The sequence below is a fragment of the Aquarana catesbeiana genome, linkage group LG13 (assembly GCF_042186555.1).
Source record: "Aquarana catesbeiana isolate 2022-GZ linkage group LG13, ASM4218655v1, whole genome shotgun sequence".
Lineage (NCBI taxonomy): Eukaryota > Metazoa > Chordata > Amphibia > Anura > Ranidae > Aquarana > Aquarana catesbeiana.
Window position 1 is genome coordinate 34,507,039 of NC_133336.1, and position 70,961 is coordinate 34,577,999.

The 70,961-nt window shown below is 48.8% G+C and overlaps 2 protein-coding genes across 5 annotated transcripts; one reads left to right on the plus strand and one right to left on the minus strand.

Annotated features, from left to right (window-relative positions):
* Positions 1–305: 305 nt before the first annotated feature.
* LOC141117363 (uncharacterized) lies at positions 306–12,137 on the minus strand. Its single transcript, XM_073610195.1, has 4 exons — positions 12,123–12,137; positions 11,891–12,014; positions 6,838–7,004; positions 306–2,521 (listed from the first exon to the last, which is right to left on the minus strand). Exons 3-4 carry the CDS (start codon positions 6,861–6,863, stop codon positions 1,024–1,026), a joined length of 1,524 nt encoding a protein of 507 aa, XP_073466296.1. The 5' UTR covers positions 6,864–7,004; positions 11,891–12,014; positions 12,123–12,137; the 3' UTR covers positions 306–1,023.
* A 1,118-nt stretch (positions 12,138–13,255) lies between these two features.
* Positions 13,256–28,667, plus strand: LOC141117671 (ubiquitin-like FUBI-ribosomal protein eS30 fusion protein). 4 transcript variants are annotated; one of them, XM_073610638.1, is made up of 5 exons: positions 13,256–13,301; positions 16,403–16,479; positions 22,705–22,849; positions 25,172–25,227; positions 28,417–28,667. In XM_073610638.1, exons 1-5 carry the CDS (start codon positions 13,268–13,270, stop codon positions 28,540–28,542), a joined length of 438 nt encoding a protein of 145 aa, XP_073466739.1. In that variant the 5' UTR covers positions 13,256–13,267; the 3' UTR covers positions 28,543–28,667. The 4 variants fall into 4 exon arrangements, with proteins under 4 accessions (XP_073466739.1, XP_073466738.1, XP_073466741.1 ...); XM_073610637.1 differs by lacking the exon at positions 13,256–13,301 and adding an exon at positions 13,383–13,470 and having other exon boundaries at positions 16,398–16,479; XM_073610640.1 differs by lacking the exon at positions 13,256–13,301 and adding an exon at positions 13,395–13,470.
* Positions 28,668–70,961: the final 42,294 nt, after the last annotated feature.

The following is a 70,961-nucleotide window of genomic DNA, read 5'->3' on the forward strand; positions in this document are numbered from 1 at the left end:
ACTAGCATACAGACGAGCGGACTTTTCGACCGGACTCGAGTTTGAGGGATAGATTTAACACGTTTCAAATCTAAGTCCGTCCAACTTTTGGAAAACAAAGTCCGCTGGAGCCCACACACGATCGAATTGTTCGAGGAAATCCCGTCCGCCGGGCAAAGTCTGCCGTAAAGTCTGTCGTGTGTACGCGGCATTAGTCGAGAGAAGGGCTAGAGTGCCCTTAAGATACTCTTTATGCATCATTAAAAAAAAATAAAAATAATTACATATGTGTATATATTACATGGAGCCTTAATTTTAAAGGGAAACCATATAGAAATTTAGTGAAGGGTATTCTGCATAGAGAGCCCATCACTTTATTTATGTACACTTAACTTTGCCATAAAGGTGCGTTTTTAAAGCACTAGCTGCATAGTACAAAACAAGCACACATAAGAAAAGAAACACAAATTAAAACTTTGTTAAACAATTTAGCCTGATGGAGGCTCGTTATGCCTCACTTATTTTACACAACTCATTATAAAAACTTAGACATTTAAAGAAAACCTGTTGTTAAGCGAAACACTTTACCCAAGAATACTTTCAGCTGCCATTCTTAGATTCTCAGGGGTGGTCACCTCAATCACAGTGGTGCTTAAAGCTGCAATTGCATAGCTGTGTACGCACGGTGTAAATACCAGCGGCAGGAAGCGAATGATTCCTGCTGTCGGGATAGACAGCTGTGTGCATACAGCAATGTAATGCTGTTGGTGGCTATTCGTGCCGCTGGGATTTGCACCTTGGCTAAATGCCGCCCAACTTTTACTGGCAGGAACTCAGTAGGCTGCTAGAATTCCGAGAATGGCAGTGTCTATCTAAGGCTTGTAAGCCAAGTATTTATTCCCCTTAACGTAGGCCGATTCTTCCAATGGTAGCGCCTGCAACATAAGCAAACAAAAACATTTTCAAGAAAGAAGCTTATTACTGTAGCAAAATGTAAAGCCCAGTAGAAGACTCTTTTTTTTTTTTCCTTCAGAGAAGTCCACTCTAGCTCAGTGACCCATTGATGTTGGTCAGCATAGCACACACTGCCCAGAGCTGATTAGTTATGCCTGCTAAGGCAAATGGCAAAACGTTATTAAAAAGATGATACTGACGAACTCTGTCAATATCTTGATTGATGCAAATTCTTAAACGAGCAAGGGAATTTATATCAGTGCTTCGTCCTGTGGGTTCTTCTATGCGCTTTTCAGAATGTGGAGTAGAGGTGACCACCTGTTCTTGAATGTCATGCTTTTCTTTTATATTATTTCTGGGTGTGTTTGAGGCCTCCTTTGTCTCCATTTTAGCATCCTCCTGGTCGTCCACAATCTCAATTACATGGTCAGACGTTGTCACCACTTCTTCTACGACTTTTTCTTCAGTTATAACCTCTACCATCTCTTCCTCACCCCCCGACTGGTCTAATTCCACAACTGCATCCTCTACACCTGTGGAGGTTGTCACTACTAAGGTTTCTTGACCTTGCTCATTAGATGATGCCAAGATGTACATGGTATTTTGATCTTCTGAAGGTTGACTTAACATGACTGTAGCTTCGCGGCACTCACGAGGCAGGGCGGCTGTTATAATTGGGGGCACGACTGCAAATGCTCCAACAGATTCCACCAGGTCCTGTATACCAAAATCTTTATCTGTGATAACCCTGTCACCAGGTTCCAACAAATCCAAGATCCCAGATGACTTTGTGATGTCCCTTGTTGATGCACAGCCAGAATACAGGGGACTTATAAATATCACAGCTCCATGGGGTGCTATGCCAAGCAAACCCTTGTAAGATGCATGACTGTAGCATATCTGAGAACTTGTGCTGTCCGTATTACTTGTCTGCACTTTAATTTCGGCACAATGCAAGGTCACCCGGGCACGAGGGTAGGAAGCTTTGAAGCACTCCGGCACATCTTGGCAATCAGTTTCACGGCTACGCCAAAGTGGTATCTCTCCAAGGACAAGGTATAAATAGTGAGCCCATGTGATGACAATCCTAGTAACCCTGTTTTGTGATATGTTAAAGCGAACAGCTAAGTCTTTATCGTGGAATCCTTGCCGAACTTTACATAAAAACAAGAAGAACTGGTCAATCTGTGGCATGGTCTCATATTCCGCTACCGAATGCTTGTTGAAACCTGCATTTCCTTCCCGTTGGCATTGCTTCCATTTCTCCGAGCTGCCTTCTGTTTCAGTCAATGTTGAAAACACAACTTTGAAGGTGGAATAATCTTTGAAGCCCGTGTAAAAGTTAATAAGGCTTGAGTCTGTGGAAAACCGCTCTAGGAAGAACGTGTTTTTCTCCAAAGCGGCATTGCGTTGCTGCAACCTTGCTATCTCTTCTCGAGCCGCGTGCAGCATTTCTGTGTCTGTCATCGGGGGAAGGTCATAACAGTGGTCCAGAATGGACGTGGTTATATCCGCTGGCTGGGATGGCTTGCTATTCTGCACTGCGGGTTGTAAAGGCAAAATAGGCTGAAGGGTGTTTTTTGCAGACCTAGTGACATAGAAAAAAAAAAAAGTTAGTGTTGAATGTAATTTTTTTTTCACACAAAGCTGTAGTTTGGATTAACCACCTGCTGACCGCTTGCAGTAAAATGTATGCAGCTGGCTTACTTCTGGGTTTGGGGCGAATATGCCTGCTACTCATGCTGTAATTGGACACAGAACGAGTTTAGCAGCTGATTTCAACCAATGATATCGGCAGTGTCCACTCACAAAGAGAGTTCTGTGTTTAAAAAACACAGAACTTTGTGTACTGTGAACAACGATCTGGCTGTTTCTTCTCCCTGAAAAGCAAGGAGAGAAAAAAAAACAGCCAGATAGTAAAGTAAAAGCAGCCCACATTACATTGTTAGGCACAGTTAACCCCTTAACTGCCCCTAGATGTCAACTCCTTCCCAGCCAGTGTGTGTGCAATATTATCACTGATCATTGTATAGTAATACCTTGGATTACGAGCATAATTTGTTCCAGAAGCATGCTTGTAATCCCAAGCACTCGCATATCAAAGCATGTTTCCCCATAAGAAAGAATGGAAGCTCAGGTGATTTGTTCCACAACCACTGCTGGTGTATGCAGTACCAATTGACCAGAGGAGCGGGGGCGCTAGTGTATGCAGTACTGTATGTGGCCAGAGGTGCGGGGGCGCTGGTGACGCTCAGAGACACTCGGGAACTGTTGACACTTTCAGGTGCTCCGATGCACGTTACACCCACCCCACCCAGCTGGGAGTGTCTTAGTTCTCCAGGAAGCGCTGGGAGCCACTAGCGGCCCCGGACCTCTGGCCACATACAGTAATATATTCACCAGCGGCTTGAGTCCTGCTCATCTTTTGCGAAACACAGCGCTCCCAAATCAAGTCAGGACTTTAAGAGAAATATAGCTAGTCTTATAAAACGCTCATAAACCGCAGTGATACTTCAGTATCACTAATACAGTGATACCGAGGTATTACTGTATAAGTGTCACTAGCGACGCCAGTGTCAGTTAGTGACCCTCCCAGATACAGTCTCTTTTAGCGCCAGATTGCCCACCACCCTATCACAGTACAGCCCTGGCCAAAAGTTTTGAGAATGACACAAATATTAAATTTTCACAAAGTCTGCTGCCACAGTGTTTTTCTCAATGTACGTTATACAATTATGGGATACTGAAGTATAATTACAAGCATCCCATAATTGTCAAAAGCTTTTATTGACAATGACATGATGTTTATGCAAAGAGTCAATATTTGCAGTGGTGACCCTTCTTTTTCAAGGCCTCTGCAATTCCCCCCAGCATGCTGTCAATCAACTTCTGGGCCACATCCTGACTGAGGGCAGCATATTCTTCCATAATCAATGCTTGGAGTTTGTCAGAATTTGTGGGGTTTTTTTTGCTCACCCGCTTCTTGAGGATTGACCCCAGTTTTCTCAATGGGATTAAGGTCTGGGGAGTTTCTTGGCCATGGACCCAAAATGTCAATGTTTTGTTCCCCAAGCCACTTGGTTATCACTTTTGCCTTATGCCAAGGTGCACCAACATGCTGGAAAAGACATTGTTCCTCGCCAAACTGTTCATCGGAGGATGTTTTTGTACCATTCTTTATTCATGGCTGTGTTCTTAGGCAAAATTGTGAGTAAGCCCACTCCCTTGGCTGAGAAGCATCCCCACACATGAATGGTCTCAGGATGCTTTTCTGTTGGCACAGGACTGATGGTAGCGCTCACCTTTTCTCTGCACAAGGTTTTCTCAGAATGTCCCAAACAATCGGAAAGGGATTCAGAGAAAATAACTTTCCCCCAGTCCAATCCCTGTACCTTTTGCAGAATAGCAGTCTGTCCCTGATGTTTTTCCTGGAGAGAAGTAGCTCCTTTCCTTCTTGACACCAGGCTATCCTTCACTTCTCTGCACTGTGCGTGCAGACGTACTCACACCTGCCTGCTGCAATTTCTAAGCAAGCTCTGCACTGGTGGTGCCCGGATCCCGCAGCTGAATCTACTGTAGGAGGTGGTCCTGGAGCTTGCTGGACTTTCTAGGTTGCCATGAAGCCTTCTTCACAACAATTGAACCTTTCCTTGAAGTTCTTGATGATCCGATAAACGGTTGATTTAGGTGCAATCTCAGTAACAGCAATATCTTTGACTGTGAATTCATTTGTGTGCAAAGAAATGATGACTGCACGTGTTTCCTTGCAGGTAACCATGATTAACAGAGGAAGAACAATGATTTCAAGCACCACCCTCCTTTTAAAGCTTCCAATCTGTTACTCTAACTCAGTCAGCATTACAGAGTGATTTCCAGCCTTGTCCTCGTCAACACTGGCACCTGTGTTAACGAGAGAATCACTGACATGATGTCAGCTGGTCCTTTTGTGGCAGAGCTGAAATGCAGTGGAAATGTTTTTGTATGGGATTAAGTTCATTTTCATGGCAAAGAGGGACTTTACAATTAAATTGCAAATCATCTGATCACTCTTCATAACATTCTGGAGTATATGCAAATTGCAATCATAAAAACTGAGGCAGCAGACTGTGAAAATTTATATTTGTGTCAGTCCCAAAACTTTTGGCCACGTCTGTACCACTATAAGTCAATGATCACCACCATTACAGTATAGCGTCACAGCTGTATAAATTCAAGTATACAGTACATCAGAGATACTGAATAAAAAATTAATGGGGGTCTGGTCAGTAAAATTTTCTTCCAGTGGAAGTCTGATTGTCATGCTTGTGCTACCCTGTTTCCCCGAAAATAAGACCTAGCGTGATTGTCGGTGATGGCTGCAATATAAGCCCTACCCCCCAAATAAGCCCTACCCTGTTTCCCCGAAATAAGCCCTACCCTGAAAATAAGACCTACAAGGACTTTAACTAGGGCTTATTTGGGAGGTAGGGCTTATATTGCAGCCATCACCGACAATCACGCTAGGTCTTATTTTCAGGGAAACAGGGTATGACTCAGATCCTTCATATCATAGCCTCCCGTGCATGCGACAGTCTCCAGCACCCTTCATTTAGGGCCAAAGCATCCTGGTCCTTATGGTAAAATGCAGGGTTCTATTATGTGGGCACCCGTTAGTGAGAGTTCCAGGAATCGGTGTAGCAGTGCGCATTTAAGTGAGTCCCATTGTGTCCTTTTTTTCCTCTTTCATTCACACGGAGCCTTTAGGTGAGCTCCAGACCGTTGCAGAAAAATGCACAAAGTATGTATGTCACACCACACTGCTCAACACCCAGGGGGCACTGTTGCAGTGTGATCAGGTCTGGACAGGACTGTTACTGGGTGTGGACCACAGTCCGCCATTTAGTGATGCCTGCAGCATATATACACCATAGTTTGTAGACACTATAAAACTTTTGCACAAACCAATTAATATACACTTATTGGTATTTTTTTTTTTTACCAAAGACATGTAGCAAAATACATTTTGACCTAAATTTATGAAGAAATCTAAATTTGATTTTTTTTTTATTGTAGGTTTTATAAACAAAACGTAGAAAATACAGTCCCCCCCCCCACAAAAAAAAAAAAAAAAAAAATCAGTCTCTGTTTATAGAATAAAAAAATAAACCCAGTGGTGATCAAATACAAACATACTATTTGTGTGAAAAAAAAAAATTATATAAATTGTGTTTGTGTACAGTGTTGCATGACTGAGCAATTGTCAGTTAAAGTAGCAAAGTGCTGAACAGCAACAAATGAAGGGCTGCAACTAATGATTATTTTCATAAATCGATTAGCTGGCCGATTATTGTTTCAATTAATCAGATAAAATCATTAAAAAAAAAAAAAAAAAAAAACGAACGTAATATGCAATTTTTTCATTTATTTAAGGTAATAATGAAAATTATGGGGCACTATTCCTCCCGGGAACACCAATGATGGGGCAGCACTATTCCTCCCGGGAACACCAGTGGGGCACTCCCCCCCCCCCCTCCCCCTCCAAGAAACACTGATGGGACACTATTCCCCCCCTCCCAGGAACACCAATGGAGCACTATTCCACCCACCCCCTGGAACACCAATGATGGTCGCTGCCTTGTATACAGGAGGATTCTAACGGACCGGGAGGGAGGAAGGTGCGGGCCAACTAATCGATAATGAAAATCATTGACAGTGCTTTTCATTATCGATAATATCGATTAATCGTTTCAGCCCTAAACAAATGCCCTGGTCATGAAGGGGGTAAAACCTTCTGGGGGTCGAATGCTTAAGTAAAATAAAAACCCTTGCCACCCTCCCCGGTTCCCATTAACACCATTATAATCCTGGCAATTAAAAGAAAAAAAAAAAAAAAAATATCAAGCTGGTACATTCAAGGCAGTTTACCCAAAGTTCTTCTTTAAAACCGACATCTGTTCCTCTGTTTGCCCATTTGTTGTCCACTGAAATATACACGGCACACTGTAGGGCTTGAGATTCCTTTTACCCGTCAATGTCTTCACAAAGTCCGTTGGAAGAAAATGTTTAGAACACACCCTGGTGCAACTGGATATCTGGAACAAGAGAAGAGATGTGCATTACAGTCCACCTGTATTCAATTTTCATGAAGCGAGAATGGACCTTTCAATACCTTCACGAGCCTGCGTGAATAAATAGCTGACAAGTCTCAAAAAGCTGCAAAAATTTCATTTTTCAATGATTTTCGTTACTATAAAAGCAGACTTTACAATTACTTTAAGGGTCCTTTCACACTGGGGCGGGGGCGTTGTCAGCGGTAAAGCGCCGCTATTGTAAGCTGCGCTTTACCGTCGGTATGCGGCCACTAGCGGGGCGGTTTTACCCCCCTGCTAGCGGCCGAGAAAGGGTTAAAACCACCGCAAAGCGCCTCTGCAGAGGCGCTTTGCCGGCGGTATAGCCGCGCCGTCCCACTGATTTCAATGGGCAGGAGCGGTAAAGGAGCGGTATGTACTCCGCTCCTTCACCGCTCCGAAGATACTGCTAGCAGGACTTTTTTTTACCGTCCTGCCAGCGCATCGCTCTAGTGTGAAAGCCCTCGGGGCTTTCACACTGGAATGAAAGCAGCGGCACTTTCGGGTCGGTTTGCAGGCGCTATTATTAGCGCAATAGCGCCTGCAAACCGCCCCAGTGTGAAAGGACCCTAAAGGATTGGAGTCTCGATTTTTTTTCTATAAAAATAACAAACATGTTCTACTTACCTGCCCTGTGCAGTTGGTTTTACACAGAGCAGCCCAGATCCTCCTCTTCTCGGGTTAATCTTCGCTGCTCCTGGCCCCTCCCTCCTGTTGAGTGCCCCCACAGCAAGCAGCTTGCTATGGGGGCACCTGAGCCAAGTCACAGCTCCCTGTGTCCATTCAGACAGCGAGCTACTGTTCAGCCCTGCCCCCTCTCTCTTTCTCTCCTGATTGGCCGAGTTTGATTGACAGCAGCGGGCCACTGATGTGTCTCAGCCAATCAGGAGAGAGAGTCCCGGACGGGTGGAGGCACTCATGGACATAGCTGACTACAGAGTGGGGGCTCAGGTAAGTATTAGGGGGGGCCCGATGCACACAGAAGGCTTTTTATCTTCATGCATAGAATGCACCTTCTGACTTTACAACCCCTTTGCCTCACCCAGGCTGAAAGGAGAAAAGGACAGCTGTGGGCAGTAGTCAATCAAGGCCTAATTGGTAAGAGATCTGCTGTGCGATCGATTCGTATTTTACAGAACTCACATATCATTTTCAGAGGCTTCACAATTTGCCAGTCACTTCTCCTATCAGCATTGATTTAGAACTCTGAGCTGGCACCATAATCCAGGAAGTAGATGGCGCCGCCCCTCTAAAAAAAAAGCAGATGAAGCCTTTGTCAGGGGGAGCACTAGACTTTCTGATGGAGGGAATACCTGGCAGTACTACACTTACAGCCATAACATTATGACCACTGACAGGTTAACGGAATAACATTGGATTATCTCGTTACAACAGCATCTGAAAGTGGGTGGGATATATTAGGCAGTAAGTGAACGTGTTGTCCCTGAAGTCGATGTGTTGAAAGTAGAAAAAATGGTCACCCCAGGTTGTTTATGGGGGTGTGTAGCCTCAGACTGGTCAGGGTGCCCATACTAACCCGTGTTCTACAGCCAGAAGCTCCTACAAAGGGCACGTGAGCATCAGAACTGGACCAGAGAGCCATGGAAGAAGGTGGCCTGGTCTTAAGAATAACGTTTTTCTTATGAATCATGTGGATGGCCAGGTCTGTACGTCACGGACCTGGGGAAGAGATGTCACCAGAATGCAGTATGGGAAGAAGGCGGAGACAGTGTGATGCTTTGGGCAATGTTCTGCTGGAAACCTTGGCTCCTGACACTCATGTGGATGTTACTTTGACACGGATCACCTACCTAAACATTGTTGGTGACCAAGTACACCCCTTCATGGAAACGGGATTCCCTGATGGCAGTGGCCTCTTTCAGAAGGATAATGCACCCTGCCACATTGCAAGAATGGTTCAAGATTGGTTTGAGGAACCCAACAATGTGTTTGAGGTGTTCACTTGGCCTCCATATTCTCCAGATCTCAATCCAATCGAGCATCTGTGGGATGTGCTGGAAAAACAAGTCCATGGAGGCCCCACCTCACAACTTAAAGGATCTGCTACTGACGGCCTGATGCCAGATACCACAGCGTACCTTCAGAGGTATAGTGGAGTCCATGCCTTGACTGGTCAGGGGCTGTTTTAGCAGCAAAAAGAGGACCTACTACAGAATAGGTGGGTGGTCATAAATCTATGGCTAATAGGTGTATATATTATTTACACACAAAACTATATCAGATGCTACAGTAGATTCACTTTAAAGCTGAACTCCAGGAATTCAGCTACTTTGTAAAGTGTGCAGGAATACTTTGAGTGAAGTCCAAAGAGGTCCATACCACCTCCTGAACTTATCTTATTTACATCTGACCGTACATCTGATCCCCTCTACTTCCCATTCACCGAGGCCTTTACATTTTGTGAATTGATACACACAATACAAAGTGCTCTGTGAGTGGACAGGAGGAGGGGAGGGGCGGGTACAGCAGCTGAATGAGGCGAGATCAGAAGGTCCAGTGTTGAAGCTCTGAAACTTTAGCGTCAGCCATCTTTCCGGAGCTCCATAAAACTAGGACATTTATTTCCCCCAATGCACCACCCATCACGTTACCGCATGTCCCCTCCCCGCAAGGGCGGATTAGTGAGGAAAACGTCATTTTGTGACATTTCAATAAGGTTAAACACGCTGGACACTAACCTGTGCGCACGCTGGTGAGAACGATCCCCAAGGCTCGGTTCACGTCTTGGCGTTCTGAATCGCGGGTGGAATCGATTCTGCCCGCGATTTAAAATAGCGGCAAATTGCAAGACGCCCGCGTTGTCCCCTGTCACTTCCAATGGCACCCCAATTGCAGTGCAAGCTTCTTTTTGGCGACAGGCGTCCTGCGATTCTGTTTGCGTGAATTTACGATTGTCGCCCGACGAATCGCGGCGAATTGGGGTGCCATTGGAAGTGACAGGGAACGCACAGGCATCCCGCGATTTGCCGCTATTTCAAATCGTAGGCAGAATATCGGCGATTCCGCCCGCCAAGATGTGAACGGAGACTAAAAATGTTCAACTGATCCCTATATCAATCAGTTGTCTGATTGCTCAATCGATCAGACTCGATCCACACAGTTCCACCGTGGCTAATCGACATGCTAGTGTCAAAATTAATCGAGTGCTCGTCAAAGTGATGGAACCGAGAGTGTGCGGTTCACTATTGTTAGTCAATCGATCATTCACTTGATTGTTCCAAGCCACTAAACTGATCATATTGATAGATGTATGGCCGCCTTGTACCTCTCCCATGATGTCTCCCATGATATTAGTGGTATGGAACGATCGATTGAATGACCATATTGACGTGTATTGTTCCCTTTAGACCCCACGTCATTTTAATCACATGGAATGTTTGATGACTGTTTGATACGTGTATGGCCACCTTTACACCTCCCATTTTTTCAGTCACATGGATGATCATTGTGATACATGTATGGTCACCTCTACACCCTCCCATCATTTTAGTAACATGGAACGATCTAATGATCATATTGAGAAGTGTATGGTCGCCTCTACTCCCCCCATCATTTTAGAGACATGGAACGATCCAATGATCATATTGATACGTGTATGGTCTCCTCTACACCCCCCATCATTTTGGTGGCATGGAACGATCATATTGATACGTGTATGGTCGCCTCTACTCCCCCCATCATTTTGGTGGCATGGAACGATCATATTGATACGTGTATGGTCGCCTCTACTCCCCCCATCATTTTAGTAACATGGAACGATCTAATGATCATATTGATACGTGTATGGTCACCTATACTCCCCCCATCATTTTAGACACATGGAACGATCTAATGATCATATTGATACATGTATGGTCACCTCTACACCCCCCATAATAATTTTAGTGACATGGAACGATCTAATGATCATATTGGTACGTGTAAGGTCTCCTCTACTCCCCCCCATAATTTTAGAGAAATGGAACGATCTAATGATCATATTGGTACGTGAATGGTCTCCTCTACTCCCCCCATCATTTTAGAGAAATGGAACGATCTAATGATCATATTGGTACGTGTATGGTCTCCTATACTCCCCCCATCATTTTAGACACATGGAGCGATCCAATGATTATATTGATACATGTATGGTCTCCTCTACTCCCCCCATCATTTTAGAGACATGGAACGATCCAATGATCATATTGATACGTGTATGGTCTCCTCTACACCCCCCATCATTTTGGTGGCATGGAACGATCATATTGATACGTGTATGGTCGCCTCTACTCCCCCCATCATTTTAGTAACATGGAACGATCTAATGATCATATTGATACGTGTATGGTCACCTATACTCCCCCCATCATTTTAGACACATGGAACGATCTAATGATCATATTGATACATGTATGGTCACCTCTACACCCCCCATAATAATTTTAGTGACAAGGAACGATCTAATGATCATATTGGTACGTGTAAGGTCTCCTCTACTCCCCCCCATAATTTTAGAGAAATGGAACGATCTAATGATCATATTGGTACGTGAATGGTCTCCTCTACTCCCCCCATCATTTTAGAGAAATGGAACGATCTAATGATCATATTGGTACGTGTATGGTCTCCTATACTCCCCCCATCATTTTAGACACATGGAGCGATCCAATGATTATATTGATACATGTATGGTCTCCTCTACTCCCCCCATCATTTTAGACACATGGAACGATCTAATGATCATATTGATACATGTATGGTCTCCTCTATTCCCCCCATCATTTTAGTGACATGGAACGATGACATCGGTGACCACCTGTACCCCTCCCCCGGTAGAACATAGGGATTACCTTGAAGTTGGGCCCCGGCTCTCGGCGGATGCGGGTCAGCCAGGCACGGTGTCTCTGCGGCTCCACATGGAGGGCTGGGATTCTATGGAAGGAGATCTTCTTGTCTGCATTGTACCTGGCATCACTGTTACAGAAAGGGACACAGCAGTGATAGGCAGCCATGGGGGGGGCCACCAGTCTAACACATACCTGAGAGGGGGACCCCCAGGTGGGCTCTGTGCCTCACACTCACCTGAACTGGAGGACACCCAAACCAACAGTGTGAGCGGACAACCCCCAACACTCAGCACTCTCCCCCCCCCAAAAAACCTTTCAAACTTGCTTGTCTCTGCGCAGCATTAGGCTTTCCACCTCACTGCGCATGCGTTAACCAAGCAGCGCAGGCTTCCGCTTCCGGCTTTGCGTGTCATGTGGGTGGGCGGGGTCGGAAGTTCCAGAGCGTTCCACTGGAGGAGAGCTGACAGGGCGCATGCGTACACCTGTCGTGTGGGCGGGACAGAATGATACAGGGCGTTCCTCCGGAGAAGAGCCATTAGTGCGCATGCGTGTAGGTGTCGTGTGGGTGGGCGAGTGCGTTCCACCAGGGAAGAGTGGACATTGCGCATGTGTAATACCCGATACACATTAAATAATACGTATAGGAGTAAAAGGATAATGCGCTCTGTATTCCTGGTTTAGATTTACATGATAAATGACAAATCCAACTCTCCACAATCTACCTGTGACATGTGGTGGGGCCGGGAATAGAACCCGCGGCTGTGTGTATCGTATCCCATATGTCCCCCGCGAGACTGGCGAAAAAAATAACGTCATCTACACATAGAAGGCGGACACCGGGGAGCACACCGGGGCTCTACAATGTACATCTGCACCCCGTCATTACAAGTACAGCGCTCATAAAACTCATTAAACCCGTCATGTGACCAGGGGCGGGGCCTCCCATAGATGATGGACATGGGGGGCGGGTCCTCCGATAGATCAAGGACAGGAGGGGCGTGTTCTCCTATTGAGAAAAAACTGGGGGGGCGTATCCTATTGATATTGGACAGGAGGGGCGTGTAGATGATGGACAGGAGGGGCCTCCTAGAAAGGAGGGGCGGGGTCTCTTATAGACGTTGGACAGGAGAGGCGGGGAATCCATGGATGATGGGCAGGAGGAGCGTGTTCTCCTATAGAGGAGGGGCGGGGTCTCCTAATAGATATTGGACAGGAGGGGCGGGGTCTCCTAATAGATGATGGACAGGAGGGGCGGGGACTCCTATAGATGAAGGACAGGAGGGGCGGGGACTCCTATAGATGAAGGACAGGAGGGTCCTCCTAGAACGGAGGGGCGGGGTCTCTTATAGATGTTGGACAGGAGGGGCGGGGAATCCATGGATGATGGGCAGGAGGAGCGTGTTCTCCTATAGAGGTGGGGCGGGGTCTCCTAATAGATATTGGACGGGAGGGGCGGGGTCTCCTAATAGATGATGGACAGGAGGGGCGGGGACTCCTATAGATGAAGGACAGGAGGGGCGGGGTTTCCTATAAATGATGGACAGGAGAGGCGTGGTCTATAGAAGAGGAAGCGAGAGGAACAGGTGAGTAGACAGACAGGTAGGTGAGGGGGGTGTGCTGGAGAATATATCATTATAGTGCATAGCTCCCAACTGTCCCTGATTTGGAGCAATGTCCCTCCCACCCCCTCATTTTGGTCTGATCTATATAATTGTATATAAAATTCACTTTTTATCTTTCAAAAAGTGTTTCCCAGTGCTAAACATTTCATCTAAATTGCTGCATTTGTAAATTTTTAAAGCCGATATAAAGGAATAGTAGTGGTTAAAAAAAATCTCTTGTGGATTTAATTTAACTTTTTTTTTTTTGGTTAATTCTCCTTTAGGGGGGCGTGTCCTATGCCTACATACATTTGCTACTAGGTGTCCCTCATTCCCATCTCAAAATGTTGGGAGGTATGATAATGATATCTGTATTGCTCACTGAGCAGCAGGGTGAGAAGTGTAATCAGGTGTATATCTCTGGCAGTGTGGGGGGGTTGGGCATGCTGGGACATGTCTGGGAGGAGTGCAGTGTAATACAGTCAGTTCTAGGGAGGGGGAGGGGTAGTGGACTCACTATTACTTATCCATCAGCACTTCTCCAGTCTTTACAGGTTAATATTTATGATGAAGTTTTCTCTGCTGAATGTTAGAGCAGAATTCCACTTTTGTAGCCACACTGGGACTTCATGTTAGTGACCTGTCCCCATCAGCATACCTCCCGACTTTTTTGAGATGGGAACAAGTGACACCTATAAGCAAAAGTATGTAGGCATAGGACACCCCCCCGCCACGCCCCCTTAAAGGAGAAATCTCAGACATGTGCACACTGAAATATTTCGTTTCGGAATTTCGTTTTCGTCCGAAAAATAAATTTATTTAGTTACTCCTGAACTTAGTTTTTATTTATTTCGTTTTTCGTTAAAAAAATTGCATTTTTTCCGAAAATCCAAATTAAGGTCGAATCTGTCATTGAAGGCTTATGGTGTCTGTCGAATGTTCAAAGAAGATTCGACAGAGCAGCTAAACTGTACGACACCTGCTCCGTCGAATCTTCTTAGAACTTTCAACAGACACCATAAGCCAAACTAAGTGTGTACTAAGTTCTAGCTATTTTACTGCTCCTCCTCTTTGGTTACAATCAGCCAATAACATTCATCATCATCATTATTTTTATTTATTTTTTCTCCCCTACGTCGAATCTTTTCTCTCTATGTAGAATAATCTTGGACTAATAGAGCGAAGGTTAGGCACATTCGACCACAGGTTTGATGGACACAGATTGTTATTGTCATCATCATGTCGAATCTCCTATCTATATCGAACTGTTGTAGCAACGAAAACGAAAAGAAAGCATTTGTTTATGTCGGATCTTTCGTTTTTCGGATTCTGCACGTTCGTTATCGTTTGTTAAAACGATAACGAAAATACCTGAAATTTGGATGAAAATGCATTCGGACGAAAACGAATGCACATGTCTAGAGGATTCTACAAAACAAAAAGATTAGTTAAAGGGGTTGTAAAGGTTCATGTTTTTTTTTAACCTAAATACATCCTATGCATTAAGGTGAAAAAACATCTGTCAGTGACCGCCCCCCCCCCCCGTTTTACTTACCTGAGCCCTGGAACTTGACCCGGCGGGGACACGCTCTTTCTCTCTGCCCAGGGTTCTCGGCTCTTGATTGGATAGATTGATAGCAGTGCAGCCATTGGCTCCCGCTGCTGTCAATCAAATCCAATGACTCGGGGGGCGGCGCAGAGTCCTGCATTCAGCCTCTTTGGACGCCGAATGCTGGACTCGGGAGCGCTCCCACAAGGTAACCCCCCGGGAGAGCGCTTCTCCCAGGGGGTTATCTGATGTGGGGAGGAGCCGCCAAGGGACCCCAGAAGAGCAGGTTCCGGGCCACTCTGTGCAAAACGAGCTGCACAGTGGAGGTAAGTATGATATAATTTTTTATATATATATATATAGATATATATATATATATATATATAGATATATATATATATATATATATAGATATATATATATATATATATATATATATATATATATATATATATATATATATATATATATATATATATCTCAATGAACCTTTAGTGTCACTTTAAACCCACAAAGAATTTTTTTTTTTTTTTTTTAACCACTACTATTTCTTTATACTGGGTTTTGAAATTTACAAATGCAGAAATTTAGAAATTGGATTAAAGGTTTAGCGCTGGAAAACACTTTTTGAAAGATGAAAAGTACATCTTATATACAACTATACAGATCAGACCAAAATGAGGGACAAATGAGGAGGAAAGAGGGACAGAGGGACATTGTTCCAAATCAGGGATAGTTGGGAGCTATGCATCAGTGTTCATTTTGGCAGCAAATGTTGTTTTAGTCTTAATCTTAGGACTAAAATGGTGTTTTAGTTGTATTTTAGTCGACCTAAAATGTTTTAGTAGACAAAATGAACACTGGTCCCAGTGCCAGGTCAGCCAGTGGTGTCGCTAAATAAAAAACAAAAAAAAAAAACAAAAACGTCCAAGTCAGTGGGTGCTTTATTCTGTGCAGTTCATCCCTTGTCCATTCGCCGACCACCTCCTGCGCCGTGTCTGCTAACCCCTGACCACCTCCTGCAGCACTTTGTTCTTCTGGAAATACTAGTTCCCTGGCTGTCAGGCTGATCTAATGGCTTCAAGTCCTTTCTGGTTCCCTGAATTACATATGCAGATTTAAAGTGTTTGAACTTCAGTCTTGAGTTTTCCAATCTGTATGTTGTATCAGGTCACTTTAGAAGCCGGAGTCAGCCAGGCATGTAGTATTTCTTATTTAGGAGGTGAGTAGCAATGGCGGCTTCCATATATCTCTCCGCACATTATTCCTTTAGTGAATCCGTGTCCTTTTTGTGATTAAAGATTCATTACTATAGCTAGGAACTTTGATGAAGATCCTAATAGATTTTCTTTGTTTTCAGAGCAGCCATGCAGCTTTTTATCAGTGGCCAGTCGCTTCACACCTTGGATGTCTCTAAGCAGGACACGGTGCTGGATGTTAAGGTATGCATCAGTTTTTTATTTCAAGCCCGTCTCCAGCTAAACTTGTATTTTTTTTTTTTATAATATACAGCGGGGAAAGAAAAGGGGGTAGTACTTAGTATTACCAACAGGGCGGACTTTTTAGGCTAAGAAACAATGGAAAAAGAGACATATTATAAACATTTAAATTTATTAAAGTTAACAATACAAAAACAATCAAATAGAATAAAAGTGTGAAAAATATGCATCTATGCTTAAGTGCAGTGAGCCCTTGTATGTCTACGCATTTCACCGGTAGGCTTCTTCAGGACACAGCCAAGGTTCAAAGACGAAGCAGATAGGAGAATATGTTTCTCTCTCTTGGTTTAGGATATGAAGTCATATATAGTCACGATAAGATGAGCAGTATGTTCAGGAGCTACAAATTAATACAATACCGCTGAATACATAAGCCGGGGCAGATGAAAAATTAATTAATATTCCTGGTATACAAGAGGCAAAAAAGAGGGCCAGAAGGCATCCAATCATACAGGTCCTTAGTTAGGTTACAACAGTGCTAATGGCTAAATAAAGCCCAAAAGCATATCACAGTATAGCCAGGATTTCATCAAAAAGATATGCTCCAGGGAGACAGCAAACCACTGCATACAGTGGGGAAAATAGTCATTTGATCCCCTGCAGATTGTGTAAGTTTGCCAACTTAAAAGAAATGATCAGTCTAAAATTTTTTTATATCATAGGTGTATTTTCTATGATAGAGACAGAATATCAACCAAAAATCCAGAAAAAAAACACATGATACAAATGTTATAAATTAAGTTGTAGTTCAGTGAGTAAAATAAGTATTTGATCCCCAATCATGACTTAGTACTTGGTGGAGAATCCCTTGTTGGGAAGCACAGAGGTCAGATGTTTCTTGTAGTTGATCAGGTTTGCACACATCTCAGGAGGAATCTTGGTCCACTCTTTAGAGATCTTCTCTAAATCCTGAAGGTTTCTTGGCAACTTGAAGTTTCAGCTCCCTCCATAAATTTTCTATAGGATTAAGGTCTGGAGACTGGTTAGGCCACTCCATGAAAGGGAGATCCTAGTATTGAAGTACCTAATATACAGGGTGACTCTGTAGGTACTTAAGGGTCACTTGTGCCAACGTCCCCGATAATGTGTTAGAAGCATTAAGGGACTAAAAATGGGACATTTAAGGCACAACTGTATTAAACTACAAAAGATATGTAAAAAAGTTGAATTTTTATTAATAACATACAAAGAACATGGGGAATGGACATGGACATTAAAAACATCAGATATAGGCATACAACACATGTAATAGCACCATTAAGGATCCTATCCTGCAGTTTCCTATGTAATTCTGTATACTTTTAACAATACATTCAATATCTAGGTAAAAGAAAAGGGTGGACTTCCCCTAGAGAGTTTGAGATTGAGGGAGCACTGCAGGTCTGGTATTCCAGAGTGGTGTATTCTCCAATTGCTCTACATGTTTCACGTTAACAAAGAACGCTTCTTCAGGAGCTAGAGGTTCTATTAAAAAATACATACAGACAAAGGAAAACATATATCAAAATCACAAAAATTGTTCTCAATAGGTAGACTGTAGGAAAAGTGCGAATAACCACTTTATTAGAGGAGATAGAAAGATCCAGCCCCTAGTGGCGAGGCATGGCAAGGGCCCTATAAAAGATTGAGGTCTCAGATGGAAGGACAGCACAGACCAGCGGTCCAAGACAGCCCATACATAAAGAAGTCTTTGAAGACATTGGACATTATAATTAAAAATTGGACAGATGAATCAATAAACAAGAGGTAACGGTAGTGCATGGTCAGGGGATTCAATACTTAGACGCAGGACTAAAGAAAAAAGAGGAAAAGATATTGACATACAGACAGGGGGGAAAAAAGAAAAAAGGGGGGGGGGGGGGGGGAGAAAGAGGGAGAAGGGGGGAAAAAAGAAGAAAAGAGAGGGAAAGAAAGAGGGGAGAGGGGATTAGAAAAAGGGAAAAAAGGAAAAGAAAAAAAAAGGGAAGGGAAAGGGGATGAAAAGAAGGGGACTGGCTTAGCAAAGTTTAAACATGGAAAGACTTACCAATTAAATATAAAGAGGAAAAAATGTATTCATAAAGGTGGACTTATTCAATGGATCGCTGAGATCGATCAAAAGTAAAGATGTCTCTGAAAAAAGGTCGGACTGGCAGCAGACAGAGACCAAGGCAACCCAGATAGGTATCACATAAGGTAGTTGTATGTAAGGGGAGAGCTTGTATGCGCTGCAATTCTGGCATATAAAAGAAACATAGATACAGATAGCAGTCAAGGATCAATGCTAAAGGCAGTGTATGTTTATGTACGATAGTCTTGTCAGAAAAGACAGCCATCAGATAGACTTACCCCACAATAGGTAACAAGGGAATCTGGGAGTGCACAGCTCTGTTGGATAGCCGCCTGTTGTATGTCCCACCTAATTGCAGAGAGACCGCCTCATATATAAGTGGTATCCCGACCGGGAACAGCCGGTCTAATCAGAGCGGCGTCTCCCGGCCCCAAAGCAGGCAGCTGCCCGTGCGCCGAGCGATAACGTCACCCGGACCGCACGGCGCAGGCGCGGCAAAGGGAACTCAGCGCATGCGCCGAAGACGGGGACCGGGGGGACGAGGCAAAGGCCACACACAGACTGCAGAGGCGAGGAAAATAGGAACCCGGATGGGCTCCCATGCACCCGTCAATCGCCGCACATCCGGTCAGAGAATCGAACCGAATGTGCGGCGCTGTGCCATGGAAACCACCAGGTGTGATGGCCAGCCTAATCCATGCGAGACCAAGCACTAAGGGCACCGTACCATATATCGCCACAGGGGGGCGGAGAAATCCAAAAAGATATATAAACAAAACTTTAAATTTCTATATACAGTGAACTAAACAGAATTATAAATAAAACAAAGTTAAATATTGTATGACAGAAGCAAAGTTCTGCCAGAGTAACCATACAAAATATTGTTGGGGACCATCTAACATATGGACACATTGAATTAAGGAAGGAGGTGTCAAAGTCCTAATACTCTATTGTTTTTTGTTAATGCTACCTGGTATGTTGTTGGGCATATGTATATGTTTTATGGCTTACGAGCGGCAGAAAAACAGAGCATGATCAAACACAGGGGGTGGTAAGGGTGAATGGGAGGGGTTTTTTTTGGGGCCGCCCTGGGGGAAGCTCAAAGAAAGGGTTTGTACGAGAGGGATTCATTTAAACCAGGCGCTTTGATGGCATTTAGACGTTCTATCCAAAGGGATTCTTTTTGTAAAATGAGCCTATCCCATTCACCCCCTCTGGGGTTCTTGGGGACGACGGCCAGAACAGTGAAGGAAATGCTGGATGTATCAAACCGGTGGTGAAGATCGAGGTGTCTGCTCACTGGTGTGAGCATCTTCCCATTTCCGGAATAATAGACATGGTCGTTAATTCTTTGTCTAAGTTGTCTGGCCGTTTTCCCCACGTAAAAGACCCCACAAGTACAGGTCATCAGGTAGACCACCCCCTGTGTTTGACATGATGCTGAAAATTTAGGATAATGGGTTTCGCCGTTTGGGAGCAGGATTGGATATTTAGAGGATATCCACGGACAAAAAGAACAATAACCGCAGGGCTTAGTGCCCCTTGGTTCTCGAGGAAGAATTGGATTGAAAGTTTTGTATTGGCTAGATACAAGACAGTCCTTAAGGGACACCGTGCGTCTATAGACTATCCCTGGGTAGGGATTAACATATTTCTTTAGGATAGGATCCTCTGCTAGAAAATGCCAATGCTTCCTAAGAATGCTATGGATGTCTTGTTGATGGGCAGAAAATCGGGTAATCAGTTTAACGGTGGGATCCTGAGGTCAGACTTTTTTAGTATAGAGTAATTCATTCCGTGATCTGTTTTTGGCTTTATTGAAGGCCTTTCGTAACAATGACCGGCTATACCCTCTGGCTAACAGGCGAGATCTAAGCAGGTTCGGCTGGTGTTGGAAGTCTGTCATATGGGTGCAGTTTCGCCGGAGGCGGATGTATTGCGCATATGGTATGCTTTTTATGAGGGACGGTGGGTGTGCACTTGTGGCATGTAGCAGTGTATTTCCTGCTGTTGTTTTCCGGTATAAATTGGTGGACAGGGTGTTGTTGACGTCTCTGTATATCTCGAGATCAAGAAAGCTGATACTTTGTACATCACACTGGTGGGTAAATTTCAAATTAAAGTGTTTTACACTTAGTATTTGCATGAATTGTTGTAGAGAGTGTTTAGTACCCGTCCAGATCATAAAAATGTCATCTATGTAACGTTTCCAGATCAGAATATGGTCTAAATATTCTGAGAGTTGATCTCGAGAAAACAAATGGCGTTCCCACCCCCCCAGGTACAGATTGGCGTAGCCAGGGGCACAACAGGTGCCCCTGGCTACGCCCTGCACCTGGAGGTAGTGGGAACCCATAAATTCAAAGGTATTGTGAGTCAGGATAAAATGAAGTAGCTTAAGGATAAATTCGTTGTAATTCCACCGGTGGTGATCCTCCTCATATAAAAAGGTGCGGACCGTCCCGACTTGGATGGATCCTTAATGGTGCTATTACATGTGTTGTATGCCTATATCTGATGTTTTTAATGTCCATGTCCATTCCCCATGTTCTTTGTATGTTATTAATAAAATTCAACTTTTTTACATATCTTTTGTAGTTTAATACAGTTGTGCCTTAAAAGTCCCATTTTTAGTCCCTTGATGCTAGGCCACTCCATGACTTTAATGTGCTTTTTTTCTTGAGCCACTCCTTTGTTGCCTTAGCGATATGTTTTGGGTCATTGTCATGCTGGAAGATCCATCTGACACCTTTTCAGTGTTCTGGCTGAGGGAAGAAGGCAATCAACCTCTTTGGTGGACCATGGCGAGGCCTGTTCTGAGTGGAACCTGTCCCGTTAAACCTCTGTATGGTCTTGGCCACCGTGCTGCAGCTCAGTTTCAGGGTCTTAGCAATCTTCTTATAGCCTAGGCCATCTTTATGTAGAGCAACAATTCTTTTTTTCAGATCTTCAGAAATTTAACACACCTGCTCCCCATTCACACCTGAGACCTTGTAACAATAATGAGTCACATGACATCGGGAAGGGCGAATGGCTAATTGGGTAAAATTTGGACATTTTTCACTTAGGAGTGTACTCACTTTTGTTGCCAGCAGTTTAGACATTAATGGCTGTGTGTTGAGTTATTTTGAGGGGACAACAAATTTACACTGTTATACAAGCTGTACACTCACTACTTTACATTGTAGCAAAGTGTCATTTCTTCAGTGTTGTCACATGAAGAAAAGAATAAAATTGACAAATGTGAGGGGTGTACTCACTTTTGTGGGGTGCTGTATATGCCAATGGGATGCGTTTTTTTTTTTTTTTTTTTTTTTTTTTAACTGCATTCAATTTGCATAACATGTGAACCAGACCAGCTTTCAATGGAGCCAGTTCACACGTCCAGGGCGGCCGCGGTCCATTAGTTAAAAGGGTCCTATGCGATTTTTGGGTCTGGTTTAGCTGCGAATTCAAACAAAAAATATTTGCACATGAACCGGTGAACAAAACCGGGACTGTAAAACTCGGGACTGCAAACCGCAGCCGGACGTGTTAGAACCAAACCTAAATGCTTACCTCTTGCCCAAAGGGCCTTTTCTCCGGGTTGGACTGCTTTTTTTGTTTTGTTTTTTGTTCTCTGAAGGTTGGTTTGTGAGACTCCTGCAATAGAACACTACAGTAATATTTCACAATGACTAATCTCTAATAAAACATTGTTTGCCTTATTCGGGGTCCATTCACACTTGGGCAACTTTTCATGCAACTTTGGACACAAGTCGCATTGACAAGTTTCTCCTCATGTTTCATTTCGAATAACAACCGTTCATATACAGTGTGTGTGCAATTTAAAGCTGCAGCAACTTTAAAGTAGTTAATGCACTACATTGGTCCGACTTTCATGCAACTTGAGGGCCATAGACTTCAATGTTACCCCTCAAAAGTTGCATGAAAGTCATACCTGAATGTTCTACAATGCAACATTTGTCCATTATCACTGGTCAAAGCCAAAGTCGTATGCAAGTTTCACCCATCCAAAGTTGCACTCCAAAGTTGGCACAACTTTGGAGTTGTAAGAGCCTGAATGGAGCCCAACAGTTTCAGTAACTATCTTATTTCTGTATTTCTGTCATCTTCAGACTCGTGTAGCTCAACTTGAAGGCCTTGAGGATTGCGATCTGGTGTTGTCCTATGGAGGAGCAGCACTGGGGGATGATGTGCTTTTGTCTCAGAGTGGTGTTGGTGACCAGTGTACATTGGACCTGTCAGGCAGACTTCTAGGAGGTGAGTACCTCAGCTGGGTTGGGTTCATTTACAAGGACTTTGGCAGTAAAAAAAAAAAAAAAAAATCATCCCTCATATGACCTTGGCCCAGGCAAATATTCCAATAACATGAATACTTGCACCAAGTAGATAAGTAGTCTGCCAGTACTGGACTGGATGTGAATGCAAAAGACCTCTAGTTACTGACCTTCAACAAATGATGCCTTCAGTAACTGCAGGGCCAGACAGTGACTTAAGCAGCCCATAGATGATTTTCTTTCCTTCCCGCCACAGGTGGAAGGAAAGAAAAATCACGTGCTAACACTATCCTTGATGGGGGGGCTTCCCGCAGCGCTATTGTATTCTGCTGGTGGGTGTGCGGGGAGCCTTCTCGGCCTGCACAACACAATGATTACTGCCGGGGGCTCTAGCCACTAGTAGTAATCGCATGTAAAAAAAATATCTTCCAGGCTGGTTGTACCCAAATACAAATAAATCAACTTGGGTACAATCAGCCTGCCCAGAGATGGATCAAATCTCAGCTGGTCCCTGCAGAATCGGCAGAATTTCGAACCATGTATGGCCGGCTTTAGAATGTACTCAAAGAGGAACTGCGGTCCGCTCACATAATTTGTAATAAAAACATCATTGCCATTCTGAAGCCTCCCTCCAGCCACTTTGCGTATTTTTATATATACTGTGGTTCTCTACTTGCCAAATATGCTGCAGAAATCTCCCTCCACTGAGTCTGGCTGCAGCCATTTTAACTGTGGGCAGCTGAAGCTGCTGCCTGTTCACTTCCTGGATTTACACAGAGGCACACCTCCAGCTCTGCAGCTCTCATTGGCCTGCTTATAACTCATCCCCCCTCCCTTGCTGGCGAACTGTCACAAAAAGAGTTGTGCATGATGTCATAAGCCTAGGCTTTTTTTTTTTTTTTTTACCAGACAAGAAACATGAAGTGGGCTGTAAAAGGTATTTACTAGCAGAAAAAAAAAAATGTTTTACTATCCAAAGTTAAAACGACAAGAGCAAAAGATTTAATAGATGGAAAGATGAAAAAATGACTGAAGTTTCACTTTATGCCCAGGACAGCCAGCCATTATCAGTAGGAATACAGAAATGGACGCCTCCTGTATTATCAGCACATGCTTCCTACTGCCACCTCAAAGTCACAGCTTGATGCGACTTTCAAGGAATGTCTGGGTAATCTTCCTGTAATGTCGAATACAAATGACATCAATATAGATGAGGATCCGACTTGGAGGCAACTTCCATTAATGTCTCTGGGCACAAGTCAGATAGAAGTCGCCTTGAAGTAGTACAGGAACCTTTTCGGAGCGACTTCAATAGTGCTAATTAAGACAGCTCTCATTGACTAAAATAGGATTTCACACGTCATGCAAGTTGGGGGTCTCACAAGTCAGATCCCAAGTTGTGGCAGCATGAACCGGAGCCTGGGGGCTCTTGCACACTATTTTTGGGTTTGGATACAATTTAACCACCTCCGGCCATATAGTAAAATGACTGGCGCAAGGAGGTTCTCTCCTTCTGGGATGACATTGTCCCACTCTCGCTGCGATTGAATCCTTCCCCAATCGCGGTAAAGAGCCAATGACGAGGCTCTTTACCCATGTGATCAGCTGTGCCCAATCACTGTGCCGGTTATCGGCTTTCCTCTCCTCACACTGACCGTGTGAGGAGAGCCGCTCAGCGGCATTTCCTTACAGGGGAGACCCTCGCAGATAATTGGGGTACTGCTCATCAGTGCAGCCCCAACAATCGGTGCCAGTCAGTACCCATCAGTGATGCCTATTAGTGTCAGTGCCCATTAGTGATGCCAGTAAGCACCAATCAGTACCGCCTATTAGTGCACATCAGTGATGGAGGAAAAATGACTTATTTACAAAATTTTCTAACAAACTAAAACTTATTTTTATTTTTTCAAACTTTTCGGTCTTTCTTTCGTTTTTTAGTAAATCAAAAACCCAGTGGTGATTAAATACCACTTAAAAGACAGTTCTATCTGTCTAAAAAAAAAAAAAATGTATAAAGTAAAAATGTAATAAAAATATCATATGGGTACAGTGTAGCATGACCATGCAATTGTCATTCAAAATGTGACAGCAGAAAATTGGCCTGGGCAGGAAGGGGTAAAAGTGCCCGGTATTGAAGTGGCTAAAGATGGTTTTATCTTTAGAGAAGAATTTGTTTTCAGTTAGATAAACCTTCCTGGTAGAATTGGAGCTTCCCTAAACCCAATATGACAACGTAATTACTTCTGGATAAATGATCTGTACATAGACTTCCCTCCATTGTTCATATATTTGCCTTTTCTCCCAGGTAAAGTCCATGGGTCGCTGGCTCGTGCTGGGAAAGTGAGAGGACAGACTCCTAAGGTAAGTCTTCCAGTTGTAGATCTCGTTCGCTGCTATTTAGTAATGGCCTTTCCAGGAGCTTTCTTATCGTAATTATAAACATGCAAGACTTTTTATAAAAAGTCTGTTGGGGCCCATATTTGTGTTTTTACTACTAATTATGGCTTTGGGAAGAGAACGAGAGCTTTAGCCCCGGTTCACACTGAATGCAGTGCGATTTCTTGTGCGGCTTGCCGATATCTGTGCGACTTCATACATAGATGTCTATGCAAGTCGAACATGAAATTGCTAAAACTGGTGCAGGAACTTTTTCAAAATTGGTGCAAGTCAAAGTTGCACCAATTTGAACAGTTCCATGGGCACAAATGGGGTGCGACTTGTCATGCGATTTTAAACTGACAAGTCGCACCTTTGTGAATCGGGCTAAAAGTGATTTAAGTGTTAGAATATTTTACATTTTTAAAATTTTTTTTTTAACACATGTGTTATACTTGCTGTGTACAGTGGTGTTGCACAGAGCAGTCCCAATCCTCCTTCTCGGGTTCTTTGCCAGTGTTCTATCAAAGTGCATGCCGTCAGATAATGCCTCCGACAATCTGCGCATGCGCAGTACGCAACGTTGCTCGATCTGATATGTTGATCAGTTGGCGTGATGTTAACACTGCGCATGCGCAGATCGTCAGGCATTATCCGAGGATCTGCAAAGGGAGAATCCGCCTGCCGTCATGTGATCGGTCGATTCTGGTGCAGAAGCAGAGAGGCAGGAAAGAATCTGACTTAAATTCTCCCTTTGCAGATCGTCGGACAATGCCTATGACTATCCGCATGTGCAGTTTTGACGTCATGCCAGCTGATCAACTTATCAGCTGGAGTGCCGTTGCGTTCTGCGCTTGTGCAGATTGTTGGCGGCAGCATCCGGGGATGCATTATTCAATAGAACACCGGCACTCCTGGCTACTCCTGCCTTTTATTGAGACAGTACAGCTCAGCTGTGCCCCCCCCCCGCTCTTCATAGGCTGTCCTGTGAGGAGGGAGAGAGGGCATCACTGGATCGATCTCGGGCTCAGGTAAGTATCTGGGGGTCTGTTTACAGAAGTTTTTGAATGTATTAAAGGGGAGCTCCAGGCTCCTTCAGAAGTAATTAAAAGTCAGCAGCTACCAATACTGTAGCTTTATGAGGACACTTACCCGGAATCCAGCGGTGTCTTCACCTGAGCTGATTTTTCAATTGGCCCTCGGGTGCTGCCGCCACCCATCTCGGGTAAGGGAAACTGTCAGTGAAGCTGCTACTGCGCATTCGCAATGCATGCTGCGCTTTGTGAATGGACCAGCAACTGTGGAAGGAGGGGGGGTGCTGAACTTCTGGCTGAACCCCCCCCTCCAAGGTGCGAAATGTGGCAGTGGAGGGGGGAGGAGACAAACAAGTGGAGCTTCCCGTTTTGGGTGAAGCTCCACTTTAAGGTACAAAACAAAACCTGCCTTTAGAACCACTTTAAGATGGCATGACTAAGCTCCAGGGGGCGGAGTGAAATGTGTTGGGAGCATGACCTGGTTGGAGTCCAGGCTGAGGTTGCCACTCCATTCACCTCTCTAGGACACTTTAGATGCGCGACTTCCAGGGGCTACCCCTTTTTCTCTTTGAGATGGCAGCTGGTGCCCTATCGACTGCCTGGCATGCCGATAAAACACTCTATCCCCTGACTATGCACAGTGGTAGTGCAACATGAGAAATGTGAAGCCCAGCAGCTGAATGATCAAATTCAGCTGCTTAGAAGCACAGTTCCCGTGGTGCACACAGAAGAGGGGTGGGAGGAGAAGGGGCAGATCTCTGCAAGGGAGGGGGAACTGTCAGTGCAGGCTCTGGGCTGTATGAGAGAGACACACAGCTTAGAGCCCTGCTGCTAGCCACCCTGCTACCCCCCCCCCCCTCCCCGACAGTGGTGGAAGACCAGGGCCTGGTCCTAGGTGATCAAATTCAGCTGCTTAGCAGCACAGTTCCCGCAGTGCACACAGGAGAGGAGGGGGGGAGGGAACTGTCAGTGCAGGCTCTGGGCGGTAAGACACGCTCCTCCCCCTGACAGTGGTGGAACACCAGGGCGCAGTCGCAGGTGCAACCTTTGCAACCCTGGTATTTCTGCCACTGGTTCGGGGGGCTCATTGCAGTTCCTGTGATCATAAAGGAAATGTGCACAGGAGACAGGACTGCTGGAGGCCATTATGTGTTTGGCTTTCTGTTCCAAAAAATCGTGCTGCAGAACACTTACCAAGTAGTCAGGACAAAAGTCCAAGGGTGTGCGTCTACAGGCTTTATGATTCTGAAATTGACAGATGCATTTGACAAGGGCCGCTGTTAAGGGAGTACAGGCAGTCCTCCTGTACTGGGCCTGGGGACCCCATCAGAGGCTGCCTGTGGCCCGGACCCCTTCCCCGAGTTCAGCTTATCCTCAGCGCTCCATGCAGAGAATCCTGAAGGCGGGGGCATGCAGCAGCTCCTCTGGCAGTTGGAGGTGATGGTGGGCGGACCCAGGGGTGTGGCTATCTCCAACTTCTCTCACACCTGCCGCTTTATACTGGCAAATATAGCTGCTGAAGATGGAGGAGCAGATATAACTGCTCTGCCGCTACATACTACCTTATCCTGCCACTAAATACTGCTCATTGTCTGTCAGGTAAGCTGTATTGGGCCCTATGGTTTCTAAAGATAGCCCTGCAACTGACCTCCTTTCAACTTGCTTCAGGCAGGTTTTGCATTTGCTTAGCCCTGGTTCACACCGATGCAATTTGACAGTTCAAAATCGCATGACAATTCACACCCTAATTGCCGGCAATGGAACCGTTTAAATCGTTGCGACTCAAGGTTCCCGCACTACATTTTTGGGATTTGATTGTGACTTGCATAGACTTCTGTTAAATGAAATTGTAGTGATCTGCAGCTTTAAAAATGCACTGAAGTAGCACAATTTTAAAGCTGCACTAGTGGGAACCAGGACTTAGACTTGTATGGAAGGCAAATCCTGCTTAAAGCAAGTCGGGCAACAAGGGGGTTAAATCTGAGCTTTTGCAACATTGTAGCATTTCCAGTTAATTTTTACTGTTTGGATTGGAGTACTCAATATTCAAAAGTTAGTAAAACAGAACTACAAAATCTATTTTATGAGAACCAAGAGATGACTTTTTTTTTTTTTTTTCCTTGCACTGGTGATCTGTTAGGTGGCAAAACAAGAAAAGAAGAAAAAGAAAACTGGCCGAGCCAAGAGACGCATGCAGTACAACCGCAGGTTTGTCAATGTGGTGCCCACCTTTGGCAAGAAGAAAGGCCCCAACTCCAATTCCTAAACAAGATTTGCTTTCCGCTCTCTGGCACAGCATTGTCAGGAAAACTGATTTCTAATTGACTTGAATATCATTTTTGTAATCCTGTCAAATGATTTAATAAAGCTGTCTATTTTCAAAGCAGAAAAGTACGTCCTTAATTACTGATGCATGAAAAAGTACATAGATACGTATTATGAGAACATATGGGAGAGTCAGTATACAGTAGGAGGAGGTGTCTATGATCACGCCATTGGCTTTTTGTTGCAAATCCTGGAATCTATAATAGTTTTTAATCCCTTCACGCCGACGGTATGCAAATATGCCGCCTTCAATGGACTGGGCTTTTCCTGTGAGGGCCGCATATTTGTGCACCTCCTGTTGTGGTGGGGGCGTGCTCCCAGCAGAGACCAGGGGTCTCGCTGAGAGCCCTGGGTCCCCTTCTTACACCCGGAATGACAAGTTTGGGGGTCACATGATCACTATGGTATCCTCTGATTGGCTATCACAGTGATCAGTCACTGTGAAGCCCGCCTCCGTGTTTTGTGTCTCTGTGAATGGGCAAAAGATGCATTGTATCACACTCTGCCCTTGCAGAGATAGGAAAGTGTGTTTTTTATCTTTCCATCTATTAAATCTTCTGCCCTTGACAAAAAAACTATACAAGAACCCCCTAACGGGGCTTTAAAGCAGCCAGAAAAATGCAGTATTCATGGTTGAAAAAAAATTTTCAATTTTATTGGTACAAAAAATATATAAGTAGCATAATATAAAAATCACTAAGGATAGATACTGACTAGTCGAGTCATGACATGATCTGAGTATGGCATACCATTATAATAGACAAAGCATACAATTAAACCAAGGACTGGGCACAATGCATTCAATGGCGACCAAAGTTATCTTTAAAGTAGATTCTTAAAAGCAGTAGCAACAGATATTGCCTGTGATACCATACATGTGTGTGGGGTAACAGAAGTTGTATACGTTAATCGTGACGCGTTTCGACCCTTCCCGGGTCCTCTTCATCTTCTGCCCTTGTTTTAACTTTGGATAGTGTAACTTTTTTTTTTTTTTTTTCTGCCAGTAAATACCTTTTATACAGTAGACTTGTGCACAACGGAAAAATTTGTTTAGTTTTGGTTCGTTGTCATTCGTAAAATACATCATTTTGTTCTGTTATGTTACATTAATACGTTTTTGGATAATTCGTTATTATTCGTAGAGTGTCGCCATTCGTTATAATGAATCTCAAATCATGTCAAATTAATTTGTTATATGTGCTAGAATTTTGTTTGTATTCGTTGAAATTCGTGATAATGATTCGTAGTTTGGAAAGTTGTTTGTTTGTTGAATCTTTTAACACACACAATGACAATATCTCTTCTCCTCTGCTCAAATACAATACCACACCCTTCTCGCTCAGTTCTCAGGAATGCACTTTGCCAGTAATCCAACCTCCAGCACAAAATTAATCAGCTGATTGGACTGTAAGATTTACTTTGAATTGACCTTTTGTTTTATTAGATCTTTAACAAATTACCGAATCATGTCGAATTCATTCGTTATATCCGCTATAATTTCTTTCGTATTTGTTGAAATTCGTTATTTATTTATTCGGACATTAGGATGCATCCGAATGTCAAAGATGCAAAATTAGGCCGAATTTTGATTCGTTACGAATTGCACAAGCCTATTATACAGCCCACTTCCTGTTTCTTGTCACTAGGCTTATGACATCGTATGTGTCTCTAGTGCTGGTCGTGGACATGGTGCACCCTCTACAGGTGGCCGTGGGGCACGCTTGACTTTTTTTTTTTTTTTTCTGCTGCTGGCTGTGTTATTGAGCCACAACATGCAGAAGAGTTGGAGTGGATAATGAAGCTATCCTCATCCCAGGCTCATAGTACTTTGTCTTTCAATGCAGCTGCCAAAGCGGCCTAGTCCACCGGCTCCTTGTCCAGTTACTCCTTCTGTAGCCACACCATTATGCACAGAGGAGTCACCAGAATTATTCGACCATAGTGTCGGTTACATGCTGCTGGAGGATGCGCAGCAATTTGAAGGCTCTGATGTTGGTTCCCAGGCTGAGGAAGGGAGTAACGTGAGCCTAGAGAGGGGGTGCCACAGAAGGACAAGAAACTGGCCGTCATGTTCCCGCAGCTGCAGCATACTGCCAAGTTTGCTCCATTGACAAGGGGGGAAGGGATGATTAGGTCACTGACTGTACTTGGGTGCCTGAGAGGAGGAAGCTTAAGTCTGAGGCAGGATGTCCTCTAGAGGGCAGCTTAAGGGCAGCCACTCTATTGCATCACACCACAGAGCTCCGCAGGTGCAGGGTGCTGCTGATTTGCAAAAGTTCCTTGGTGTGGGCTTTTTTCGACACGTTTGCAGCTGATCGCACCATTGCTGTTTGCAATCTATATCTGAAGCAGATCAAGTGTGGCCAGAATAGCAGCTGCTTGGGCACCACATGCTTGACCAGACATGACAACCTGCCATGCAGTCGGTTGGCAACAGCAACTGAAAGACCCACATCATAGAAAAAGGCAGACTTCTCCTTGCTCCTCATCTGGGATCTTAAACCTCACTATATCTCCAATACCTCACATTCAGCTGGATGATGCTATACACAATTCTAATGATGTGCTGGTTTCCATTCTCCGCAGAATGGGGGTGTTTCTAATGATGTTCTTCTTTCCATTCTCCGCAGAATGGGGGTGTTTCTAATGATGTGCTTCTTTCCATTCTCCGCAGAATGGGGGTGTTTCTAATGATGTGCTTCTTTCCATTCTCTGCAGAATGGGGGTGTTTCTAATGATGTTCTTCTTTCCATTCTCCGCAGAATGGGGGTGTTTCTAATGATGTTCTTCTTTCCATTCTCCGCAGAATGGGGGTGTTTCTAATGATGTGCTGGTTTCCATTCTCCGCAGAATGGGGTGTTTCTAATGATGTGCTTCTTTCCATTCTCCGCAGAATGGGGGTGTTTCTAATGATGTGCTGGTTTCCATTCTCTGCAGAATGGGGGTGTTTCTAATGATGTGCTTCTTTCCATTCTCCGCAGAATGGGGTGTTTCTAATGATGTGCTTCTTTCCATTCTCCGCAGAATGGGGTGTTTCTAATGATGTGCTTCTTTCCATTCTCCGCAGAATGGGGGTGTTTCTAATGATGTGCTTCTTTCCATTCTCCGCAGAATGGGGGTGTTTCTAATGATGTACTTCTTTCCATTCTCCGCAGAATGGGGGTGTTTCTAATGATGTGCTTCTTTCCATTCTCCGCAGAATGGGGGTGTTTCTAATGATGTGCTGGTTTCCATTCTCCGCAGAATGGGGGTGTTTCTAATGATGTGCTTCTTTCCATTCTCCGCAGAATGGGGGTGTTTCTAATGATGTGCTTCTTTCCATTCTCCGCAGAATGGGGGTGTTTCTAATGATGTGCTGGTTTCTGTTATCTTGTTTCCGGCTCGGATTTCATTCCTTCAGATCTGGGTGTGGAGTCTGTAAACAGGCTGAACCTCTACATCCAATACATAGAGAGCTCCACACTGACCAATCAGGAGCGTGGAAGAGGAAATGACGTCACTGATGAACGGCAAACGTATAGGCTGGTGTTGGGGATGATACAGGGATAGTACAATGAAATATCCAATGAAACAGTGCCGATGCAGGGTCATTGTTTCCATCCAATGACACACTGCCGATGCAGGGTCATTTTCCCCATCCAATGACACACTGCCGATGCAGGGTCATTGTTTCCATCCTATGACACACTGCCGATGCAGGGTCATTATTTCCATCCAATGACACACTGCCGATGCAGGGTCATTATTTCCATCCAATGACACACTGCCGATGCAGGGTCATTTTCCCCATCCAATGACACACTGCCGATGCAGAGTCATTATTTCCATCCAATTACACACTGCCAATGCAGGGTCATTATTTCCATCCAATCACACACTGCCGATGCAGGGTCATTTTCCCCATCCAATGACACACTGCCGATGCAGGGTCATTATTTCCATCCAATCACACACTGCCGATGCAGGGTCATTGTTTCCATCCAATCACACACTGCCGATGCAGGGTCATTTTCCCCATCCAATGACACACTGCCGATGCAGGGTCATTGTTTCCATCCAATGACACACTGCCGATGCAGGGTCATTTTCCCCATCCAATGACACACTGCCGATGCAGGGTCATTGTTTCCATCCAATGACACACTGCCGATGCAGGGTCATTGTTTCCATCCAATGACACACTGCCGATGCAGGGTCATTGTTTCCATCCAATCACACACTGCCGATGCAGGGTCATTTTCCCCATCCAATGACACACTGCCGATGCAGGGTCATTGTTTCCATCCAATGACACACTGCCGATGCAGGGTCATTGTTTCCATCCTATGACACACTGCCGATGCAGGGTCATTTTCCCCATCCAATGACACACTGCCGATGCAGGGTCATTTTCTGCATCCAATGACACACTGCCGATGCAGGGTCATTTTCTCCATCCAATGAAACACTGCCGATGCAGGGTCATTGTTTCCGTCCTATGACACACTGCCGATGCAGGGTCATTTTCCCCATCCAATGACACACTGCCGATGCAGGGTCATTGTTTCCATCCTATGACACACTGCCGATGCAGGGTCATTTCCTCCATCCAATGACACACTGCCGATGCAGAGTCATTATTTCCATCCAATGACACACTGCCGATGCAGAGTCATTATTTCCATCCAATCACACACTGCCGATGCAGGGTCATTATTTCCATCCAATGACACACTGCCGATGCAGGGTCATTTTCTGCATCCAATGACACACTGCCGATGCAGGGTCATTGTTTCCATCCTATGACACACTGCCGATGCAGGGTCATTTTCCCCATCCAATGACACACTGCCGATGCAGGGTCATTTTCCCCATCCAATGACACACTGCCGATGCAGGGTCATTTTCCCCATCCAATGACACACTGCCGATGCAGGGTCATTTTCTCCATCCAATGACACACTGCCGATGCAGGGTCATTTTCCCCATCCAATGACACACTGCCGATGCAGGGTCATTGTTTCCATCCAATGACACACTGCCGATGCAGGGTCATTTTCTGCATCCAATGACACACTGCCGATGCAGGGTCATTTTCTCCATCCAATGACACACTGCCGATGCAGGGTCATTTTCTCCATCCAATGACACACTGCCGATGCAGGGTCATTGTTTCCATCCAATGACACACTGCCGATGCAGGGTCATTTTCTCCATCCAATGACACACTGCCGATGCAGGGTCATTTTCTGCATCCAATGACACACTGCCGATGCAGGGTCATTTTCCCCATCCAATGACACACTGCCGATGCAGGGTCATTTTCTCCATCCAATGACACACTGCCGATGCAGGGTCATTTTCCCCATCCAATGACACACTGCCGATGCAGGGTCATTGTTTCCATCCAATGACACACTGCCGATGCAGGGTCATTGTTTCCATCCAATGACACACTGCCGATGCAGGGTCATTGTTTCCATCCAATGACACACTGCCGATGCAGGGTCATTTTCTCCATCCAATGACACACTGCCGATGCAGGGTTATTTTCTCCATCCAATGACACACTGCCGATGCAGGGTCATTGTTTCCAAAGTATTGAGGCACTGAGGATGCCCTCCTCACTCTTCACAAAAAAAGGTATTAAGAAACTGAGGATGCCCTCCTACCCCTCCACCCCAAGGTATTAAGGAACTGAGGATGCCCTCCTACCACTCCACGCTAAGGTATCGAGGCACTGAGGATGCCCTCCTACCCCTCCACCACAAAGAACTGAGGCACAGAGGATGCCCTCCTACCACTCCACCCCAAAGAACTGAGGCACAGAGGATGCCCTCCTACCCCTCCACCCCAAAGTATTGAGGCACTGAGGATGTCCTCCTAACTCTCCACCTCAAGGTATTAAGGAACTGAGGATGTGCTTCTACCTCTCCACGCTAAGGTATCGAGGTACTGAGGATGCCCTCCTACCCCTCCACCCCAAAGTATTGAAGAACTGAGGATGCCCTCCTACCCCTCCACCCCAAAGTATTGAGGCACTGAGGATGCCCTCCTAACTCTCCACTTCAATTTATTAGGGAACTGAGGATGCCCTCCTACCTCTCCACGCTATGGTATCGAGGCACTGAGGATGCCTTCCTACCCCTCCACCCCAAAGTATTGAGGCACTGAGGATGCCCTCCTAACTCTCCACAAAAAAAGGTATTAAGAAACTGAGGATGCCCTCCTACCTCTCCATGCTAAGGTATCGAGGTAATGAGGATGCCCTCCTACCCCTCCACCCCAAGGTATTGTGGAACTGAGGATGCCCTCCTACCTCTCCACGCTAAGGTATCGAGGCACTGAGGATGCCCTCCTACCCTTCCACCCCAAGGTATTGTGGAACTGAGGATGCCCTCCTACCTCTCCACGCTAAGGTATCGAGGCACTGAGGATGCCCTCCTACCCCTCCACCCCAAGGTATTGTGGAACTGAGGATGCCCTCCTACCTCTCCACGCTAAGGTATCGAGGCACTGAGGATGCCCTCCTACCCCTCCACCCCAAGGTATTGTGGAACTGAGGATGCCCTCCTACCTCTCCACGCTAAGGTATCGAGGCACTGAGGATGCCCTCCTACCCCTCCACCCCAAGGTATTGTGGAACTGAGGATGCCCTCCTACCTCTCCACGCTATGGTATCGAGGCACTGAGGATGCCTTCCTACCCCTCCACCCCAAAGTATTGAGGAACTGAGGATGCTCTCCTAACTCTCCACCCCAAGGAATTGAGGAACTGAAGATGTCCTCCTACCTCTCCACCCCAAGGTATCGAGGTACTGAGGATGCCCTCCTACCCCTCCACCCCAAAGTATTGAGGCACTGAGGATGCCCTCCTACCCCTCCACAACAAAGTATTGAGGCACTGAGGATGCCCTCCTAACTCTCCACAAAAAAAGCTATTAAGAAACTGAGGATGCCCTCCTACCTCTCCACCCCAAGGTATTGTGGAACTGAGGATGCCCTCCTACCTCTCCACGCTAAGGTATTGTGGAACTGAGGATGCCCTCCTACCCCTCCACCCCAAGGTATTGTGGAACTGAGGATGCCCTCCTACCTCTCCACGCTAAGGTATCGATGCACTGAGGATGCCCTCCTACCCCTCCACCCCAAAGTACTGTGGAACTGAGGATGCCCTCCTACCTCTCCATACTAAGGTACCGAGGCACTGAGGATGCCCTCATACCCCTCCACCCCAAAGAATTGAGGCACAGAGGATGCCCTCCTAACTCTCCACTCCAAAGTATTAGGTAACTGAGGATTCCCTCCTACCTCTCCACGCTAAGGTATCGAGGCACTGAGGATGCCTTCTTACCTCTCCACCCCAAAGTATTGAGGAACTGAGTATTCTCTCCTAACTCTCCACCCCAAGGTATTGAGGAACTGAGGATGTCCTCCTACCTCTCCACCTCAACGTATCGAGGTACTGAGGATGCCTTCCTACCCCTACACCCCAAAGTATTGAGGCACTGAGGATGCCCTCCTACCCCTCCACCCCAAAGTATTGAGGCACTGAGGATGCCCTCCTAACTCTCCACTCCAAGGTATTAAGGAACTGAGGATGCCCTCCTACCTCTCCACGCTTATGTATCGAGGCACTGAGCATGCCCTCCTACCCCTCCACCCCAAAGTATTGAGGCACTGAGGATGCCCTCCTACCCCTCCACCCCAAAGTATTGAGGCACTGAGGATGCCCTCCTAACTCTCCACAAAAAAGGTATTAAGAAACCGAGGATGCCCTCCTACCTCTACACGCTAAGGTATCGAGGCACTGAGGATGCTCTCCTACCCCCCCACCCCAAAGAATTGAGGCATAGAGGATGCCCTCCTAACTCTCCACTCCAAAGTATTAGGGAACTGAGGATTCCCTCCTACCTCTCCACGCTAAGGTATCGAGGCACTGAGGATGCCTTCCTACCCCTCCACCCCAAAGTATTGAGGAACTGAGTATTCTCTCCTAACTCTCCACCCCAAGGTATTGAGGAACTGAGGATGTCCTCCTACCTCTCCACCCCAAGGTATTGAGGCACTGAGGATGCCCTCCTATCCCTCCACCCCAAAGTATTGAGGAACTGATGATGTCTTCCTAACTCTCAATTAACTCTTCACCTCAAGGTATTAAGGAACTGAGAATGCCCTCCTACCCCTCCACCCCAAATTATTAAGGAACTGAGGATGCCCTCCTACCTCTCCACGCTATGGTATCGAGGCAGTGAGGATGCCCTCCTATCGCTCCACCCCAAACTATTGAGGTACTGAGAATGCCCTCCTAACCCTCCACCCCAAGGTATTATGGAACGGAGGATGCCCTCCTACCTATCCACACTAAGGTATCCAGGCACTGAGGATGCCCTCCTACCCCTCCACCCCAAAGTACTGAGGCACTGAGGATTCCCTCCTAACTCTCCACTCCAAGGTATTTAGGAACTGAGGATGCCCTCCTACCTCTCCACGCTTATGTATCGAGGCACTGAGCATGCCCTCCTACCCCTCCACCCCAAAGTATTGAGGCACTGAGGATGCCCTCCTATAGCTTCACACCAAAGTATTGAGGCACTGAGGATGCCCTCCTAACTCTCCACCCCAAGGTATTAAGGAACTGAGGATTCCCTCCTACCACTCCACGCTAAGGTATCGAGGCACTAAGGATGCCCCCCTACCCCTCCACCACAAAGTATTGTGGCACTGAGGATGCCGTCCTAACTCTCCACTCCAAGGTATTAGGGACTGAGGATGCCCTTCTACCTCTACACGCTAAGGTATCGAGGCACTGAGGATGCCCTCCTACCCCTCCACCCCAAAGAATTGAGGCACAGAGGATGCCCTCCTAACTCTCCACTCCAGGGTATTAGGGAACTGAGCATGTCCTCCTACCTCTCCAACTCAAAGTATTGAGGAACTGAGGATGCTCTCCTAACTCTCCACCCCAAGGTATTGAGGAACTGAGGATGTCCTCCTACCTCTCCACCCCAAGGTATCGAGTTACAGAGGATGCCCTCCTACCCCTCCACCCCAAAGTATTGAGGCACTGAGGATGCCCTCCTACCCCTCCACCCCAAAGTATTGAGGCACTGAGGATGCCCTCCTAACTCTCCACAAAAAAGGTATTAAGAAACTGAGGATGCCCTCCTACTTCTCCACGCAAAGGTATTGAGGCACTGAGGATGCCCTCCTATCCCTCCACCCCAAAGTATTGAGGCACTGAGGGTGCCCTCCTAACTCTCCACTTTAAGGTATTAAGGAACTGAGGATGCCCTCTCCATGCTAAGGTATTGAGGCACTGAGGATGCCCCCCTATCCCTCCATCCCAAAGTATTGAGGAACTGAGGATGTCTTCCTAACTTTCCACCCCAAGGTATTAAGGAACTGAGGATGTCCTCCTACCTCTCCACCACAAGGTATCGAGGTACTGAGGATGCCCTCCTATCCCTCCACCCTAAAATATTGAGGTACTGAGGATGCCCTCCTACCCCTCCACCACAAAGTATTGAGGCACTGAGGATGCCCTCATAACTCTTCACCTCAAGGTATTAAGGAACTGAGGATGCCCTCCTACCTCTCCACGCTTATGTATCGAGGCACTGAGCATGCCCTCCTACCCCTCCACCCCAAAGCATTGAGGCACTGAGGATGCCCTCCTATAGCTTCACACCAAAGTATTGAGGCACTGAGGATGCCCTCTTAACTCTCCACCCCAAGGTATTAAGGAACTGAGGATGCCCTCCTACCACTCCACGCTAAGGTATCGAGGCACTAAGGATGCCCTCCTACCCCTCCACCACAAAGTATTGTGGCACTGAGGATGCCCTCCTAACTCTCCACCCCAAGGTATTAAGGAACTGAGGATGCCCTCCTACCACTCCACGCTAAGGTATCGAGGCACTGAGGATGCCCTCCTACCCCTCCACCCCAAAGTATTGAGGTACTGAGCATGCCCTCCTAACTCTCCACTCCAAGGTATTAAGGAACTGAGGATGCCCTCCTACCTCTCCACGCTTATGTATCGAGGCACTGAGCATGCCCTCCTACCCCTCCACCCCAAAGTATTGAGGCACTGAGGATGCCCTCCTATAGCTTCACCCCAAAGTATTGAGGCTTTGAGGATGCCCTCCTAACTCTCCACCCCAAGGTATTAAGGAACTGAGGATGCACTCCTACCACTCCACGCTAAGGTATCGAGGCACTAAGGATGCCCTCCTACTCCTCCACCCCAAAGTATTGAGGAACTGAGTATTCTCTCCTAACTCTCCACCCCAAGGTATTGAGGAACTGAGGATGTCCTCCTACCTCTCCACCCCAAGGTATCGAGGTACTGAGGATGCCTTCCTACCCCTCCACCCCAAAGTATTGAGGCACTGAGGATGCCCTCCTACCCCTCCACCCCAAAGTATTGAGGCACTGAGGATGCCCTCCTAACTCTCCACAAAAAAGGTATTAAGAAACTGAGGATGCCCTCCTACCTCTACACACTAAGGTATCGAGGCACTGAGGATGCCCTCCTACCCCTCCACCCCAAAGTATTGAGGTACTGAGGATGCCCTCCTAACTCTCCACTCCAAGGTATTAGGGACTGAGGATGCCCTCCTACCTCTACACGCTAAGGTATCGAGGCACTGAGGATGCCCTCCTACCCCTCCACCCCAAAGAATTGAGGCACAGAGGATGCCCTCCTAACTCTCCACTCCAAGGTATTAGGGAACTGAGGATGTCCTCCTACCTCTCCACGCTAAGGTATCGAGGCACTGAGGATGCCTTCCTACCCCTCAACCCCAAAGTATTGAGGAACTGAGGATGCTCTCCTAACTCTCCACCCCAAGATATTGAGGAACCGAGGATGCTCTCCTAACTCTCCACCCCCAGGTATTGAGTAACTGAGGATGTCCTCCTACCTCTCCGCCCCAAGGTATCGAGGTACAGAGGATGCCCTCCTACCCCTCCACCCCAAAGTATTGAGGCACTGAGGATGCCCTCCTAACTCTCCACAAAAAAGGTATTAAGAAACTGAGGATGCCCTAGTACCTCTCCACGCTAAGGTATTACGGCACTGAGGATGCCCTCCTATCGCTCCACCCCAAAGTATTGAGGCACTGAGCGTGCCCTCCTAACTCTCCACTTTAAGGTATTAAGGAACTGAGGATGCCCTCTCCATGCTAAGGTATCGAGGCACTGAGGATGCCCCCCTATCCCTCCACCCCAAAGTATTGAGGAACGGAGGATGTCTTCCTAACTTTCCATCCCAAGGTATTAAGGAACTGAGGGCGTGGAGAGGTAGGAGGGCATCCTCAGTTCCTTAATAACTTGGGGTGGAGAGATAGGAGGGCATCCTCTGTGCCTCAATTCTTTGGGGTGGAGGGGTAGGAGGGCATCCTCAGTGCCTCAATACTTTGGGGTGGAGGGGTAGGAGGGCATCCTCAGTACCTCAATATTCTAGGGTGGAGGGATAGGAGGGCATCCTCAGTACCTCGATACCTTGTGGTGGAGAGGTAGGAGGACATCCTCAGTTCCTTAATACCTTGGGGTGGAAAGTTAGGAAGACATCCTCAGTTCCTCAATACTTTGGGGTGGAGGGATAGGGGGGCATCATCAGTGCCTCAATACCTTAGCATGGAGAGGGCATCCTCAGTTCCTTAATACCTTGGAGTGGAGAGTTAGGAGGGCACCCTCAGTGCCTCAATACTTTGGGGTGGAGGGATAGGAGGGCATCCTCAGTGCCTCAATACCTTAGCGTGGAGAAGTAGGAGGGCATCCTCAGTTTCTTAATGCCTTTTTTGTGGAGAGTTAGGAGGGCATACTCAGTGCCTCAATACTTTGGGGTGGAGGGGTAGGAGGGCATCCTCAGTGCCTCAATACTTTGGGGTGGAGGGGTAGGAGGGCATCCTCTGTACCTCGATACCTTGGGGTGGAGAGTTAGGAGAGCATCCTCAGTTCCTCAATACTTTGGGGTGGAGAGGTAGGAGGACATGCTCAGTTCCCTAATACCTTGGAGTGGAGAGTTAGGAGGGCATCCTCTGTGCCTCAATTCTTTGGGGTGGAGGAATAGGAGGGCATCCTCAGTGCCTAGATACCTTGGGGTGGAGAGGTAGGAGGACATCCTCAGTTCCTCAATACCTTGGGGTGGAGAGTTAGGAGAGAATACTCAGTTCCTCAATACCTTGTGGTGGAGGGGTAGAAGGGCATCCTCAGTGCCTCGATACCTTAGCGTGTAGAGGTAGGAGGGAATCCTCAGTTCCCTAATACTTTGGAGTGGAGAGTTAGGAGGGCATCCTCTGTGCCTCAATGCTTTGGGGTGGAGGGGTAGGAGGGCATCCTCAGTGCCTCGATACCTTAGCGTGTAGAGGTAGGAGGGCATCCTAAGTTCCTTAATACCTTGGAGTGGAGAGTTAGGAGGGCATCCTCAGTGCCACAATACTTTGTGGTGGAGGTGTAGGAGGGCATCCTTAGTGCCTCGATACCTTAGCGTGGAGTGGTAGGAGGGCATCCTCAGTTCCTTAATACCTTGGGGTGGAGAGTTAGGAGGGCATCCTCAGTGCCTCAATACTTTGGGGTGAAGCCATAGGAGGGCATCCTCAGTGCCTCAATACTTTGGGGTGGAGGGGTAGGAGGGCATGCTCAGTGCCTCGATACATAAGCGTGGAGAGTTAGGAGGGCATCCTCAGTTCCTTAATACCTTGGAGTGGAGAGTTAGGAGGGCATCCTCAGTACCTCAAAACTTTGGGGTGGAGGGGTAGGAGGGCATCCTCAGTACCTCGATACCTTGGGGTGGAGAGGTAGGAGGACATCTTCAGTTCCTCAATACCTTGGGGTGGACAGTTAGGAGAGCATCCTCAGTTCCTCAATACTTTGGGGTGGAGGGGTAGAAAGGCATCCTCAGTGCCTCGATACCATAGCGTGGAGAGGTAGGAGGGCATCCTCAGTTCCCTAATACATTGAAGTGGAGAGTTAGGAGGGCATCCTCTGTGCCTCAATTCTTTGGGGTGGAGAGGTAGGAGGGCATCCTCAGTGCCTCGATACCTTAGCGTGGAGAGGTAGGAGGGCATCCTCAGTTCCACAATACCTTGGGGTGGAGGGGTAGGAGGGCATCCTCAGTGCCTCGATACCTTAGTGTGGAGAGGTAGGAGGGCATCCTCAGTTCCACAATACCTTGGGGTGGAGGGGTAGGAGAGCATCCTCAGTGCCTCGATACCTTAGCGTGGAGAGGTAGGAGGGCATCCTCAGTTCCACAATACCTTGGGGTGGAGGGGTAGGAGGGCATCCTCATTACATCGATACCTTAGCGTGGAGAGGTAGGAGGGCATCCTCAGTTTCTTAATACCTTTTTTTGTGGAGAGTTAGGAGGGCATCCTCAGTGCCTCAATACTTTGGGGTGGAGGGGTAGGAGGGCATCCTCAGTGCCTCAATACTTTGGGGTGGAGGGTAGGAGGGCATCCTCAGTACTTCGATACCTTGGGGTGGAGAGGTAGGAGGACATCTTCAGTTCCTCAATACCTTGGGGTGGAGAGTTAGGAAGGCATCCTCAGTGCCTCGATACCATAGCGTGGAGAGGTAGGAGGGCATCCTCAGTTCCCTAATACATTGAAGTGGAGAGTTAGGAGGGCATCCTCTGTGCCTCAATTCTTTGGGGTGAAGGGGTAGGAGGGCATCCTCAGTACCTCGATACCTTGGGGTGGAGAGGTAGGAGGACATCTTCAGTTCCTTAATACCTTGAGGTGGAGAGTTAGGAGGGCATACTCAGTGCCTCAATACTTTGGGGTGGAGGGGTAGGAGGGCATCCTCCGTACCTCGATAGCTTAGCGTGGAGAGGTAGGAGGACATCCTCAGTTCCTTAATACCTTGGGGTGGAGAGTTAGGAGGGCATCCTCTGTGCCTCAATTCTTTGGCGTGGAGGGGTAGGAGGGCATCCTCAGTGCCTCAATACTTTGGGGTGGAAGGATAGGAGGGCATCCTCAGTACCTCGATACCTTGTGGTGGAGAGGTAGGAGGACATCCTCAGTTCCTTAATACCTTGGGGTGGACAGTTAGGAACATCCTCAGTTCCTCAATACTTTGGGGTAGAGGGGTAGGACGGCATCCTCAGTGCCTCGATACCTTAACGTGGAGAGGTAGGAGGGCATCCTCAGTTTCTTAATACCTTTTTTGTGGAGAGTTAGGAGGGCATCCTCAGTGCCTCGATACCTTAACGTGGAGAGGTAGGAGGGCATCCTCAGTTTCTTAATACCTTTTTTGTGGAGAGTTAGGAGGGCATCCTCAGTGCCTCAATACTTTGGGGTGGAGGGGTAGGAAGGCATTCTCAGTACCTCGATACCTTAGCGTGTAGAGGTAGGAGGGAATCCTCAGTTCCCTAATACTTTGGGGTGGAGGGGTAGGAGGGCATCCTCAGTGCCTCGATACTTTAGCGTGGAGTGGTAGGAGGGCATCCTCAGTTCCTTAATACCTTGGGGTGGAGAGTTAGGAGGGCATCCTCAGTGACTCAATACTTTGGGGTGAAGCTATAGGAGGGCATCCTCAGTGCCTCAATACTTTGGGGTGGAGGGGTAGGAGGGCATGCTCAGTGCCTCGATACATAAGCGTGGAGAGGTAGGAGGGCATCCTCAGTTCCTTAATACCTTGGAGTGGATAGTTAGGAGGGCATCCTCAGTACCTCAATACTTTGGGGTGGAGGGGTAGGAGGGCATCCTCAGTGCCTCAATACTTTGGGGTGGAGGGGTAGGAGGGCATCCTCCGTACCTTGATACCTTAGCGTAAAGAGGTAGGAGGACATCCTCAGTTCCTTAATACCTTGGGGTGGAGAGTTAGGAGGGCATCCTCTGTGCCTCAATTCTTTGGGGTGGAGGGGTAGGAGGGCATCCTCAGTGCCTCAATACTTTGGGGTGGAGGGGTAGGGGGGCATCCTCAGTACCTAAATATTTTAGGGTGGAGGGATAGGAGAGCATCCTCAGTTCCTCAATACCTTGTGGTGGAGGGGTAGAAGGGCATCCTCAGTGCTTCGATACCTTAGCGTGTAGAGGTAGGAGGGCATCCTCAGTTCCTTAATACCTTGGGGTGGAGAGTTAGGAGGGCATCCTCAGTGCCTCAATACTTTGGGGTGGAGGGGTAGGAGGGCATCCTTAGTGCCTCGATACCTTAGCGTGGAGTGGTAGGAGGGCATCCTCAGTTCCTTAATACCTTGGGGTGGAGAGTTAGGAGGGCATCCTCAGTACCTCGATACCTTAGGGTGTAGAGGTAGGAGGGCATCCTCTGTGCCTCAATTCTTTGGGGTTGAGGGGTAGGAGGGCATCCTCATTACCTCGATACCTTAGCGTTGAGAGGTAGGAGGGCATCCTCATTGCCTCAATACTTTGGGGTGGAGGGATAGGAGGGCATTCTCAGTGCCTCAATACTTTGGGGTGGAGGGGTAGGAAGGCATCCTCAGTGCCTTGATACCTTAGCGTGGAGAGGTACGAGGGCATCCTCAGTTCCCTAATACCTTGGAGTGTAGAGTTAGGAGGGCATCTCCTATGCCTCAATTCTTTGGGGTGGAGGGGTAGGAGGGCATCCTCAGTACTTCGATACCTTAGCGTGGAGAGGTAGGAGGGCATCCTCAGTTTCTTAATACCTTTTTTGTGGAGCGTTAGGAGGGCATCCTCAGTGCCTCAATTCTTTGGGATGGAGGGGTAGGAGGGCATCCTCAGTGCCTCGATACCTTAGCGTTGAGAAGTAGGAGGGCATCCTCATTGCCTCAATACTTTAGAACGGAGGGGTAGGAAGGCGTCCTCAGTGCCTCGATACCATAGCCTGGAGAGGTAGGAGGACATCCTCAGTTCCTTAATACTTTGGGGTGGAGGGGTAGGAGGGCATCCTCAGTGCCTCGATACCTAAGCAAGGAAAGGGCATCCTCAGTTCCTTAATACCTTAAAGTGGAGAGTTAGGAGGGAACCCTCAGTGCCTCAATACTTTGGGGTGGAGGGGTAGGAAGGCATCCTCAGTACCTCGATACCTTGGGGTGGAGAGGTAGGAGGACATCCTCAGTTCCTCAATACTTTGGGGTGGAGGGGTAGGAAGGCATCCTCACTGCCTCGATACCTTAGCATGTAGAGGTAGGAGGGAATCCTCAGTTCCCTAATTCTTTGGAGTGGAGAGTTAGGAGGGCATCCTCTGTGCCTCAATTCTTTGGGGTGGAGGGGTAGGAGGGCATCCTCAGTGCCTCGATACCTTAGCGTGTAGAGGTAGGAGGGCATCCTCAGTTCCTTAATACCTTGGAGTGGAGAGTTAGGAGGGCATCCTCAGTGCCTCAATACTTTGGTGTGAAGCTGTAGGAGGGCATCCTCAGTGCCTCAATACTTTGGGGTGGAGGGGTAGGAGGGCATGCTCAGTGCCTCGATACATAAGCGTCTAGTGGTAGGAGGGCATCCTCAGTTCCTTAATACCTTGGGGTGGAGAGTTAGGAGGGCATCCTCAGTGCCTCAATACTTTGGTGTGAAGCTGTAGGAGGGCATCCTCAGTGCCTCAATACTTTGGGGTGGAGGGGTAGGAGGGCATGCTCGGTGCCTCGATACATAAGCGTCTAGTGGTAGGAGGGCATCCTCAGTTCCTTAATACCTTGGAGTGGAGAGTTAGGAGAGAATCCTCAGTGCCTCAATACTTTGGGGTGGAGGGGTAGGAGGGCATCCTCAGTGCCTCGATACCTTAGTGTGGATAGGTAGGAGGGCATCCTCAGTTCCATAATACCTTGGGGTGGAAGGGTAGGAGGGCATCCTCAGTGCCTCGATACCTTAGCGTGGAGAGGTAGGATGGCATCCTCAGTTCCTTAATAACTTGGGGTGCAGGGGTAGGAGGGCATTTTCAGTGCCTCGATACCATAGCGTGGAGAGGTAAGAGGACATCCTCAGTTCCTTAATACCTTGGGGTGGAGAGTTAGGAGGGCATCTTCTGTGCCTCAATTCTTTGGGGTGGAGGGGTAGGAGGGCATCCTCAGTACCTCAATATTTTAGGGTGGAGGGATAGGAGGGCATCCTCAGTACCTCGATACCTTGTGGTGGAGAGGTAGGAGGACATCCTCAGTTCCTTAATACCTTGGGGTGGAAAGTTAGGAAGACATCCTCCGTTCCTCAATACTTTGGGGTGGAGGGATAGGGGGGCATCCGCAGTGCCTCGATACCTTAGCATGGAGAGGGCATCCTCAGTTCCTTAATACCTTAAAGTGGAGAGTTAGGAGGGCACGCTCAGTGCCTCAATACTTTGGGGTGGAGCGATAGGAGGGCATCCTCAGTGCCGTAATACCTTAGCGTGGAGAGGTAGGAGGGCATCCTCAGTTTCTTAATACCTTTTTTGTGGAGAGTTAGGAGGGCATCCTCAGTGCCTCAATACTTTAGGGTGGAGGGGTAGGAGGGCATCCTCAGTGCCTCAATACTTTGGGGTGGAGGGGTAGGAGGGCATCCTCAGTTCCTCAATACCTGGGGGTGGAGAGTTAGGAGAGCATCCTCAGTTCCTCAATATCTTGGGGTGGAGAGTTAGGAGAGCATCCTCAGTTCCTCAATACTTTGGGGTTGAGGGGTAGGAAGGCATCCTCAGTGCCTCGATACCTTAGCGTGGAGAGGTAGGAGGACATCCTCAGTTCCCTAATACCTTGGAGTGGAGAGTTAGGAGGGCATCCTCTGTGCCTCAATTGTTTGGGGTGGAGGGGCAGGAGGGCATCCTCAGTGCCTCGATACCTTAGCGTGTAGAGGTAGGAGGGCATCCTCAGTCCCTAATACCTTGGAGTGGAGAGTTAGGAGGGCATCCTCAGTGCCACAATACTTTGTGGTGGAGGGGTAGGAGGGCATCCTTAGTGCCTCGATATCTTAGCGTGGAGTGGTAGGAGGGCATCCTCAGTTCCTTAATACCTTCGAGTGGAGAGTTAGGAGGGCATCCTCAGTGCCTCAATACTTTGATTTGAAGCTATAGGAGGGCATCCTCAGTGCCTCAATACTTTGGGGTGGAGGGGTAGGAGGGCATGCTCAGTGCCTCGATACATAAGCGTGGAGAGGTAGGAGGGCATCCTCAGTTCCTTAATACCTTGGACTGGAGAGTTAGGAGGGCATCCTCTGTGCCTCAATACTTTTGGGTGGAGGGTTAGGAGGGCATCCTCAGTGCCTCAATACTTTGGGGTGGAGGTGTAGGAGGGCATCCTTAGTGCCTCGATACCTTAGTGTGGATAGGTAGGAGGGCATCCTCAGTTCCATAATACCTTGGGGTGGAGGGTTAGGAGGGCATTCTCAGTACCTCAATACTTTGGGGTGGAGGGGTAGGAGGGCATCCTCAGTGCCTCGATAACTTAGCGTGGAGAGGTAGGAGGGCATCCTCAGTTCCTTAATAACTTGGGGTGGAGGGGTAGGAGGGCATTCTCAGTGCCTCAATACCATAGCGTGGAGAGTTAGGAGGACATCCTCAGTTCCTTAATACCTTGAGATGAAGAGTTAATTGAGAGTTAGGAAGACATCCTCAGTTCCTCAATACTTTGGGGTGGAGGGATAGGAGGGCATCCTCAGTGCCTCGATACCTTAGCATGGAGAGGGCATCCTCAGTTCCTTAATACCTTAAAGTGGAGAGTTAGGAGGGAACCCTCAGTGCCTCAATACTTTGGGGTGGAGAGGTAGGAGGGCATCCTCAGTGCCTCAATACTTTGGGGTGAAGGGGTAGGAAGGCATCCTCAGTACCTCGATACCTTGGGGTGGAGAGGTAGGAGGACATCCTCAGTTTCTCAATACCTTGGGGTGGAGAGGTAGGAGAGAATACTCAGTTCCTGAATACTTTGGGGTGGAGGGGTAGGAAGGCATCCTCAGTGCCTCGATACCTTAGCGTGTAGAGGTAGGAGGGAATCCTCAGTTCCCTAATACTTTGGAGTGGAGAGTTAGGAGGGCATCCTCTGTACCTCAATTCTTTGGGGTGGAGGGGTAGGAGGGCATCCTCAGTGCCTCGATACCTTTTTTTTTTTTTTCAACAAGAAATGTGCCTCGATACCTTAGCGTGTAGAGGTAGGAGGGCATCCTCAGTTCCTTAATACCTTGGAGTGGAGAGTTAGGAGAGAATACTCGGTGCCACAATACTTTGTGGTGGAGGGGTAGGAGGGCATCCTTAGTACCTCGATACCTTAGCGTGGAGTGGTAGGAGGGCATCCTCAGTTCCTTAATACCTTGGGGTGAAGCTATAGAAGGGCATCCTCAGTGCCTCAATACTTTGGGGTGGAGGGGTAGGAGGGCATGCTCAGTGCCTCGATACATAAGCGTGGAGAGGTAGGAGGGCATCCTCAGTTCCTTAATACCTTGGAGTAGAGAGTTAGAAGGGCATCCTCAGTACCTCAATACTTTGGGGTGGAGGGGTAGGAGGGCATCCTCAGTGCCTTGATACCTTAGCGTGGAGTGGTAGGAGGGCATCCTCAGTTCCTTAATACCTTGGGGTGGAGAGTTAGGAGGGCATCCTCAGTGCCTCAATACTTTGGGGTGAAGCTATAGGAGGGCATCCTCAGTGCCTCAATACTTTGGGGTGGAGGGCATGCTCAGTGTCTCGATACCTTAGCGTGGAGAGGTAGGAGGGCATCCTCAGTTCCTCAATACTTTGGGGTGGAGGGGTAGGAGGGCATTCTCAGTGCCTCGATACCATAGCGTGGAGAAATAGGAGGACATCCTCAGTTCCTTAATACCTTGGGGTGGAGAGTTAGGAGGGCATCCTCTGTGCCTCAATTCTTTGGGGTGGAGGGGTAGGAGGGCATCATCAGTGCCTCAATACTTTGGGGTGGAGGGGTAGGAGGGCATCCTCAGTACCTCAATATTCTAGGGTGGAGGGATAGGAGGGCATCCTCAGTTCCTCGATACCTTGTGGTGGAGAGGTAGGAGGACATCCTCAGTTCCTCAATACTTTGGGGTGGAGGGGTAGGAAGGCATCCTCAGTGCCTCGATACCTTAGCATGTAGAGGTAGGAGGGAATCCTCAGTTCCCTAATTCTTTGGAGTGGAGAGTTAGGAGGGCATCCTCTGTGCCTCAATTCTTTGGGGTGGAGGGGTAGGAGGGCATCCTCAGTGCCTCGACACCTTAGCGTGTAGAGGTAGGAGGGCATCCTCAGTTCCTTAATACCTTGGAGTGGAGAGTTAGGAGGGCATCCTCAGTGCCTCAATACTTTGGTGTGAAGCTGTAGGAGGGCATCCTCAGTGCCTCAATACTTTGGGGTGGAGGGGTAGGAGGGCATGCTCAGTGCCTCGATACATAAGCGTCTAGTAGTAGGAGGGCATCCTCAGTTCCTTAATACCTTGGGGTGGAGAGTTAGGAGGGCATCCTCAGTGCCTCAATACTTTGGTGTGAAGCTGTAGGAGGGCATCCTCAGTGCCTCAAAACTTTGGGGTGGAGGGGTAGGAGGGCATGCTCGGTGCCTCGATACATAAGCGTGTAGAGGTAGGAGGGCATCCTCAGTTCCTTAATACCTTGGAGTGGAGAGTTAGGAGAGAATCCTCAGTGCCTCAATACTTTGGGGTGGAGGGGTAGGAGGGCATCCTCAGTGCCTCGATACCTTAGTGTGGATAGGTAGGAGGGCATCCTCAGTTCCATAATACCTTGGGGTGGAAGGGTAGGAGGGCATCCTCAGTGCCTCGATACCTTAGCGTGGAGAGGTAGGATGGCATCCTCAGTTCCTTAATAACTTGGGGTGCAGGGGTAGGAGGGCATTCTCAGTGCCTCGATACCATAGCGTGGAGAGGTAAGAGGACATCCTCAGTTCCTTAATACCTTGGGGTGGAGAGTTAGGAGGACATCTTCTGTGCCTCAATTCTTTGGGGTGGAGGGGTAGGAGGGCATCCTCAGTACCTCAATATTTTAGGGTGGAGGGATAGGAGAGCATCCTCAGTACCTCGATACCTTGTGGTGGAGAGGTAGGAGGACATCCTCAGTTCCTTAATACCTTGGGGTGGAAAGTTAGGAAGACATCCTCCGTTCCTCAATACTTTGGGGTGGAGGGATAGGGGGGCATCCTCAGTGCCTCGATACCTTAGCATGGAGAGGGCATCCTCAGTTCCTTAATACCTTAAAGTGGAGAGTTAGGAGGGCACGCTCAGTGCCTCAATACTTTGGGGTGGAGCGATAGGAGGGCATCCTCAGTGCCGTAATACCTTAGCGTGGAGAGGTAGGAGGGCATCCTCAGTTTCTTAATACCTTTTTTGTGGAGAGTTAGGAGGGCATCCTCAGTGCCTCAATACTTTAGGGTGGAGGGGTAGGAGGGCATCCTCTGTATCTCGATACCTTGGGGTGGAGAGGTAGGAGGACATCCTCAGTTCCTCAATACCTGGGGGTGGAGAGTTAGGAGAGCATCCTCAGTTCCTCAATATCTTGGGGTGGAGAGTTAGGAGAGCATCCTCAGTTCCTCAATACTTTGGGGTTGAGGGGTAGGAAGGCATCCTCAGTGCCTCGATACCTTAGCGTGGAGAGGTAGGAGGACATCCTCAGTTCCCTAATACCTTGGAGTGGAGAGTTAGGAGGGCATCCTCTGTGCCTCAATTGTTTGGGGTGGAGGGGTAGGAGGGCATCCTCAGTGCCTCGATACCTTAGCGTGTAGAGGTAGGAGGGCATCCTCAGTCCCTAATACCTTGGAGTGGAGAGTTAGGAGGGCATCCTCAGTGCCACAATACTTTGTGGTGGAGGGGTAGGAGGGCATCCTTAGTGCCTCGATATCTTAGCGTGGAGTGGTAGGAGGGCATCCTCAGTTCCTTAATACCTTCGAGTGGAGAGTTAGGAGGGCATCCTCAGTGCCTCAATACTTTGATTTGAAGCTATAGGAGGGCATCCTCAGTGCCTCAATACTTTGGGGTGGAGGGGTAGGAGGGCATGCTCAGTGCCTCGATACATAAGCGTGGAGAGGTAGGAGGGCATCCTCAGTTCCTTAATACCTTGGAGTGGAGAGTTAGGAGGGCATCCTCTGTGCCTCAATACTTTTGGGTGGAGGGTTAGGAGGGCATCCTCAGTGCCTCAATACTTTGGGGTGGAGGTGTAGGAGGGCATCCTTAGTGCCTCGATACCTTAGTGTGTATAGGTAGGAGGGCATCCTCAGTTCCATAATACCTTGGGGTGGAGGGTTAGGAGGGCATTCTCAGTACCTCAATACTTTGGGGTGGAGGGGTAGGAGGGCATCCTCAGTGCCTCGATACCTTAGCGTGGAGAGGTAGGAGGGCGTCCTCAGTTCCTTAATAACTTGGGGTGGAGGGGTAGGAGGGCATTCTCAGTGCCTCAATACCATAGCGTGGAGAGTTAGGAGGACATCCTCAGTTCCTTAATACCTTGAGATGAAGAGTTAATTGAGAGTTAGGAAGACATCCTCAGTTCCTCAATACTTTGGGGTGGAGGGATAGGAGGGCATCCTCAGTGCCTCGATACCTTAGCATGGAGAGGGCATCCTCAGTTCCTTAATACCTTAAAGTGGAGAGTTAGGAGGGAACCCTCAGTGCCTCAATACTTTGGGGTGGAGAGGTAGGAGGGCATCCTCAGTGCCTCAATACTTTGGGGTGAAGGGGTAGGAAGGCATCCTCAGTACCTCGATACCTTGGGGTGGAGAGGTAGGAGGACATCCTCAGTTTCTCAATACCTTGGGGTGGAGAGGTAGGAGAGAATACTCAGTTCCTGAATACTTTGGGGTGGAGGGGTAGGAAGGCATCCTCAGTGCCTCGATACCTTAGCGTGTAGAGGTAGGAGGGAATCCTCAGTTCCCTAATACTTTGGAGTGGAGAGTTAGGAGGGCATCCTCTGTACCTCAATTCTTTGGGGTGGAGGGGTAGGAGGGCATCCTCAGTGCCTCGATACCTTTTTTTTTTTTTTTCAACAAGAAATGTGCCTCGATACCTTAGCGTGTAGAGGTAGGAGGGCATCCTCAGTTCCTTAATACCTTGGAGTGGAGAGTTAGGAGAGAATACTCGGTGCCACAATACTTTGTGGTGGAGGGGTAGGAGGGCATCCTTAGTACCTCGATACCTTAGCGTGGAGTGGTAGGAGGGCATCCTCAGTTCCTTAATACCTTGGGGTGAAGCTATAGGAGGGCATCCTCAGTGCCTCAATACTTTGGGGTGGTGGGGTAGGAGGGCATGCTCAGTGCCTCGATACATAAGCGTGGAGAGGTAGGAGGGCATCCTCAGTTCCTTAATACCTTGGAGTAGAGAGTTAGAAGGGCATCCTCAGTACCTCAATACTTTGGGGTGGAGGGGTAGGAGGGCATCCTCAGTGCCTTGATACCTTAGCGTGGGGTGGTAGGAGGGCATCCTCAGTTCCTTAATACCTTGGGGTGGAGAGTTAGGAGGGCATCCTCAGTGCCTCAATACTTTGGGGTGAAGCTATAGGAGGGCATCCTCAGTGCCTCAATACTTTGGGGTGGAGGGCATGCTCAGTGTCTCGATACCTTAGCGTGGAGAGGTAGGAGGGCATCCTCAGTTCCTCAATACTTTGGGGTGGAGGGGTAGGAGGGCATTCTCAGTGCCTCGATACCATAGCGTGGAGAAATAGGAGGACATCCTCAGTTCCTTAATACCTTGGGGTGGAGAGTTAGGAGGGCATCCTCTGTGCCTCAATTCTTTGGGGTGGAGGGGTAGGAGGGCATCATCAGTGCCTCAATACTTTGGGGTGGAGGGGTAGGAGGGCATCCTCAGTACCTCAATATTCTAGGGTGGAGGGATAGGAGGGCATCCTCAGTTCCTCGATACCTTGTGGTGGAGAGGTAGGAGGACATCCTCAGTTCCTCAATACTTTGGGGTGGAGGGGTAGGAAGGCATCCTCAGTGCCTCGATACCTTAGCATGTAGAGGTAGGAGGGAATCCTCAGTTCCCTAATTCTTTGGAGTGGAGAGTTAGGAGGGCATCCTCTGTGCCTCAATTCTTTGGGGTGGAGGGGTAGGAGGGCATCCTCAGTGCCTCGACACCTTAGCGTGTAGAGGTAGGAGGGCATCCTCAGTTCCTTAATACCTTGGAGTGGAGAGTTAGGAGGGCATCCTCAGTGCCTCAATACTTTGGTGTGAAGCTGTAGGAGGGCATCCTCAGTGCCTCAATACTTTGGGGTGGAGGGGTAGGAGGGCATGCTCAGTGCCTCGATACATAAGCGTCTAGTGGTAGGAGGGCATCCTCAGTTCCTTAATACCTTGGGGTGGAGAGTTAGGAGGGCATCCTCAGTGCCTCAATACTTTGGTGTGAAGCTGTAGGAGGGCATCCTCAGTGCCTCAAAACTTTGGGGTGGAGGGGTAGGAGGGCATGCTCGGTGCCTCGATACATAAGCGTGTAGAGGTAGGAGGGCATCCTCAGTTCCTTAATACCTTGGAGTGGAGAGTTAGGAGAGAATCCTCAGTGCCTCAATACTTTGGGGTGGAGGGGTAGGAGGGCATCCTCAGTGCCTCGATACCTTAGTGTGGATAGGTAGGAGGGCATCCTCAGTTCCATAATACCTTGGGGTGGAAGGGTAGGAGGGCATCCTCAGTGCCTCGATACCTTAGCGTGGAGAGGTAGGATGGCATCCTCAGTTCCTTAATAACTTGGGGTGCAGGGGTAGGAGGGCATTCTCAGTGCCTCGATACCATAGCGTGGAGAGGTAAGAGGACATCCTCAGTTCCTTAATACCTTGGGGTGGAGAGTTAGGAGGACATCTTCTGTGCCTCAATTCTTTGGGGTGGAGGGGTAGGAGGGCATCCTCAGTACCTCAATATTTTAGGGTGGAGGGATAGGAGGGCATCCTCAGTACCTCGATACCTTGTGGTGGAGAGGTAGGAGGACATCCTCAGTTCCTTAATACCTTGGGGTGGAAAGTTAGGAAGACATCCTCCGTTCCTCAATACTTTGGGGTGGAGGGATAGGGGGGCATCCTCAGTGCCTCGATACCTTAGCATGGAGAGGGCATCCTCAGTTCCTTAATACCTTAAAGTGGAGAGTTAGGAGGGCACGCTCAGTGCCTCAATACTTTGGGGTGGAGCGATAGGAGGGCATCCTCAGTGCCGTAATACCTTAGCGTGGAGAGGTAGGAGGGCATCCTCAGTTTCTTAATACCTTTTTTGTGGAGAGTTAGGAGGGCATCCTCAGTGCCTCAATACTTTAGGGTGGAGGGGTAGGAGGGCATCCTCTGTATCTCGATACCTTGGGGTGGAGAGGTAGGAGGACATCCTCAGTTCCTCAATACCTGGGGGTGGAGAGTTAGGAGAGCATCCTCAGTTCCTCAATATCTTGGGGTGGAGAGTTAGGAGAGCATCCTCAGTTCCTCAATACTTTGGGGTTGAGGGGTAGGAAGGCATCCTCAGTGCCTCGATACCTTAGCGTGGAGAGGTAGGAGGACATCCTCAGTTCCCTAATACCTTGGAGTGGAGAGTTAGGAGGGCATCCTCTGTGCCTCAATTGTTTGGGGTGGAGGGGTAGGAGGGCATCCTCAGTGCCTCGATACCTTAGCGTGTAGAGGTAGGAGGGCATCCTCAGTCCCTAATACCTTGGAGTGGAGAGTTAGGAGGGCATCCTCAGTGCCACAATACTTTGTGGTGGAGGGGTAGGAGGGCATCCTTAGTGCCTCGATATCTTAGCGTGGAGTGGTAGGAGGGCATCCTCAGTTCCTTAATACCTTCGAGTGGAGAGTTAGGAGGGCATCCTCAGTGCCTCAATACTTTGATTTGAAGCTATAGGAGGGCATCCTCAGTGCCTCAATACTTTGGGGTGGAGGGGTAGGAGGGCATGCTCAGTGCCTCGATACATAAGCGTGGAGAGGTAGGAGGGCATCCTCAGTTCCTTAATACCTTGGAGTGGAGAGTTAGGAGGGCATCCTCTGTGCCTCAATACTTTTGGGTGGAGGGTTAGGAGGGCATCCTCAGTGCCTCAATACTTTGGGGTGGAGGTGTAGGAGGGCATCCTTAGTGCCTCGATACCTTAGTGTGTATAGGTAGGAGGGCATCCTCAGTTCCATAATACCTTGGGGTGGAGGGTTAGGAGGGCATTCTCAGTACCTCAATACTTTGGGGTGGAGGGGTAGGAGGGCATCCTCAGTGCCTCGATACCTTAGCGTGGAGAGGTAGGAGGGCGTCCTCAGTTCCTTAATAACTTGGGGTGGAGGGGTAGGAGGGCATTCTCAGTGCCTCAATACCATAGCGTGGAGAGTTAGGAGGACATCCTCAGTTCCTTAATACCTTGAGATGAAGAGTTAATTGAGAGTTAGGAAGACATCCTCAGTTCCTCAATACTTTGGGGTGGAGGGATAGGAGGGCATCCTCAGTGCCTCGATACCTTAGCATGGAGAGGGCATCCTCAGTTCCTTAATACCTTAAAGTGGAGAGTTAGGAGGGAACCCTCAGTGCCTCAATACTTTGGGGTGGAGAGGTAGGAGGGCATCCTCAGTGCCTCAATACTTTGGGGTGAAGGGGTAGGAAGGCATCCTCAGTACCTCGATACCTTGGGGTGGAGAGGTAGGAGGACATCCTCAGTTTCTCAATACCTTGGGGTGGAGAGGTAGGAGAGAATACTCAGTTCCTGAATACTTTGGGGTGGAGGGGTAGGAAGGCATCCTCAGTGCCTCGATACCTTAGCGTGTAGAGGTAGGAGGGAATCCTCAGTTCCCTAATACTTTGGAGTGGAGAGTTAGGAGGGCATCCTCTGTACCTCAATTCTTTGGGGTGGAGGGGTAGGAGGGCATCCTCAGTGCCTCGATACCTTTTTTTTTTTTTTTCAACAAGAAATGTGCCTCGATACCTTAGCGTGTAGAGGTAGGAGGGCATCCTCAGTTCCTTAATACCTTGGAGTGGAGAGTTAGGAGAGAATACTCGGTGCCACAATACTTTGTGGTGGAGGGGTAGGAGGGCATCCTTAGTACCTCGATACCTTAGCGTGGAGTGGTAGGAGGGCATCCTCAGTTCCTTAATACCTTGGGGTGAAGCTATAGGAGGGCATCCTCAGTGCCTCAATACTTTGGGGTGGTGGGGTAGGAGGGCATGCTCAGTGCCTCGATACATAAGCGTGGAGAGGTAGGAGGGCATCCTCAGTTCCTTAATACCTTGGAGTAGAGAGTTAGAAGGGCATCCTCAGTACCTCAATACTTTGGGGTGGAGGGGTAGGAGGGCATCCTCAGTGCCTTGATACCTTAGCGTGGGGTGGTAGGAGGGCATCCTCAGTTCCTTAATACCTTGGGGTGGAGAGTTAGGAGGGCATCCTCAGTGCCTCAATACTTTGGGGTGAAGCTATAGGAGGGCATCCTCAGTGCCTCAATACTTTGGGGTGGAGGGCATGCTCAGTGTCTCGATACCTTAGCGTGGAGAGGTAGGAGGGCATCCTCAGTTCCTCAATACTTTGGGGTGGAGGGGTAGGAGGGCATTCTCAGTGCCTCGATACCATAGCGTGGAGAAATAGGAGGACATCCTCAGTTCCTTAATACCTTGGGGTGGAGAGTTAGGAGGGCATCCTCTGTGCCTCAATTCTTTGGGGTGGAGGGGTAGGAGGGCATCATCAGTGCCTCAATACTTTGGGGTGGAGGGGTAGGAGGGCATCCTCAGTACCTCAATATTCTAGGGTGGAGGGATAGGAGGGCATCCTCAGTTCCTCGATACCTTGTGGTGGAGAGGTAGGAGGACATCCTCAGTTCCTCAATACTTTGGGGTGGAGGGGTAGGAAGGCATCCTCAGTGCCTCGATACCTTAGCATGTAGAGGTAGGAGGGAATCCTCAGTTCCCTAATTCTTTGGAGTGGAGAGTTAGGAGGGCATCCTCTGTGCCTCAATTCTTTGGGGTGGAGGGGTAGGAGGGCATCCTCAGTGCCTCGACACCTTAGCGTGTAGAGGTAGGAGGGCATCCTCAGTTCCTTAATACCTTGGAGTGGAGAGTTAGGAGGGCATCCTCAGTGCCTCAATACTTTGGTGTGAAGCTGTAGGAGGGCATCCTCAGTGCCTCAATACTTTGGGGTGGAGGGGTAGGAGGGCATGCTCAGTGCCTCGATACATAAGCGTCTAGTGGTAGGAGGGCATCCTCAGTTCCTTAATACCTTGGGGTGGAGAGTTAGGAGGGCATCCTCAGTGCCTCAATACTTTGGTGTGAAGCTGTAGGAGGGCATCCTCAGTGCCTCAAAACTTTGGGGTGGAGGGGTAGGAGGGCATGCTCGGTGCCTCGATACATAAGCGTGTAGAGGTAGGAGGGCATCCTCAGTTCCTTAATACCTTGGAGTGGAGAGTTAGGAGAGAATCCTCAGTGCCTCAATACTTTGGGGTGGAGGGGTAGGAGGGCATCCTCAGTGCCTCGATACCTTAGTGTGGATAGGTAGGAGGGCATCCTCAGTTCCATAATACCTTGGGGTGGAAGGGTAGGAGGGCATCCTCAGTGCCTCGATACCTTAGCGTGGAGAGGTAGGATGGCATCCTCAGTTCCTTAATAACTTGGGGTGCAGGGGTAGGAGGGCATTCTCAGTGCCTCGATACCATAGCGTGGAGAGGTAAGAGGACATCCTCAGTTCCTTAATACCTTGGGGTGGAGAGTTAGGAGGACATCTTCTGTGCCTCAATTCTTTGGGGTGGAGGGGTAGGAGGGCATCCTCAGTACCTCAATATTTTAGGGTGGAGGGATAGGAGGGCATCCTCAGTACCTCGATACCTTGTGGTGGAGAGGTAGGAGGACATCCTCAGTTCCTTAATACCTTGGGGTGGAAAGTTAGGAAGACATCCTCCGTTCCTCAATACTTTGGGGTGGAGGGATAGGGGGGCATCCTCAGTGCCTCGATACCTTAGCATGGAGAGGGCATCCTCAGTTCCTTAATACCTTAAAGTGGAGAGTTAGGAGGGCACGCTCAGTGCCTCAATACTTTGGGGTGGAGCGATAGGAGGGCATCCTCAGTGCCGTAATACCTTAGCGTGGAGAGGTAGGAGGGCATCCTCAGTTTCTTAATACCATTTTTGTGGAGAGTTAGGAGGGCATCCTCAGTGCCTCAATACTTTAGGGTGGAGGGGTAGGAGGGCATCCTCTGTATCTCGATACCTTGGGGTGGAGAGGTAGGAGGACATCCTCAGTTCCTCAATACCTGGGGGTGGAGAGTTAGGAGAGCATCCTCAGTTCCTCAATATCTTGGGGTGGAGAGTTAGGAGAGCATCCTCAGTTCCTCAATACTTTGGGGTTGAGGGGTAGGAAGGCATCCTCAGTGCCTCGATACCTTAGCGTGGAGAGGTAGGAGGACATCCTCAGTTCCCTAATACCTTGGAGTGGAGAGTTAGGAGGGCATCCTCTGTGCCTCAATTGTTTGGGGTGGAGGGGTAGGAGGGCATCCTCAGTGCCTCGATACCTTAGCGTGTAGAGGTAGGAGGGCATCCTCAGTCCCTAATACCTTGGAGTGGAGAGTTAGGAGGGCATCCTCAGTGCCACAATACTTTGTGGTGGAGGGGTAGGAGGGCATCCTTAGTGCCTCGATATCTTAGCGTGGAGTGGTAGGAGGGCATCCTCAGTTCCTTAATACCTTCGAGTGGAGAGTTAGGAGGGCATCCTCAGTGCCTCAATACTTTGATTTGAAGCTATAGGAGGGCATCCTCAGTGCCTCAATACTTTGGGGTGGAGGGGTAGGAGGGCATGCTCAGTGCCTCGATACATAAGCGTGGAGAGGTAGGAGGGCATCCTCAGTTCCTTAATACCTTGGAGTGGAGAGTTAGGAGGGCATCCTCTGTGCCTCAATACTTTTGGGTGGAGGGTTAGGAGGGCATCCTCAGTGCCTCAATACTTTGGGGTGGAGGTGTAGGAGGGCATCCTTAGTGCCTCGATACCTTAGTGTGGATAGGTAGGAGGGCATCCTCAGTTCCATAATACCTTGGGGTGGAGGGTTAGGAGGGCATTCTCAGTACCTCAATACTTTGGGGTGGAGGGGTAGGAGGGCATCCTCAGTGCCTCGATACCTTAGCGTGGAGAGGTAGGAGGGCGTCCTCAGTTCCTTAATAACTTGGGGTGGAGGGGTAGGAGGGCATTCTCAGTGCCTCAATACCATAGCGTGGAGAGTTAGGAGGACATCCTCAGTTCCTTAATACCTTGAGATGAACAGTTAATTGAGAGTTAGGAAGACATCCTCAGTTCCTCAATACTTTGGGGTGGAGGGATAGGAGGGCATCCTCAGTGCCTCGATACCTTAGCATGGAGAGGGCATCCTCAGTTCCTTAATACCTTAAAGTGGAGAGTTAGGAGGGAACCCTCAGTGCCTCAATACTTTGGGGTGGAGAGGTAGGAGGGCATCCTCAGTGCCTCAATACTTTGGGGTGAAGGGGTAGGAAGGCATCCTCAGTACCTCGATACCTTGGGGTGGAGAGGTAGGAGGACATCCTCAGTTTCTCAATACCTTGGGGTGGAGAGGTAGGAGAGAATACTCAGTTCCTGAATACTTTGGGGTGGAGGGGTAGGAAGGCATCCTCAGTGCCTCGATACCTTAGCGTGTAGAGGTAGGAGGGAATCCTCAGTTCCCTAATACTTTGGAGTGGAGAGTTAGGAGGGCATCCTCTGTACCTCAATTCTTTGGGGTGGAGGGGTAGGAGGGCATCCTCAGTGCCTCGATACCTTTTTTTTTTTTTTTCAACAAGAAATGTGCCTCGATACCTTAGCGTGTAGAGGTAGGAGGGCATCCTCAGTTCCTTAATACCTTGGAGTGGAGAGTTAGGAGAGAATACTCGGTGCCACAATACTTTGTGGTGGAGGGGTAGGAGGGCATCCTTAGTACCTCGATACCTTAGCGTGGAGTGGTAGGAGGGCATCCTCAGTTCCTTAATACCTTGGGGTGAAGCTATAGGAGGGCATCCTCAGTGCCTCAATACTTTGGGGTGGAGGGGTAGGAGGCATGCTCAGTGCCTCGATACATAAGCGTGGAGAGGTAGGAGGGCATCCTCAGTTCCTTAATACCTTGGAGTAGAGAGTTAGAAGGGCATCCTCAGTACCTCAATACTTTGGGGTGGAGGGGTAGGAGGGCATCCTCAGTGCCTTGATACCTTAGCGTGGAGTGGTAGGAGGGCATCCTCAGTTCCTTAATACCTTGGGGTGGAGAGTTAGGAGGGCATCCTCAGTGCCTCAATACTTTGGGGTGAAGCTATAGGAGGGCATCCTCAGTGCCTCAATACTTTGGGGTGGAGGGCATGCTCAGTGTCTCGATACCTTAGCGTGGAGAGGTAGGAGGGCATCCTCAGTTCCTCAATACTTTGGGGTGGAGGGGTAGGAGGGCATTCTCAGTGCCTCGATACCATAGCGTGGAGAAATAGGAGGACATCCTCAGTTCCTTAATACCTTGGGGTGGAGAGTTAGGAGGGCATCCTCTGTGCCTCAATTCTTTGGGGTGGAGGGGTAGGAGGGCATCATCAGTGCCTCAATACTTTGGGGTGGAGGGGTAGGAGGGCATCCTCAGTACCTCAATATTCTAGGGTGGAGGGATAGGAGGGCATCCTCAGTTCCTCGATACCTTGTGGTGGAGAGGTAGGAGGACATCCTCAGTTCCTCAATACTTTGGGGTGGAGGGGTAGGAAGGCATCCTCAGTGCCTCGATACCTTAGCATGTAGAGGTAGGAGGGAATCCTCAGTTCCCTAATTCTTTGGAGTGGAGAGTTAGGAGGGCATCCTCTGTGCCTCAATTCTTTGGGGTGGAGGGGTAGGAGGGCATCCTCAGTGCCTCGACACCTTAGCGTGTAGAGGTAGGAGGGCATCCTCAGTTCCTTAATACCTTGGAGTGGAGAGTTAGGAGGGCATCCTCAGTGCCTCAATACTTTGGTGTGAAGCTGTAGGAGGGCATCCTCAGTGCCTCAATACTTTGGGGTGGAGGGGTAGGAGGGCATGCTCAGTGCCTCGATACATAAGCGTCTAGTGGTAGGAGGGCATCCTCAGTTCCTTAATACCTTGGGGTGGAGAGTTAGGAGGGCATCCTCAGTGCCTCAATACTTTGGTGTGAAGCTGTAGGAGGGCATCCTCAGTGCCTCAAAACTTTGGGGTGGAGGGGTAGGAGGGCATGCTCGGTGCCTCGATACATAAGCGTGTAGAGGTAGGAGGGCATCCTCAGTTCCTTAATACCTTGGAGTGGAGAGTTAGGAGAGAATCCTCAGTGCCTCAATACTTTGGGGTGGAGGGGTAGGAGGGCATCCTCAGTGCCTCGATACCTTAGTGTGGATAGGTAGGAGGGCATCCTCAGTTCCATAATACCTTGGGGTGGAAGGGTAGGAGGGCATCCTCAGTGCCTCGATACCTTAGCGTGGAGAGGTAGGATGGCATCCTCAGTTCCTTAATAACTTGGGGTGCAGGGGTAGGAGGGCATTCTCAGTGCCTCGATACCATAGCGTGGAGAGGTAAGAGGACATCCTCAGTTCCTTAATACCTTGGGGTGGAGAGTTAGGAGGACATCTTCTGTGCCTCAATTCTTTGGGGTGGAGGGGTAGGAGGGCATCCTCAGTACCTCAATATTTTAGGGTGGAGGGATAGGAGGGCATCCTCAGTACCTCGATACCTTGTGGTGGAGAGGTAGGAGGACATCCTCAGTTCCTTAATACCTTGGGGTGGAAAGTTAGGAAGACATCCTCCGTTCCTCAATACTTTGGGGTGGAGGGATAGGGGGGCATCCTCAGTGCCTCGATACCTTAGCATGGAGAGGGCATCCTCAGTTCCTTAATACCTTAAAGTGGAGAGTTAGGAGGGCACGCTCAGTGCCTCAATACTTTGGGGTGGAGCGATAGGAGGGCATCCTCAGTGCCGTAATACCTTAGCGTGGAGAGGTAGGAGGGCATCCTCAGTTTCTTAATACCTTTTTTGTGGAGAGTTAGGAGGGCATCCTCAGTGCCTCAATACTTTAGGGTGGAGGGGTAGGAGGGCATCCTCTGTATCTCGATACCTTGGGGTGGAGAGGTAGGAGGACATCCTCAGTTCCTCAATACCTGGGGGTGGAGAGTTAGGAGAGCATCCTCAGTTCCTCAATATCTTGGGGTGGAGAGTTAGGAGAGCATCCTCAGTTCCTCAATACTTTGGGGTTGAGGGGTAGGAAGGCATCCTCAGTGCCTCGATACCTTAGCGTGGAGAGGTAGGAGGACATCCTCAGTTCCCTAATACCTTGGAGTGGAGAGTTAGGAGGGCATCCTCTGTGCCTCAATTGTTTGGGGTGGAGGGGTAGGAGGGCATCCTCAGTGCCTCGATACCTTAGCGTGTAGAGGTAGGAGGGCATCCTCAGTCCCTAATACCTTGGAGTGGAGAGTTAGGAGGGCATCCTCAGTGCCACAATACTTTGTGGTGGAGGGGTAGGAGGGCATCCTTAGTGCCTCGATATCTTAGCGTGGAGTGGTAGGAGGGCATCCTCAGTTCCTTAATACCTTCGAGTGGAGAGTTAGGAGGGCATCCTCAGTGCCTCAATACTTTGATTTGAAGCTATAGGAGGGCATCCTCAGTGCCTCAATACTTTGGGGTGGAGGGGTAGGAGGGCATGCTCAGTGCCTCGATACATAAGCGTGGAGAGGTAGGAGGGCATCCTCAGTTCCTTAATACCTTGGAGTGGAGAGTTAGGAGGGCATCCTCTGTGCCTCAATACTTTTGGGTGGAGGGTTAGGAGGGCATCCTCAGTGCCTCAATACTTTGGGGTGGAGGTGTAGGAGGGCATCCTTAGTGCCTCGATACCTTAGTGTGGATAGGTAGGAGGGCATCCTCAGTTCCATAATACCTTGGGGTGGAGGGTTAGGAGGGCATTCTCAGTACCTCAATACTTTGGGGTGGAGGGGTAGGAGGGCATCCTCAGTGCCTCGATACCTTAGCGTGGAGAGGTAGGAGGGCGTCCTCAGTTCCTTAATAACTTGGGGTGGAGGGGTAGGAGGGCATTCTCAGTGCCTCAATACCATAGCGTGGAGAGTTAGGAGGACATCCTCAGTTCCTTAATACCTTGAGATGAACAGTTAATTGAGAGTTAGGAAGACATCCTCAGTTCCTCAATACTTTGGGGTGGAGGGATAGGAGGGCATCCTCAGTGCCTCGATACCTTAGCATGGAGAGGGCATCCTCAGTTCCTTAATACCTTAAAGTGGAGAGTTAGGAGGGAACCCTCAGTGCCTCAATACTTTGGGGTGGAGAGGTAGGAGGGCATCCTCAGTGCCTCAATACTTTGGGGTGAAGGGGTAGGAAGGCATCCTCAGTACCTCGATACCTTGGGGTGGAGAGGTAGGAGGACATCCTCAGTTTCTCAATACCTTGGGGTGGAGAGGTAGGAGAGAATACTCAGTTCCTGAATACTTTGGGGTGGAGGGCTAGGAAGGCATCCTCAGTGCCTCGATACCTTAGCGTGTAGAGGTAGGAGGGAATCCTCAGTTCCCTAATACTTTGGAGTGGAGAGTTAGGAGGGCATCCTCTGTACCTCAATTCTTTGGGGTGGAGGGGTAGGAGGGCATCCTCAGTGCCTCGATACCTTTTTTTTTTTTTTTCAACAAGAAATGTGCCTCGATACCTTAGCGTGTAGAGGTAGGAGGGCATCCTCAGTTCCTTAATACCTTGGAGTGGAGAGTTAGGAGAGAATACTCGGTGCCACAATACTTTGTGGTGGAGGGGTAGGAGGGCATCCTTAGTACCTCGATACCTTAGCGTGGAGTGGTAGGAGGGCATCCTCAGTTCCTTAATACCTTGGGGTGAAGCTATAGGAGGGCATCCTCAGTGCCTCAATACTTTGGGGTGGAGGGGTAGGAGGGCATGCTCAGTGCCTCGATACATAAGCGTGGAGAGGTAGGAGGGCATCCTCAGTTCCTTAATACCTTGGAGTAGAGAGTTAGAAGGGCATCCTCAGTACCTCAATACTTTGGGGTGGAGGGGTAGGAGGGCATCCTCAGTGCCTTGATACCTTAGCGTGGAGTGGTAGGAGGGCATCCTCAGTTCCTTAATACCTTGGGGTGGAGAGTTAGGAGGGCATCCTCAGTGCCTCAATACTTTGGGGTGAAGCTATAGGAGGGCATCCTCAGTGCCTCAATACTTTGGGGTGGAGGGCATGCTCAGTGTCTCGATACCTTAGCGTGGAGAGGTAGGAGGGCATCCTCAGTTCCTTAATAACTTGGGGTGGAGAGATAGGAGGGCATCCTCAGTTCCTCAATACTTTGGGGTGGAGGGGTAGGAGGGCATTCTCAGTGCCTCGATACCATAGCGTGGAGAAATAGGAGGACATCCTCAGTTCCTTAATACCTTGGGGTGGAGAGTTAGGAGGGCATCCTCTGTGCCTCAATTCTTTGGGGTGGAGGGGTAGGAGGGCATCATCAGTGCCTCAATACTTTGGGGTGGAGGGGTAGGAGGGCATCCTCAGTACCTCAATATTCTAGGGTGGAGGGATAGGAGGGCATCCTCAGTTCCTCGATACCTTGTGGTGGAGAGGTAGGAGGACATCCTCAGTTCCTTAATACCTTGGGGTGGAAAGTTAGGAAGACATTCTCAGTTCCTCAATACTTTGGGGTGGAGGGATAGGGGGGCATCATCAGTGCCTCAATACCTTAGTATGGAGAGGGCATCCTCAGTTCCTTAATACCTTGGAGTGGAGAGTTAGGAGGGCACCCTCAGTGCCTCAATACTTTGGGGTGGAGGGATAGGAGGGCATCCTCAGTGCCTCAATACCTTAGCGTGGAGAAGTAGGAGGGCATCCTCAGTTTCTTAATACCTTTTTTGTGGAGAGTTAAGAGAGCATCCTCAGTGCCTCAATACTTTGGGGTGGAGGGGTAGGAGGGCATCCTCAGTGCCTCAATACTTTGGGGTGGAGGGGTAGGAGGGCATCCTCTGTACCTCGATACCTTGGGGTGGAGAGTTAATAGAGCATCCTCAGTTCCTCAATACTTTGGGGTGGAGAGGTTGGAGGACATGCTCAGTTCCCTAATACTTTGGAGTGGAGAGTTAGGAGGGCATCCTCTGTGCCTCAATTCTTTGGGGTGGAGGGATAGGAGGGCATCCTCAGTGCCTAGATACCTTGGGGTGGAGAGGTAGGAGGACATCCTCAGTTCCTCAATACCTTGGGGTGGAGAGTTAGGAGAGAATACTCAGTTCCTCAATACCTTGTGGTGGAGGGGTAGAAGGGCATCCTCAGTGCCTCGATACCTTAGCGTGTAGAGGTAGGAGGGAATCCTCAGTTCCCTAATACTTTGGAGTGGAGAGTTAGGAGGGCATCCTCTGTGCCTCAATTCTTTGGGGCGGAGGGGTAGGAGGGCATCCTCAGTGCCTCGATACCTTAGCATGTAGAGGTAGGAGGGCATCCCAAGTTCCTTAATACCTTGGAGTGGAGAGTTAGGGGGGCATCCTCAGTGCCACAATACTTTGTGGTGGAGGTGTAGGAGGGCATCCTTAGTGCCTCGATACCTTAGCGTGGAGTGGTAGGAGGGCATCCTCAGTTCCTTAATACCTTGGGGTGGAGAGTTAGGAGGGCATCCTCAGTGCCTCAATACTTTGGGGTGAAGCTATAGGAGGGCATCCTCAGTGCCTCAATACTTTGGGGTGGAGGGGTAGGAGGGCATGCTCAGTGCCTCGATACATAAGCGTGGAGAGTTAGGAGGGCATCCTCAGTTCCTTAATAATTTGGAGTGGAGAGTTAGGAGGGCATCCTCAGTACCTCAAAACTTTGGGGTGGAGGGGTAGGAGGGCATCCTCAGTACCTCGATACCTTGGGGTGGAGAGGTAGGAGGACATCTTCAGTTCCTCAATACCTTGGGGTGGACAGTTAGGAGAGCATCCTCAGTTCCTCAATACTTTGGGGTGGAGGGGTAGGAAGGCATCCTCAGTGCCTCGATACCATAGCGTGGAGAGGTAGGAGGGCATCCTCAGTTCCCTAATACATTGAAGTGGAGAGTTAGGAGGGCATCCTCTGTGCCTCAATTCTTTGGGGTGGAGGGGTAGGAGGGCATCCTCAGTGCCTCGATACCTTAGCGTGGAGAGGTAGGAGGGCATCCTCAGTTCCACAATACCTTGGGGTGGAGGGCATCCTCAGTGCCTCGATACCTTAGTGTGGAGAGGAAGGAGGGCATCCTCAGTTCCACAATACCTTGGGGTGGAGGGGTAGGAGGGCATCCTCAGTGCCTCGATACCTTAGCGTGGAGAGGTAGGAGGGCATCCTCAGTTCCACAATACCTTGGGGTGGAGGGGTAGGAGGGCATCCTCATTACATCGATACCTTAGCGTGGAGAGGTAGGAGGGCATCCTCAGTTTCTTAATACCTTTTTTTGTGGAGAGTTAGGAGGGCATCCTCAGTGCCTCGATACCTTGGGGTGGAGAGGTAGGAGGACATCTTCAGTTCCTCAATACCTTGGGGTGGAGAGTTAGGAAGGCATCCTCAGTGCCTCGATACCATAGCGTGGAGAGGTAGGAGGGCATCCTCAGTTCCCTAATACATTGAAGTGGAGAGTTAGGAGGGCATCCTCTGTGCCTCAATTCTTTGGGGTGAAGGGGTAGGAGGGCATCCTCAGTACCTCGATACCTTAGCGTGGAGAGGTAGAAGCACATCCTCAGTTCCCTAATACATTGAAGTGGAGAGTTAGGAGGGCATCCTCTGTGCCTCAATTCTTTGTGGTGGAGGGGTAGGAGGGCATCCTCAGTGCCTCGATACCTTAGAGTGGAGAGGTAGGAGGGCATCCTCAGTTCCTTAATAACTTGGGGTGGAGGGGTAGGAGGGCATTCTCAGTGCCTCGATACCATAGCGTGGAGAGTTAGGAGGACATCCTCAGTTCCTTAATACCTTGAGATGAAGAGTTAATTGAGAGTTAGGAAGACATCCTCAGTTCCTCAATACTTTGGGGTGGAGGGATAGGAGGACATCCTCAGTGCCTCAATACTTTGGGGTGGAGGGGTAGGAGGGCATGCTCAGTGCCTCGATACATAAGCGTGGAGAGGTAGGAGGGCATCCTCAGTTTCTTAATACCTTTTTTTGTGGAGAGTTAGGAGGGCATCCTCAGTGCCTCAATACTTTGGGGTGGAGGGGTAGGAGGGCATGCTCAGTGCCTCAATACATAAGCGTGGAGAGGTAGGAGGGCATCCTCAGTTCCTTAATACCTTGGAGTGGAGAGTTAGGAGGGCATCCTCAGTACCTCAATACTTTGGGGTGGAGGGGTAGGAGGGCATCCTCAGTGCCTCGATACCTTAGCGTGGAGTGGTAGGAGGGCATCCTCAGTTCCTTAATACCTTGGGGTGGAGAGTTAGGAGGGCATCCTCAGTGCCTCAATACTTTGGGGTGAAGCTATAGGAGGGCATCCTCAGTGCCTCAATACTTTGGGGTGGAGGGCATGCTCAGTGTCTCGATACCTTAGCGTGGAGAGGTAGGAGGGCATCCTCAGTTCCTTAATAACTTGGGGTGGAGAGATAGGAGGGCATCCTCAGTTCCTCAATACTTTGGGGTGGAGGGATAGGGGGGCATCATCAGTGCCTCAATACCTTAGCATGGAGAGGGCATCCTCAGTTCCTTAATACCTTGGAGTGGAGAGTTAGGAGGGCACCCTCAGTGCCTCAATACTTTGGGGTGGAGGGATAGGAGGGCATCCTCAGTGCCTCAATACCTTAGCGTGGAGAAGTAGGAGGGCATCCTCAGTTTCTTAATACCTTTTTTGTGGAGAGTTAGGAGGGCATCCTCAGTGCCTCAATACTTTGGGGTGGAGGGGTAGGAGGGCATCTTCAGTGCCTCAATACTTTGGGGTGGAGGGGTAGGAGGGCATCCTCTGTACCTCGATACCTTGGGGTGGAGAGTTAGGAGAGCATCCTCAGTTCCTCAATACTTTGGGGTGGAGGGGTAGGAGGGCATCCTCAGTGCCTCGATACCTTAGCGTGGAGTGGTAGGAGGGCATCCTCAGTTCCTTAATACCTTGGGGTGGAGAGTTAGGAGGGCATCCTCAGTGCCTCAATACCTTGGGGTGAAGCTATAGGAGGGCATCCTCAGTGCCTCAATACTTTGGGGTGGAGGGCATGCTCAGTGTCTCGATACCTTAGCGTGGAGAGATAGGAGGGCATCCTCAGTTCCTCAATACTTTGGGGTGGAGGGGTAGGAGGGCATTCTCAGTGCCTCGATACCATAGCATGGAGAAATAGGAGGACATCCTCAGTTCTTTAATACCTTGGGGTGGAGAGTTAGGAGGGCATCCTCTGTGCCTCAATTCTTTGGGGTGGAGGGGTAGGAGGGCATCCTCAGTGCCTCAATACTTTGGGGTGGAGGGGTAGGAGGGCATCCTCAGTACCTCAATATTCTAGGGTGGAGGGATAGGAGGGCATCCTCAGTACCTCGATACCTTGTGGTGGAGAGGTAGGAGGACATCCTCAGTTCCTTAATACCTTGGGGTGGAAAGTTAGGAAGACATCCTCAGTTCCTCAATACTTTGGGGTGGAGGGATAGGGGGGCATCATCAGTGCCTCAATACCTTAGCATGGAGAGGGCATCCTCAGTTCCTTAATACCTTGGAGTGGAGAGTTAGGAGGGCACCCTCAGTGCCTCAATACTTTGGGGTGGAGGGATAGGAGGGCATCCTCAGTGCCTCAATACCTTAGCGTGGAGAAGTAGGAGGGCATCCTCAGTTTCTTAATACCTTTTTTGTGGAGAGTTAGGAGGGCATCCTCAGTGCCTCAATACTTTGGGGTGGAGGGGTAGGAGGGCATCTTCAGTGCCTCAATACTTTGGGGTGGAGGGGTAGGAGGGCATCCTCTGTATCTCGATACCTTGGGGTGGAGAGTTAGGAGAGCATCCTCAGTTCCTCAATACTTTGGGGTGGAGAGGTAGGAGGACATGCTCAGTTCCCTAATACCTTGTGGTGGAGGGGTAGAAGGGCATCCTCAGTGCCTCGATACCTTAGCGTGTAGAGGTAGGAGGGAATCCTCAGTTCCCTAATACTTTGGAGTGGAGAGTTAGGAGGGCATCCTCTGTGCCTCAATTCTTTGGGGTGGAGGGGTAGGAGGGCATCCTCAGTGCCTCGATACCTTAGCGTGTAGAGGTAGGAGGGCATCCTAAGTTCCTTAATACCTTGGAGTGGAGAGTTAGGAGGGCATCCTCAGTGCCACAATACTTTGTGGTGGAGGTGTAGGAGGGCATCCTTAGTGCCTCGATACCTTAGCGTGGAGTGGTAGGAGGGCATCCTCAGTTCCTTAATACCTTGGGGTGGAGAGTTAGGAGGGCATCCTCAGTGCCTCAATACTTTGGGGTGAAGCTATAGGAGGGCATCCTCAGTACCTCAATACTTTGGGGTGGAGGGGTAGGAGGGCATGCTCAGTGCCTCGATACATAAGCGTGGAGAGTTAGGAGGGCATCCTCAGTTCCTTAATACCATGGAGTGGAGAGTTAGGAGGGCATCCTCAGTACCTCAAAACTTTGGGGTGGAGGGGTAGGAGGGCATCCTCAGTGCCTCAATTCTTTGGGGTGGAGGGGTAGGAGGGCATCCTCAGTGCCTCGATACCTTAGCGTGGAGAGGTAGGAGGGCATCCTCAGTTCCACAATACCTTGGGGTGGAGGGCATCCTCAGTGCCTCGATACCTTAGTGTGGAGAGGTAGGAGGGCATCCTCAGTTCCACAATACCTTGGGGTGGAGGGGTAGGAGGGCATCCTCATTACCTCGATACCTTAGCGTGGAGAGGTAGGAGGGCATCCTCAGTTTCTTAATACCTTTTTTTGTGGAGAGTTAGGAGGGCATCCTCAGTGCCTCAATACTTTGGGGTGGAGGGTAGGAGGGCATCCTCAGTACCTCGATACCTTGGGGTGGAGAGGTAGGAGGAAATCTTCAGTTCCTCAATACCTTGGGGTGAAGGGGTAGGAGGGCATCCTCAGTGCCTCAATACCTTGGGGTGGAGGGTAGGAGGGCATCCTCAGTACCTCGATACCTTGGGGTGGAGAGGTAGGAGGACATCTTCAGTTCCTCAATACCTTGGGGTGGAGAGTTAGGAAGGCATCCTCAGTGCCTCGATACCATAGCGTGGAGAGGTAGGAGGGCATCCTCAGTTCCCTAATACATTGAAGTGGAGAGTTAGGAGGGCATCCTCTGTGCCTCAATTCTTTGGGGTGAAGGGGTAGGAGGGCATCCTCCGTACCTCGATAGCTTAGCGTGGAGAGGTAGGAGCACATCCTCAGTTCCTTAATACCTTGGGGTGGAGAGTTAGGAGGGCATCCTCAGTGCCTCAATACTTTGGGGTGGAGGGATAGGAGGGCATCCTCAGTACCTCGATACCTTGTGGTGGAGAGGTAGGAAGACATCCTCAGTTCCTTAATACCTTGGGGTGGACAGTTAGGAAGACATCCTCAGTTCCTCAATACTTTGGGGTGAAGCTATAGGAGGGCATCCTCAGTGCCTCAATACCTTGGGGTGGAGAGTTAGGAGGGCATCCTCAGTGCCACAATACTTTGGGGTGGAGGGGTAGGAGGGCATGCTCAGTGCCTCGATACATAAGCGTGGAGAGGTAGGAGGGCATCCTCAGTTCCCTAATACCTTGTAGTGGAGAGTTAGGAGGGCATCCTCAGTGCCACAATACTTTGTGATGGAGGGGTAGGAGGGCATCCTTAGTGCCTCGATACCTTAGCGTGGAGTGGTAGGAGGGCATCCTCAGTTCCTTAATACCTTGGGGTGGAGAGTTAGAAGGGCATCCTCAGTACCTCGATACCTTGGGGTGTAGAGGTAGGAGGGCATCCTCATTACCTCGATACCTTAGCGTTGAGAGGTAGGAGGGCATCCTCATTACCTCGATACCTTAGCATGTAGAGGTAGGAGGGCATCCTCAGTTCCCTAATACCTTGGAGTGTAGAGTTAGGAGGGCATCTCCTGTGCCTCAATTCTTTGGGGTGGAGGGGTAGGAGGGCATCCTCAGTGCCTCGATACCTTAGCGTTGAGAAGTAGGAGGGCATCCTCATTACTTTAGAACGGAGGGGTAGGAAGGCGTCCTCAGTGCCTCGATACCATAGCCTGGAGAGGTAGGAGGGCATCCTCAGTTTCTTATTACTTTGGGTTGGAGGGGTAGGAAGGCATCCTCCATACCTCGATAGCTTAGCGTTGAGAGTTAGGAGGGCATCCTCAGTGCCTCAATTGTTTGGGATGGAGAGTTAGACCCTGCATCGGCAGTGTGTCATTGGATGGAGAGTTAGACCCTGCATCGGCAGTGTCATTGGATGGAGAAAATGACCCTGCATCGGCAGTGTGTCATTGGATGGAGAAAATGACCCTGCATCGGCAGTGTGTCATTGGATGGAGAAAATGACCCTGCATCAGCAGTGTGTCATTGGATGGGGAAAATGACCCTGCATCGGCAGTGTGTCATTGGATGGGGAAAATGACCCTGCATCGGCAGTGTGTCATTGGATGGAAACAATGACCCTGCATCGGCAGTGTGTCATTGGATGGAAAGAATGACCCTGCATCGGCAGTGTGTCATTGGATGGAAAGAATGACCCTGCATCGGCAGTGTGTCATTGGATGGGGAAAATGAC

Excerpts from the sequence above, each read along its gene's own strand:
- LOC141117363 (XM_073610195.1), bottom strand. The coding sequence starts at position 6,863 with ATGTCGGTTTTAAAGAAGAACTTTGG. Across the intron at positions 2,522-6,837 it reads GTTTTAAAGAAGAACTTTGG|GTCTGCAAAAAACACCCTTC; the intron begins GTAAACTGCCTT and ends CTATGTCACTAG.
- LOC141117671 (XM_073610637.1), top strand. The coding sequence starts at position 13,421 with ATGATGGACAGGAGAGGCGTGGTCTATAGAAGAGGAAGCGAGAGGAAC. Across the intron at positions 16,480-22,704 it reads ACACGGTGCTGGATGTTAAG|ACTCGTGTAGCTCAACTTGA; the intron begins GTATGCATCAGT and ends TGTCATCTTCAG. Across the intron at positions 25,228-28,416 it reads TGAGAGGACAGACTCCTAAG|GTGGCAAAACAAGAAAAGAA; the intron begins GTAAGTCTTCCA and ends GTGATCTGTTAG.